Below are 72,089 nucleotides of genomic sequence, written 5' to 3'. Positions count from 1 at the left end.
AACACTCAGATAGATAGTTAACACTCAGATAGATAGTTAACACTCAGATAGTAGTTAACACTCAGATAGATAGTTAACACTCAGACAGATAGTTAACACTCAGATAGATAGTTAACACTCAGATAGATAGTTAACACTCAGATAGATAGTTAACACTCAGATAGATAGTTAACACTCAGATAGATAGTTAACACTCAGACAGATAGTTAACACTCAGATAGATAGTTAACACTCAGATAGATAGTTAACACTCAGACAGATAGTTAACACTCAGATAGTTAACATTCAGACAGATAGTTAAGTAAGATAGATAGTTAACACTCAGACAGATAGTTAACACTCAGATAGATAGTTAACACTCAGAAAGATAGTTAACACTCAGATGGATAGTTAACACTCAGATAGATAGTTAACACTCAGAAAGATAGTTAACACTCAGATAGATAGTTAACACTCAGATAGATAGTTAACACTCAGATAGATAGTTAACACTCAATAGATAGTTAACACTCAGATAGATAGTTAACACTCAGATAGATAGTTAACACTCAGATAGATAGTTAACACTCAGATAGTTAACACTCAGATAGATAGTTAACACTCAGATAAATAGTTAACACTCAGATAGATAGTTAACACCCAGATAGATAGTTAACACTCAGATAAATAGTTAACACTCAGATAGATAGTTAACACTCAGATAGATAGTTAACACTCAGATAGATAGTTAACACTCAGATAAATAGTTAACACTCAGATAGATAGTTAACACCCAGATAGATAGTTAACACTCAGATAAATAGTTAACACTCAGATAGATAGTTAACACTCAGATAGATAGTTAACACTCAGATAGATAGTTAACACCCACATAGATAGTTAACACTCAGATAGATAGTTAACACTCAGATAGATAGGTAACATTCAGACAGATAGTTAAGTCAGATAGATAGTTAACACTCAGACAGATAGTTAACACTCAGATAGATAGTTAACACTCAGATAAATAGTTAACAGCTCATATAGATAGTTAACACTCAGATAGTTAACACTCACATAGATAGTTAACACTCAGATGGATAGTTAACACTCAGATAGATAGTTAACACTCAGAAAGATAGTTAACACTCAGATGGATAGTTAACATTCAGATAGATAGTTAACACTCAGATAGATAGTTAACACTCACATAGATAGTTAACACTCAGATGGATAGTTAACACTCAGATAGATAGTTAACACTCAGATAGATAGTTAACACTCAGATAGTGTAACACTCAGATAGATAGTTAACACTCAGATAGATAGTTAACACTCAGATAGATAGTTAACACTCAGATAGATAGTTAACACTCAGATAAATAGTTAACACTCAGATAGATAGTTAACACTCAGATAGATAGTTAACACTCAGATAGATAGTTAACACTCAGATAGATAGTTAACACTCAGATGGATAGTTAACACTCAGATAGATAGTTAACACTCAGATAAATAGTTAACACTCAGATAGTTACTTAACAGTCAGAAAGATAGTTAACACTCAGATGGATAGTTAACACTCACTAGATAGTTAACACTCAGACAGATAGTTAACACTCAGATAGATAGTTAACACTCAGATATATAGTTAACACTCAGATAGATAGTTAACACTCAGACTAGATAGTTAACACTCAGATAGATAGTTAACACTCAGATAGATAGTTAACACTCAGATAGATAGTTAACACTCAGATTGTTAACACTCAGATAGATAGTTAACACTCAGATAAATAGTTAACACTCAGATAGATAGTTAACACCCAGATAGATAGTTAACACTCAGATAGTTAACACTCAGATAGATAGTTAACACTCAGATAGATAGTTAACACTCAGATAGATAGTTAACACTCAGATAAATAGTTAACACTCAGATAGATAGTTAACACTCAGATAGATAGTTAACACTCAGATAGATAGTTAACACTCAGATAAATAGTTAACACTCAGATAGATAGTTAACACCCAGATAGATAGTTAACACTCAGATAAATAGTTAACACTCAGATAGATAGTTAACACTCAGATAGATAGTTAACACTCAGATAGATAGTTAACACCCACATAGATAGTTAACACTCAGATAGATAGTTAACACTCAGATAGATAGGTAACATTCAGACAGATAGTTAAGTCAGATAGATAGTTAACACTCAGACAGATAGTTAACACTCAGATAGATAGTTAACACTCAGATAAATAGTTAACACTCATATAGATAGTTAACACTCAGATAGTTAACACTCACATAGATAGTTAACACTCAGATGGATAGTTAACACTCAGATAGATAGTTAACACTCAGAAAGATAGTTAACACTCAGATTGATAGTTAACATTCAGATAGATAGTTAACACTCAGATAGATAGTTAACACTCAGATAGTTAACACTCACATAGATAGTTAACACTCACATAGATAGTTAACACTCAGATAGATAGTTAACACTCAGATAGATAGTTAACACTCAGATAGTTAACACTCAGATAGATAGTTAACACTCAGATAGATAGTTAACACTCAGATAGATAGTTAACACTCCGATAGATAGTTAACACTCAGGTAGATAGTTAACACTCACATAGATAGTTAACACTCAGATGGATAGTTAACACTCAGATAGATAGTTAACACTCAGAAAGATAGTTAACACTCAGATGGATAGTTAACATTCAGATAGATAGTTAACACTCAGATAGATAGTTAACACTCAGATAGATAGTTAACACTCAGATAGATAGTTAACACTCACATAGATAGTTAACACTCAGATGGATAGTTAACACTCAGATAGATAGTTAACACTCAGATAGTTAACACTCACATAGATAGTTAACACTCAGATAGATAGTTAACACTCACATAGATAGTTAACACTCAGATGGATAGTTAACACTCAGATAGATAGTTAACACTCAGATAGTTAACACTCAGATAGATAGTTAACACTCAGATAGTTAACATTCAGACAGATAGTTAAGTCAGATAGATAGTTAACACTCAGATAGATAGTTAACACTCAGATAGATAGTTAACACTCAGATAGTTAAGACTCAGATAGATAGTTAACACTCAGATAGTTAACACTCAGACAGATAGTTAACACTCAGATAGATAGTTAACACTCAGATAGTTAACACTCAGATAGATAGTTAACACTCCGATAGATAGTTAACACTCAGACAGATAGTTAACACTCAGATAGATAGTTAACACTCAGATAGATAGTTAACACTCAGACAGATAGTTAACACTCAGATAGTTAACATTCAGACAGATAGTTAAGTAAGATAGATAGTTAACACTCAGACAGATAGTTAACACTCAGATAGATAGTTAACACTCAGAAAGATAGTTAACACTCAGATGGATAGTTAACATTCAGATAGTTAACACTCAGATAGTTAACACTCAGACAGATAGTTAACACTCAGATAGATAGTTAACACTCAGATATATAGTTAACACTCAGATAGATAGTTAACACTCAGATAGATAGTTAACACTCAGATAGTTAACACTCAGATAGATAGTTAACACTCAGATAGATAGTTAACACTCAGATAGTTAACACTCAGATAGATAGTTAACACTCAGATAAATAGTTAACACTCAGATAGATAGTTAACACCCAGATAGATAGTTAACACTCAGATAAATAGTTAACACTCAGATAGATAGTTAACACTCAGATAGATAGTTAACACTCAGATAGATAGTTAACACTCAGATAAATAGTTAACACTCAGATAGGTAGTTAACAACCAGATAGATAGTTAACACTCAGATAAATAGTTAACACTCAGATAGATAGTTAACACTCAGATAGATAGTTAACACTCAGATAGATAGTTAACACCCACATAGATAGTTAACACTCAGATAGATAGTTAACACTCAGATAGATAGGTAACATTCAGACAGATAGTTAAGTCAGATAGATAGTTAACACTCAGACAGATAGTTAACACTCAGATAGATAGTTAACACTCAGATAAATAGTTAACACTCATATAGATAGTTAACACTCAGATAGTTAACACTCACATAGATAGTTAACACTCAGATGGATAGTTAACACTCAGATAGATAGTTAACACTCAGAAAGATAGTTAACACTCAGATTGATAGTTAACATTCAGATAGATAGTTAACACTCAGATAGATAGTTAACACTCAGATAGTTAACACTCACATAGATAGTTAACACTCAGATGGATAGTTAACACTCAGATAGATAGTTAACACTCAGATAGATAGTTAACACTCAGATAGTTAACACTCAGATAGATAGTTAACACTCAGATAGATAGTTAACACTCAGATAGATAGTTAACACTCCGATAGATAGTTAACACTCAGGTAGATAGTTAACACTCACATAGATAGTTAACACTCAGATGGATAGTTAACACTCAGATAGATAGTTAACACTCAGATAGTTAACACTCAGATAGATAGTTAACACTCAGATAGATAGTTAACACTCAGATAGTTAACACTCAGATAGTTAACACTCACATAGATAGTTAACACTCAGATAGATAGTTAACACTCACATAGATAGTTAACACTCAGATGGATAGTTAACACTCAGATAGATAGTTAACACTCAGATAGTTAACAGTCAGATAGATAGTTAACACTCAGATAGTTAACATTCAGACAGATAGTTAAGTCAGATTGATAGTTAACACTCAGATAGATAGTTAACACTCAGATAGTTAACACTCAGATAGATAGTTAACACTCAGATAGTTAACACTCAGACAGATAGTTAACACTCAGATAGATAGTTAACACTCAGATAGTTAACACTCAGATAGATAGTTAACACTCAGATAGATAGTTAACACTCAGATAGATAGTTAACACTCAGATAGTTAACACTCAGATAGATAGTTAACACTCAGATAGATAGTTAACACTCAGATAGATAGTTAACACTCAGATTGATAGTTAACATTCAGATAGATAGTTAACACTAAGATAGATAGTTAACACTCAGATAGTTAACACTCACATAGATTGTTAACACTCAGATGGATAGTTAACACTCAGATAGATAGTTAACACTCAGATAGATAGTTAACACTCAGATAGTTAACACTCAGATAGATAGTTAACACTCAGATAGATAGTTAACACTCAGATAGTTAACACTCAGATAGATAGTTAACACTCAGATAAATAGTTAACACTCAGATAGATAGTTAACACCCAGATAGATAGTTAACACTCAGATAAATAGTTAACACTCAGATAGATAGTTAACACTCAGATAGATAGTTAACACTCAGATAGATAGTTAACACTCAGATAAATAGTTAACACTCAGATAGATAGTTAACACTCAGATAGATAGTTAACACTCAGATAGATAGTTAACACTCAGATAGATAGTTAACACCCACATAGATAGTTAACACTCAGATAGATAGTTAACACTCAGATAGATAGGTAACATTCAGACAGATAGTTAAGTCAGATAGATAGTTAACACTCAGACAGATAGTTAACACTCAGATAGATAGTTAACACTCAGATAAATAGTTAACACTCATATGGATAGTTAACACTCAGATAGTTAACACTCACATAGATAGTTAACACTCAGATGGATAGTTAACACTCAGATAGATAGTTAACACTCAGAAAGATAGTTAACACTCAGATTGATAGTTAACATTCAGATAGATAGTTAACACTAAGATAGATAGTTAACACTCAGATAGTTAACACTCACATAGATAGTTAACACTCGGATAGTTAACACTCACATAGATAGTTAACACTCAGATAGATAGTTAACACTCAGATAGATAGTTAACACTCAGATAGATAGTTAACACTCAGATAGATAGTTAACACTCAGATAGATAGTTAACACTCCGATAGATAGTTAACACTCAGGTAGATAGTTAACACTCACATAGATAGTTAACACTCAGATGGATAGTTAACACTCAGATAGATAGTTAACACTCAGAAAGATAGTTAACACTCAGATGGATAGTTAACACTCAGATAGATAGTTAACACTCAGATAGATAGTTAACACTCAGATAGTTAACACTCAGACAGATAGTTAACACTCAGATAGATAGTTAACACTCAGATAGTTAACACTCAGATAGTTAACACTCAGATAGATAGTTAACACTCAGATAGATAGTTAACACTCAGATAGTTAACACTCAGATAGATAGTTAACACTCAGATAGATAGTTAACACTCAGATAGTTAACACTCAGATAGTTAACACTCAGATAGATAGTTAACACTCAGATAGATAGTTAACACTCAGACAGATAGTTAACACTCAGATAGTTAACATTCAGACAGATAGTTAAGTAAGATAGATAGTTAACACTCAGACAGATAGTTAACACTCAGATAGATAGTTAACACTCAGAAAGATAGTTAACACTCAGATGGATAGTTAACATTCAGATAGTTAACACTCAGATAGTTAACACTCAGACAGATAGTTAACACTCAGATAGATAGTTAACACTCAGATATATAGTTAACACTCAGATAGATAGTTAACACTCAGATAGATAGTTAACACTCAGATAGTTAACACTCAGATAGATAGTTAACACTCAGATAGATAGTTAACACTCAGATAGTTAACACTCAGATAGATAGTTAACACTCAGATAAATAGTTAACACTCAGATAGATAGTTAACACCCAGATAGATAGTTAACACTCAGATAAATAGTTAACACTCAGATAGATAGTTAACACTCAGATAGATAGTTAACACTCAGATAGATAGTTAACACTCAGATAAATAGTTAACACTCAGATAGGTAGTTAACACCCAGATAGATAGTTAACACTCAGATAGATAGTTAACACTCAGATAGATAGTTACCACTCAGATAGATAGTTAACACCCACATAGATAGTTAACACTCAGATAGATAGTTAACACTCAGATAGATAGGTAACATTCAGACAGATAGTTAAGTCAGATAGATAGTTAACACTCAGACAGATAGTTAACACTCAGATAGATAGTTAACACTCAGATAAATAGTTAACACTCATATAGATAGTTAACACTCAGATAGTTAACACTCACATAGATAGTTAACACTCAGATGGATAGTTAACACTCAGATAGATAGTTAACACTCAGAAAGATAGTTAACACTCAGATTGATAGTTAACATTCAGATAGATAGTTAACACTCAGATAGATAGTTAACACTCAGATAGTTAACACTCACATAGATAGTTAACACTCAGATGGATAGTTAACACTCAGATAGATAGTTAACACTCAGATAGATAGTTAACACTCAGATAGTTAACACTCAGATAGATAGTTAACACTCAGATAGATAGTTAACACTCAGATAGATAGTTAACACTCCGATAGATAGTTAACACTCAGGTAGATAGTTAACACTCACATAGATAGTTAACACTCAGATAGATAGTTAACACTCAGATAAATAGTTAACACTCAGATAGGTAGTTAACACCCAGATAGATAGTTAACACTCAGATAAATAGTTAACACTCAGATAGATAGTTAACACTCAGATAGATAGTTAACACTCAGATAGATAGTTAACACCCACATAGATAGTTAACACTCAGATAGATAGTTAACACTCAGATAGATAGGTAACATTCAGACAGATAGTTAAGTCAGATAGATAGTTAACACTCAGACAGATAGTTAACACTCAGATAGATAGTTAACACTCAGATAAATAGTTAACACTCATATAGATAGTTAACACTCAGATAGTTAACACTCACATAGATAGTTAACACTCAGATGGATAGTTAACACTCAGATAGATAGTTAACACTCAGAAAGATAGTTAACACTCAGATTGATAGTTAACATTCAGATAGATAGTTAACACTCAGATAGATAGTTAACACTCAGATAGTTAACACTCACATAGATAGTTAACACTCAGATGGATAGTTAACACTCAGATAGATAGTTAACACTCAGATAGATAGTTAACACTCAGATAGATAGTTAACACTCAGATAGATAGTTAACACTCAGATAGATAGTTAACACTCAGATAGATAGTTAACACTCCGATAGATAGTTAACACTCAGGTAGATAGGTTAACACTCACATAGATAGTTAACACTCAGATGGATAGTTAACACTCAGATAGATAGTTAACACTCAGAAAGATAGTTAACACTCAGATGGATAGTTAACATTCAGATAGATAGTTAACACTCAGATAGATAGTTAACACTCAGATAGATAGTTAACACTCAGATAGTTAACACTCAGACAGATAGTAAACACTCAGATAGATAGTTAACACTCAGATAGTTAACACTCAGATAGATAGTTAACACTCAGATAGATAGTTAACACTCAGATAGTTAACACTCAGATAGATAGTTAACACTCAGATAGATAGTTAACACTCAGATAGTTAACACTCAGATAGTTAACACTCACATAGATAGTTAACACTCAGATAGATAGTTAACACTCACATAGATAGTTAACACTCAGATGGATAGTTAACACTCAGATAGATAGTTAACACTCAGATAGTTAACAGTCAGATAGATAGTTAACACTCAGATAGTTAACATTCAGACAGATAGTTAAGTCAGATTGATAGTTAACACTCAGATAGATAGTTAACACTCAGATAGTTAACACTCAGATAGATAGTTAACACTCAGATAGTTAACACTCAGACAGATAGTTAACACTCAGATAGATAGTTAACACTCAGATAGTTAACACTCAGATAGATAGTTAACACTCAGATAGTTAACACTCACATAGATAGTTAACACTCAGATAGATAGTTAACACTCAGATAGTTAACACTCAGATAGATAGTTAACACTCAGATAAATAGTTAACACTCAGATAGATAGTTAACACCCAGATAGATAGTTAACACTCAGATAAATAGTTAACACTCAGATAGATAGTTAACACTCAGATAGATAGTTAACACTCAGATAGATAGTTAACACTCAGATAAATAGTTAACACTCAGATAGGTAGTTAACACCCAGATAGATAGTTAACACTCAGATAGATAGTTAACACTCAGATAGATAGTTACCACTCAGATAGATAGTTAACACCCACATAGATAGTTAACACTCAGATAGATAGTTAACACTCAGATAGATAGGTAACATTCAGACAGATAGTTAAGTCAGATAGATAGTTAACACTCAGACAGATAGTTAACACTCAGATAGATAGTTAACACTCAGATAAATAGTTAACACTCATATAGATAGTTAACACTCAGATAGTTAACACTCACATAGATAGTTAACACTCAGATGGATAGTTAACACTCAGATAGATAGTTAACACTCAGAAAGATAGTTAACACTCAGATTGATAGTTAACATTCAGATAGATAGTTAACACTCAGATAGATAGTTAACACTCAGATAGTTAACACTCACATAGATAGTTAACACTCAGATGGATAGTTAACACTCAGATAGATAGTTAACACTCAGATAGATAGTTAACACTCAGATAGTTAACACTCAGATAGATAGTTAACACTCAGATAGATAGTTAACACTCAGATAGATAGTTAACACTCAGATAGATAGTTAACACTCAGATAGTTAAACCAGATAATAGTTAACACTCAGATATAGTTAACACTCAGATAGATAGTTAACACTCAGATAGATAGTTAACACTCAGATAAATAGTTAACACTCAGATAGGTAGTTAACACCCAGATAGATAGTTAACACTCAGATAAATAGTTAACACTCAGATAGATAGTTAACACTCAGATAGATAGTTAACACTCAGATAGATAGTTAACACCCACATAGATAGTTAACACTCAGATAGATAGTTAACACTCAGATAGATAGGTAACATTCAGACAGATAGTTAAGTCAGATAGATAGTTAACACTCAGACAGATAGTTAACACTCAGATAGATAGTTAACACTCAGATAAATAGTTAACACTCATATAGATAGTTAACACTCAGATAGTTAACACTCACATAGATAGTTAACACTCAGATGGATAGTTAACACTCAGATAGATAGTTAACACTCAGAAAGATAGTTAACACTCAGATTGATAGTTAACATTCAGATAGATAGTTAACACTCAGATAGATAGTTAACACTCAGATAGTTAACACTCACATAGATAGTTAACACTCAGATGGATAGTTAACACTCAGATAGATAGTTAACACTCAGATAGATAGTTAACACTCAGATAGATAGTTAACACTCAGATAGATAGTTAACACTCAGATAGATAGTTAACACTCAGATAGATAGTTAACACTCCGATAGATAGTTAACACTCAGGTAGATAGTTAACACTCACATAGATAGTTAACACTCAGATGGATAGTTAACACTCAGATAGATAGTTAACACTCAGAAAGATAGTTAACACTCAGATGGATAGTTAACATTCAGATAGATAGTTAACACTCAGATAGATAGTTAACACTCAGATAGATAGTTAACACTCAGATAGTTAACACTCAGACAGATAGTAAACACTCAGATAGATAGTTAACACTCAGATAGTTAACACTCAGATAGATAGTTAACACTCAGATAGATAGTTAACACTCAGATAGTTAACACTCAGATAGATAGTTAACACTCAGATAGATAGTTAACACTCAGATAGTTAACACTCAGATAGTTAACACTCACATAGATAGTTAACACTCAGATAGATAGTTAACACTCACATAGATAGTTAACACTCAGATGGATAGTTAACACTCAGATAGATAGTTAACACTCAGATAGTTAACAGTCAGATAGATAGTTAACACTCAGATAGTTAACATTCAGACAGATAGTTAAGTCAGATTGATAGTTAACACTCAGATAGATAGTTAACACTCAGATAGTTAACACTCAGATAGATAGTTAACACTCAGATAGTTAACACTCAGACAGATAGTTAACACTCAGATAGATAGTTAACACTCAGATAGTTAACACTCAGATAGATAGTTAACACTCAGATAGATAGTTAACACTCAGATAGATAGTTAACACTCAGATAGTTAACACTCAGATAGATAGTTAACACTCAGATAGATAGTTAACACTCAGATAGATAGTTAACACTCAGATAGTTAACACTCAGATAGATAGTTAACACTCAGATAGATAGTTAACACTCAGATAAATAGTTAACACTCAGATAGATAGTTAACACTCAGATAGATAGTTAACACTCAGATAGATAGTTAACACTCAGATAAAAAGTTAACACCCAGATAGATAGTTAACACTCAGATAAGATAGTTAACACTCAGATAGATAGTTAACACTCAGATAGATAGTTAACACTCAGATAGATAGTTAACACTCAGCATAGATAGTTAACACCCACATAGATAGTTAACACTCAAGTTAACACTCAGATAGATAGTTAACACTCAGAAAGATAGTTAACACTCAGATTGATAGTTAACATTCAGATAGATAGTTAACACTAAGATAGATAGTTAACACTCAGATAGTTAACACTCACATAGATAGTTAACACTCGGATAGTTAACACTCACATAGATAGTTAACACTCAGATAGATAGTTAACACTCAGATAGATAGTTAACACTCAGATAGATAGTTAACACTCAGATAGATAGTTAACACTCAGATAGATAGTTAACACTCCGATAGATAGTTAACACTCAGGTAGATAGTTAACACTCACATAGATAGTTAACACTCAGATGGATAGTTAACACTCAGATAGATAGTTAACACTCAGAAAGATAGTTAACACTCAGATGGATAGTTAACATTCAGATAGATAGTTAACACTCAGATAGATAGTTAACACTCAGATAGATAGTTAACACTCAGATAGTTAACACTCAGACAGATAGTTAACACTCAGATAGTTAGTTAACACTCAGATAGTTAACACTCAGATAGTTAACACTCAGACAGATAGTTAACACTCAGATAGATAGTTAACACTCAGATAGTTAACACTCAGATAGATAGTTAACACTCAGATAGATAGTTAACACTCAGATAGTTAACACTCAGATAGTTAACACTCAGATAGATAGTTAACACTCAGATAGATAGTTAACACTCAGACAGATAGTTAACACTCAGATAGTTAACATTCAGACAGATAGTTAAGTAAGATAGATAGTTAACACTCAGACAGATAGTTAACACTCAGATAGATAGTTAACACTCAGAAAGATAGTTAACACTCAGATGGATAGTTAACATTCAGATAGTTAACACTCAGATAGTTAACACTCAGACAGATAGTTAACACTCAGATAGATAGTTAACACTCAGATATATAGTTAACACTCAGATAGATAGTTAACACTCAGATAGATAGTTAACACTCAGATAGTTAACACTCAGATAGATAGTTAACACTCAGATAGTTAACACTCAGATAGATAGTTAACACTCAGATAAATAGTTAACACTCAGATAGATAGTTAACACCCAGATAGATAGTTAACACTCAGATAAATAGTTAACACTCAGATAGATAGTTAACACTCAGATAGATAGTTAACACTCAGATAGATAGTTAACACTCAGATAAATAGTTAACACTCAGATAGATAGTTAACACCCAGATAGATAGTTAACACTCAGATAAATAGTTAACACTCAGATAGATAGTTAACACTCAGATAGATAGTTAACACTCAGATAGATAGTTAACACCCACATAGATAGTTAACACTCAGATAGATAGTTAACACTCAGATAGATAGGTAACATTCAGACAGATAGTTAAGTCAGATAGATAGTTAACACTCAGACAGATAGTTAACACTCAGATAGATAGTTAACACTCAGATAGTTAACACTCAGACAGATAGTTAACACTCAGATAGTTAGTTAACACTCAGATAGTTAACACTCAGATAGTTAACACTCAGATAGATAGTTAACACTCAGATAGATAGTTAACACTCAGATAGTTAACACTCAGATAGATAGTTAACACTCAGATAGATAGTTAACACTCAGATAGTTAACACTCAGATAGTTAACACTCAGATAGATAGTTAACACTCAGATAGATAGTTAACACTCAGACAGATAGTTAACACTCAGATAGTTAACACTCAGATAGATAGTTAACACTCAGATAGATAGTTAACACTCAGAAAGATAGTTAACACTCAGATGGATAGTTAACATTCAGATAGTTAACACTCAGATAGTTAACACTCAGACAGATAGTTAACACTCAGATAGATAGTTAACACTCAGATATATAGTTAACACTCAGATAGATAGTTAACACTCAGATAGATAGTTAACACTCAGATAGTTAACACTCAGATAGATAGTTAACACTCAGATAGTTAACACTCAGATAGATAGTTAACACTCAGATAAATAGTTAACACTCAGATAGATAGTTAACACCCAGATAGATAGTTAACACTCAGATAAATAGTTAACACTCAGATAGATAGTTAACACTCAGATAGATAGTTAACACTCAGATAGATAGTTAACACTCAGATAAATAGTTAACACTCAGATAGATAGTTAACACCCAGATAGATAGTTAACACTCAGATAAATAGTTAACACTCAGATAGATAGTTAACACTCAGATAGATAGTTAACACTCAGATAGATAGTTAACACCCACATAGATAGTTAACACTCAGATAGATAATTAACACTCAGATAGATAGGTAACATTCAGACAGATAGTTAAGTCAGATAGATAGTTAACACTCAGACAGATAGTTAACACTCAGATAGATAGTTAACACTCAGATAAATAGTTAACACTCATATAGATAGTTAACACTCAGATAGTTAACACTCACATAGATAGTTAACACTCAGATGGATAGTTAACACTCAGATAGATAGTTAACACTCAGAAAGATAGTTAACACTCAGATTGATAGTTAACATTCAGATAGATAGTTAACACTCAGATAGATAGTTAACACTCAGATAGTTAACACTCACATAGATAGTTAACACTCAGATGGATAGTTAACACTCAGATAGATAGTTAACACTCAGATAGATAGTTAACACTCAGATAGTTAACACTCAGATAGATAGTTAACACTCAGATAGTTAACACTCAGATAGATAGTTAACACTCAGATAAATAGTTAACACTCAGATAGATAGTTAACACCCAGATAGATAGTTAACACTCAGATAAATAGTTAACACTCAGATAGATAGTTAACACTCAGATAGATAGTTAACACTCAGATAGATAGTTAACACTCAGATAAATAGTTAACACTCAGATAGATAGTTAACACCCAGATAGATAGTTAACACTCAGATAAATAGTTAACACTCAGATAGATAGTTAACACTCAGATAGATAGTTAACACTCAGATAGATAGTTAACACTCAGATAGATAGTTAACACACACATAGATAGTTTACACTCAGATAGATAGTTAACACTCAGATAGATAGGTAACATTCAGACAGATAGTTAAGTCAGATAGATAGTTAACACTCAGACAGATAGTTAACACTCAGATAGATAGTTAACACTCAGATAAATAGTTAACACTCATATAGATAGTTAACACTCAGATAGTTAACACTCACATAGATAGTTAACACTCAGATGGATAGTTAACACTCAGATAGATAGTTAACACTCAGAAAGATAGTTAACACTCAGATTGATAGTTAACATTCAGATAGATAGTTAACACTAAGATAGATAGTTAACACTCAGATAGTTAACACTCACATAGATAGTTAACACTCGGATAGTTAACACTCACATAGATAGTTAACACTCAGATAGATAGTTAACACTCAGATAGATAGTTAACACTCAGATAGATAGTTAACACTCAGATAGATAGTTAACACTCGGGCACTCGATAGATAGTTAACACTCAGGTAGATAGTTAACACTCACATAGATAGTTAACACTCAGATGGATAGTTAACACTCAGATAGATAGTTAACACTCAGAAAGATAGTTAACACTCAGATGGATAGTTAACATTCAGATAGATAGTTAACACTCAGATAGATAGTTAACACTCAGATAGATAGTTAACACTCAGATAGTTAACACTCAGACAGATAGTTAACACTCAGATAGTTAGTTAACACTCAGATAGTTAACACTCAGATAGATAGTTAACACTCAGATAGATAGTTAACACTCAGATAGTTAACACTCAGATAGATAGTTAACACTCAGATAGATAGTTAACACTCAGATAGTTAACACTCAGATAGTTAACACTCAGATAGATAGTTAACACTCAGATAGATAGTTAACACTCAGACAGATAGTTAACACTCAGATAGTTAACATTCAGACAGATAGTTAAGTAAGATAGATAGTTAACACTCAGACAGATAGTTAACACTCAGATAGATAGTTAACACTCAGAAAGATAGTTAACACTCAGATGGATAGTTAACATTCAGATAGTTAACACTCAGATAGTTAACACTCAGACAGATAGTTAACACTCAGATAGATAGTTAACACTCAGATATATAGTTAACACTCAGATAGATAGTTAACACTCAGATAGATAGTTAACACTCAGATAGTTAACACTCAGATAGATAGTTAACACTCAGATAGATAGTTAACACCCAGATAGATAGTTAACACTCAGATAAATAGTTAACACTCAGATAGATAGTTAACACTCAGATGATAGTTAACACTCAGATAGATAGTTAACACTCAGATAGATAGTTAACACTCAGATAGATAGTTAACACTCAGATAGATAGTTAACACTCAGATAGATAGTTAACACCCACATAGATAGTTAACACTCAGATAGATAGTTAACACTCAGATAGATAGGTACATTCAGACAGATAGTTAAGTCAGATAGATAGTTAACACTCAGATAGATAGTTAACACTCAGATAGATAGTTAACACTCAGATAGTTAAGACTCAGATAGATAGTTAACACTCAGATAGTTAACACTCAGACAGATAGTTAACACTCAGATAGATAGTTAACACTCAGATAGTTAACACTCAGATAGATAGTTAACACTCAGATAGATAGTTAACACTCAGATCAGATAGTTAACACTCAGATAGATAGTTAACACTCAGATAGATAGTTAACACTCAGACAGATAGTTAACACTCAGATTTCAGACAGATAGTTAAGTAAGATAGATAGTTAACACTCAGACAGATAGTTAACACTCAGATAGATAGTTAACACTCAGAAAGATAGTTAACACTCAGATGGATAGTTAACATTCAGATAGTTAACACTCAGATAGTTAACACTCAGACAGATAGTTAACACTCAGATAGATAGTTAACACTCAGATATATAGTTAACACTCAGATAGATAGTTAACACTCAGATAGATAGTTAACACTCAGATAGTTAACACTCAGATAGATAGTTAACACTCAGATAGATAGTTAACACTCAGATAGTTAACACTCAGATAGATAGTTAACACTCAGATAAATAGTTAACACTCAGATAGATAGTTAACACCCAGATAGATAGTTAACACTCAGATAAATAGTTAACACTCAGATAGATAGTTAACACTCAGATAGATAGTTAACACTCAGATAGATAGTTAACACTCAGATAAATAGTTAACACTCAGATAGATAGTTAACACTCAGATAGATAGGTAACATTCAGACAGATAGTTAAGTCAGATAGATAGTTAACACTCAGACAGATAGTTAACACTCAGATAGATAGTTAACACTCAGATAAATAGTTAACACTCATATAGATAGTTAACACTCAGATAGTTAACACTCACATAGATAGTTAACACTCAGATGGATAGTTAACACTCAGATAGATAGTTAACACTCAGAAAGATAGTTAACACTCAGATGGTTAGTTAACATTCAGATAGATAGTTAACACTCAGATAGATAGTTAACACTCAGATAGTTAAAACTCAGATAGTTAACACTCAGATAGATAGTTAACACTCAGATAGATAGTTAACACTCAGATAGTTAACACTCAGATAGATAGTTAACACTCAGATAGTTAACACTCAGATAGATAGTTAACACTCAGATAGTTAACACTCACATAGATAGTTAACACTCAGATAGATAGTTAACACTCAGACAGATAGTTAACACTCAGATAGATAGTTAACACTCAGATAAATAGTTAACACTCATATAGATAGTTAACACTCAGATAGTTAACACTCACATAGATAGTTAACACTCAGATGGATAGTTAACACTCAGATAGATAGTTAACACTCAGAAAGATAGTTAACACTCAGATTGATAGTTAACATTCAGATAGATAGTTAACACTCAGATAGATAGTTAACACTCAGATAGTTAACACTCACATAGATAGTTAACACTCAGATGGATAGTTAACACTCAGATAGATAGTTAACACTCAGATAGATAGTTAACACTCAGATAGTTAACACTCAGATAGATAGTTAACACTCAGATAGATAGTTAACACTCAGATAGATAGTTAACACTCCGATAGATAGTTAACACTCAGGTAGATAGTTAACACTCACATAGATAGTTAACACTCAGATGGATAGTTAACACTCAGATAGATAGTTAACACTCAGAAAGATAGTTAACACTCAGATGGATAGTTAACATTCAGATAGATAGTTAACACTCAGATAGATAGTTAACACTCAGATAGATAGTTAACACTCAGATAGTTAACACTCAGACAGATAGTAAACACTCAGATAGATAGTTAACACTCAGATAGTTAACACTCAGATAGATAGTTAACACTCAGATAGATAGTTAACACTCAGATAGTTAACACTCAGATAGATAGTTAACACTCAGATAGATAGTTAACACTCAGATAGTTAACACTCAGATAGTTAACACTCACATAGATAGTTAACACTCAGATAGATAGTTAACACTCACATAGATAGTTAACACTCAGATGGATAGTTAACACTCAGATAGATAGTTAACACTCAGATAGTTAACAGTCAGATAGATAGTTAACACTCAGATAGTTAACATTCAGACAGATAGTTAAGTCAGATTGATAGTTAACACTCAGATAGATAGTTAACACTCAGATAGTTAACACTCAGATAGATAGTTAACACTCAGATAGTTAACACTCAGACAGATAGTTAACACTCAGATAGATAGTTAACACTCAGATAGTTAACACTCAGATAGATAGTTAACACTCAGATAGATAGTTAACACTCAGATAGATAGTTAACACTCAGATAGTTAACACTCAGATAGATAGTTAACACTCAGATAGATAGTTAACACTCAGATAGATAGTTAACACTCAGATAGTTAACACTCAGATAGATAGTTAACACTCAGATAAATAGTTAACACTCAGATAGATAGTTAACATTCAGATAGATAGTTAACACTAAGATAGATAGTTAACACTCAGATAGTTAACACTCACATAGATAGTTAACACTCAGATGGATAGTTAACACTCAGATAGATAGTTAACACTCAGAAAGATAGTTAACACTCAGATTGATAGTTAACATTCAGATAGATAGTTAACACTAAGATAGATAGTTAACACTCAGATAGTTAACACTCACATAGATAGTTAACACTCAGATGGATAGTTAACACTCAGATAGATAGTTAACACTCAGATAGATAGTTAACACTCAGATAGTTAACATTCAGACAGATAGTTAAGTAAGATAGATAGTTAACACTCAGACAGATAGTTAACACTCAGATAGTTAACATTCAGACAGATAGTTAAGTAAGATAGATAGTTAACACTCAGACAGATAGTTAACACTCAGATAGATAGTTAACACTCAGAAAGATAGTTAACACTCAGATGGATAGTTAACATTCAGATAGTTAACACTCAGATAGTTAACACTCAGACAGATAGTTAACACTCAGATAGATAGTTAACACTCAGATATATAGTTAACACTCAGATAGATAGTTAACACTCAGATAGATAGTTAACACTCAGATAGTTAACACTCAGATAGATAGTTAACACTCAGATAAATAGTTAACACTCAGATAGATAGTTAACACCCAGATAGATAGTTAACACTCAGATAAATAGTTAACACTCAGATAGATAGTTAACACTCAGATAGATAGTTAACACTCAGATAGATAGTTAACACTCAGATAAATAGTTAACACTCAGATAGATAGTTAACACCCAGATAGATAGTTAACACTCAGATAAATAGTTAACACTCAGATAGATAGTTAACACTCAGATAGATAGTTAACACTCAGATAGATAGTTAACACCCACATAGATAGTTAACACTCAGATAGATAGTTAACACTCAGATAGATAGGTAACATTCAGACAGATAGTTAAGTCAGATAGATAGTTAACACTCAGACAGATAGTTAACACTCAGATAGATAGTTAACACTCAGATAAATAGTTAACACTCATATAGATAGTTAACACTCAGATAGTTAACACTCACATAGATAGTTAACACTCAGATGGATAGTTAACACTCAGATAGATAGTTAACACTCAGAAAGATAGTTAACACTCAGATTGATAGTTAACACTCAGATAGATAGTTAACACTCAGATAGTTAACACTCAGATAGATAGTTAACACTCAGATAATAGTTAACACTCAGATAGTTAACACTCAGATAGATAGTTAACACCGAGATAGTTAAACTCAGATAGATAGTTAACACTCGATAGATAGTTAACACTCAGATAGATAGTTAACACTCAGATAGATAGTTAACACTCACATAGATAGTTAACACTCAGATGGATAGTTAACACTCAGATAGATAGTTAACACTCAGATAGATAGTTAACACTCAGATAGTTAACACTCAGATAGATAGTTAACACTCAGATAGATAGTTAACACTCAGATAGATAGTTAACACTCAGATAGTTAACACTCAGATAGATAGTTAACACTCAGATAGTTAACACTCAGATAGATAGTTAACACTCAGATAAATAGTTAACACTCAGATAGATAGTTAACACCAGATAGTTAACACTCAGATAGATAGTTAACACTCAGATAGATAGTTAACACTCAGATAGATAGTTAACACTCAGATAATAGTTAACACTCAGATAGATAGTTAACACCCAGATAGATAGTTAACACTCAGATAAATAGTTAACACTCAGATAGATAGTTAACACTCAGATAGATAGTTAACACTCAGATAGATAGTTAACACTCAGATAGATAGTTAACACCCACATAGATAGTTAACACTCAGATAGATAGTTAACACTCAGATAGATAGGTAACATTCAGACAGATAGTTAAGTCAGATAGATAGTTAACACTCAGACAGATAGTTAACACTCAGATAGATAGTTAACACTCAGAAAATAGTTAACACTCATATAGATAGTTAACACTCAGATAGTTAACACTCACAGATAGTTAACACTCAGATAGATAGTTAACACTCAGATAGATAGTTAACACTCAGAAGATAGTTAACACTCAGATGATAGTTAACACTCAGATAGTTAACACTCAGATAGATAGTTAACACTCAGATAGTTAACACTCAATAGATAGTTAACACTCGGATAGTTAACACTCAGATAGATAGTTAACACTCAGATAGATAGTTAACACTCAGATAGATAGTTAACACTCAGATAGATAGTTAACACTCAGATAGATAGTTAACACTCAGATAGATAGTTAACACTCCGATAGATAGTTAACACTCAGGTAGATAGTTAACACTCACATAGATAGTTAACACTCAGATGGATAGTTAACACTCAGATAGATAGTTAACACTCAGAAAGATAGTTAACACTCAGATGGATAGTTAACATTCAGATAGATAGTTAACACTCAGATAGATAGTTAACACTCAGATAGATAGTTAACACTCAGATAGTTAACACTCAGACAGATAGTTAACACTCAGATAGTTAGTTAACACTCAGATAGTTAACACTCAGATAGTTAACACTCAGATAGATAGTTAACACTCAGATAGATAGTTAACACTCAGATAGTTAACACTCAGATAGATAGTTAACACTCAGATAGATAGTTAACACTCAGATAGTTAACACTCAGATAGTTAACACTCAGATAGATAGTTAACACTCAGATAGATAGTTAACACTCAGACAGATAGTTAACACTCAGATAGTTAACATTCAGACAGATAGTTAAGTAAGATAGATAGTTAACACTCAGACAGATAGTTAACACTCAGATAGATAGTTAACACTCAGAAAGATAGTTAACACTCAGATGGATAGTTAACATTCAGATAGTTAACACTCAGATAGTTAACACTCAGACAGATAGTTAACACTCAGATAGATAGTTAACACTCAGATATATAGTTAACACTCAGATAGATAGTTAACACTCAGATAGATAGTTAACACTCAGATAGTTAACACTCAGATAGATAGTTAACACTCAGATAGATAGTTAACACTCAGATAGATAGTTAACACTCAGATAAATAGTTAACACTCAGATAGATAGTTAACACCCAGATAGATAGTTAACACTCAGATAAATAGTTAACACTCAGATAGATAGTTAACACTCAGATAGATAGTTAACACTCAGATAGATAGTTAACACTCAGATAAATAGTTAACACTCAGATAGATAGTTAACACCCAGATAGATAGTTAACACTCAGATAAATAGTTAACACTCAGATAGATAGTTAACACTCAGATAGATAGTTAACACTCAGATAGATAGTTAACACTCAGATAAATAGTTAACACTCAGATAGATAGTTAACACCCAGATAGATAGTTAACACTCAGATAAATAGTTAACACTCAGATAGATAGTTAACACTCAGATAGATAGTTAACACTCAGATAGATAGTTAACACCCACATAGATAGTTAACACTCAGATAGATAGTTAACACTCAGACAGATAGTTAAGTCAGATAGATAGTTAACACTCAGACAGATAGTTAACACTCAGATAGATAGTTAACACTCAGATAAATAGTTAACACTCATATAGATAGTTAACACTCAGATAGTTAACACTCACATAGATAGTTAACACTCAGATGGATAGTTAACACTCAGATAGATAGTTAACACTCAGAAAGATAGTTAACACTCAGATGGCAGATGGATAGTTAACATTCAGATAGTTAACACTCAGATAGTTAACACTCAGACAGATAGTTAACACTCAGATAGATAGTTAACACTCAGATATATAGTTAACACTCAGATAGATAGTTAACACTCAGATAGATAGTTAACACTCAGATAGTTAACACTCAGATAGATAGTTAACACTCAGATAGATAGTTAACACTCAGATAGTTAACACTCAGATAGATAGTTAACACTCAGATAAATAGTTAAAACTCAGATAGATAGTTAACACCCAGATAGATAGTTAACACTCAGATAAATAGTTAACACTCAGATAGATAGTTAACACTCAGATAGATAGTTAACACTCAGATAGATAGTTAACACTCAGCTAGATAGTTAACACTCAGATAAATAGTTAACACTCAGATAGATAGTTAACACCCAGATAGATAGTTAACACTCAGATAGATAGTTAACACTCAGATAGATAGTTAACACTCAGATAGATAGTTAACACTCAGATAGATAGTTAACACCCACATAGATAGTTAACACTCAGATAGATAGTTAACACTCAGATAGATAGGTAACATTCAGACAGATAGTTAAGTCAGATAGATAGTTAACACTCAGACAGATAGTTAACACTCAGATAGATAGTTAACACTCAGATAAATAGTTAACACTCATATAGATAGTTAACACTCAGATAGTTAACACTCACATAGATAGTTAACACTCAGATGGATAGTTAACACTCAGATAGATAGTTAACACTCAGAAAGATAGTTAACACTCAGATTGATAGTTAACATTCAGATAGATAGTTAACACTCAGATAGATAGTTAACACTCAGATAGTTAACACTCACATAGATAGTTAACACTCAGATGGATAGTTAACACTCAGATAGATAGTTAACACTCAGATAGATAGTTAACACTCAGATAGTTAACACTCAGATAGATAGTTAACACTCAGATAGATAGTTAACACTCAGATAGATAGTTAACACTCCGATAGATAGTTAACACTCAGGTAGATAGTTAACACTCACATAGATAGTTAACACTCAGATGGATAGTTAACACTCAGATAGATAGTTAACACTCAGAAAGATAGTTAACACTCAGATGGATAGTTAACACTCAGATAGATAGTTAACACTCAGATAGATAGTTAACACTCAGATAGATAGTTAACACTCAGATAGATAGTTAACACTCAGATGGATAGTTAACACTCAGACAGATAGTTAACACTCAGATAGATAGTTAACACTCAGAGTAGTTAACACTCAGATAGTTAACACTCAGATAGATAGTTAACACTCAGATAGATAGTTAACACTCAGATAGTTAACACTCAGATAGATAGTTAACACTCAGATAGATAGTTAACACTCAGATAGTTAACACTCAGATAGATAGTTAACACTCAGATAGTTAACACTCAGACAGATAGTTAACACTCCGATAGATAGTTAACACTCAGATAGTTAACACTCAGATAGTGTAACACTCACATAGATAGTTAACACTCAGATAGATAGTTAACACTCACATAGATAGTTAACACTCAGATGGATAGTTAACACTCAGATAGATAGTTAACACTCAGATAGTTAACAGTCAGATAGATAGTTAACACTCAGATAGTTAACATTCAGACAGATAGTTAAGTCAGATTGATAGTTAACACTCAGATAGATAGTTAACACTCAGATAGTTAACACTCAGATAGATAGTTAACACTCAGATAGTGTAACACTCAGACAGATAGTTAACACTCAGATAGATAGTTAACACTCAGATAGTTAACACTCAGATAGATAGTTAACACTCAGATAGATAGTTAACACTCAGATAGATAGTTAACACTCAGATAGTTAACACTCAGATAGATAGTTAACACTCAGATAAATAGTTAACACTCAGATAGATAGTTAACACTCAGATAGATAGTTAACACTCAGATAGATAGTTAACACTCAGATAGTTAACACTCACATAGATAGTTAACACTCAGATGGATAGTTAACACTCAGATAGATAGTTAACACTCAGAAAGATAGTTAACACTCAGATTGATAGTTAACATTCAGATAGATAGTTAACACTAAGATAGATAGTTAACACTCAGATAGTTAACACTCACATAGATAGTTAACACTCAGATGGATAGTTAACACTCAGATAGATAGTTAACACTCAGATAGATAGTTAACACTCAGATAGTTAACACTCAGATAGATAGTTAACACTCAGATAGATAGTTAACACTCAGATAGATAGTTAACACTCCGATAGATAGTTAACACTCAGGTAGATAGTTAACACTCACATAGATAGTTAACACTCAGATGGATAGTTAACACTCAGATAGATAGTTAACACTCAGAAAGATAGTTAACACTCAGATGGATAGTTAACATTCAGATAGATAGTTAACACTCAGATAGATAGTTAACACTCAGATAGATAGTTAACACTCAGATAGTTAACACTCAATAGTTAACACTCAGATAGATAGTTAACACTCAGATAGATAGTTAACACTCAGATAGATAGTTAACACTCAGATAGTTAACACTCAGATAGATAGTTAACACTCAGATAGATAGTTAACACCCAGATAGATAGTTAACACTCAGATAGTTAACACTCAGATAGATAGTTAACACTCAGATAAATAGTTAACACTCAGATAGATAGTTAACACCCAGATAGATAGTTAACACTCAGATAAATAGTTAACACTCAGATAGATAGTTAACACTCAGATAGATAGTTAACACTCAGATAGATAGTTAACACTCAGATAGATAGTTAACACTCAGATAGATAGTTAACACCCAGATAGATAGTTAACACCCACATAGATAGTTAACACTCAGATAGATAGTTAACACTCAGATAGATAGGTAACATTCAGACAGATAGTTAAGTCAGATAGATAGTTAACACTCAGACAGATAGTTAACACTCAGATAGATAGTTAACACTCAGATAAATAGTTAACACTCATATAGATAGTTAACACTCAGATAGTTAACACTCACATAGATAGTTAACACTCAGATGGATAGTTAACACTCAGATAGATAGTTAACACCCAGAAAGATAGTTAACACTCAGATTGATAGTTAACATTCAGATAGATAGTTAACACTAAGATAGATAGTTAACACTCAGATAGTTAACACTCACATAGATAGTTAACACTCGGATAGTTAACACTCACATAGATAGTTAACACTCAGATAGATAGTTAACAGTCAGATAGATAGTTAACACTCAGATAGATAGTTAACACTCAGATAGATAGTTAACACTCAGATAGATAGTTAACACTCCGATAGATAGTTAACACTCAGGTAGATAGTTAACACTCACATAGATAGTTAACACTCAGATGGATAGTTAACACTCAGATAGATAGTTAACACTCAGAAAGATAGTTAACACTCAGATGGATAGTTAACATTCAGATAGATAGTTAACACTCAGATAGATAGTTAACACTCAGATAGTTAACACTCAGATAGTTAACACTCAGACAGATAGTTAACACTCAGATAGATAGTTAACACTCAGATAGTTAACACTCAGATAGTTAACACTCAGATAGATAGTTAACACTCAGATAGATAGTTAACACTCAGATAGTTAACACTCAGATAGATAGTTAACACTCAGATAGATAGTTAACACTCAGATAGTTAACACTCAGATAGTTAACACTCAGATAGATAGTTAACACTCAGATAGATAGTTAACACTCAGACAGATAGTTAACACTCAGATAGTTAACATTCAGACAGATAGTTAAGTCAGATAGATAGTTAACACTCAGACAGATAGTTAACACTCAGATAGATAGTTAACACTCAGATAGATAGTTAACACTCAGATAGTTAACACTCAGATAGATAGTTAACACTCAGATAGATAGTTAACACTCAGATAGATAGTTAACACTCAGATAGATAGTTAACACTCAGACAGATAGTTAACACTCAGACACATAGTTAAGTCAGATAGATAGTTAACATAGTAAAGTCAGATGGATAGTTAACACTCAGATAGATAGTTAACAAAAGGAAGAGCCCGTCCACGCCCTTAGTACATTGAACAAACTCTCTCTCCTGATACAGACTACCTGCCAGATAACACATGTACAACATTTGACATTGTATAAGAGGACATAGTGCTGCACGGCCACACACACACAATGGGAATTTGTGTGAGAGGTCATGAACTCCTGCCATAAACAGGTGTCACTGTGTGTGTGTGTGTGTGTGTGTGTGTGTGTGTGTGTGTGTGTGTGTGTGTGTGTGTGTGTGTGTGTGTGCGTGCGTGCGTGCGTGCGTGCGTGCGTGCGTGCGTGCGTGCGTGCGTGCGTGCGTGCGTGCGTGTGTGTGGGGGGGCGGGGCGGCGGGGGGGGGGATTATGTTCCAAAATCAAGTTGATAAAGACTTTATTTCTAGAGTTACGGTAGCTCTGGTCCAGGGCGTTAGGTCTTGTACGCGTGTAGTGGAGAAACAGCCTTTACGTCTTGTTACGAAACCCCAAATGGGATTATTCATTTTCTCATTTTACGACCAGCCAGACGTGGGTGCGTGTGCCCCTCCGGTCATAAACAGACAATCATACTGGCGTTCCAAGTGGCCTACGTCGGTCCTGGTCAAAAGTAAAGCCCTGGGGAATAGGGCGCCATTTGGGACGTAGATTTTTATCCGTCCACTGATCAACATGCTGTTCTCCCGTTACATAGACTTTTCTTCTTATCGAACTCAATTCATTTCAATTCAAAAGGGCTTTATTGGCATGGGAAACATGTTTGAAATTGCCAAAGCAAGTGACATAGACAATAAATTAGAAGGAAATGAACAGTAAACATCACATTCACAAAAGTTTTAAAATAATATAGATATATTTCAAATGGTATATTATTGGCTGTGTACGGTGTTGTAAGGATGTGCAAATAGTTGAAGTATGAAAGTGAAAATAAATAAACATAAATATGGGTTGTATTTACAATGGTGTTTGTTCTTCACTGGTTGCCCTTTTCTTGTGGCAACAGGTCACACATATTGCTGCTGTGACGGCACACTGTGGTATTTCACCCAGTAGATATGGGAGTTTATCAAATTTGGGTTTGTTTTAAAATTCTTTGTTGATCTGTGTAATCTGAGGGAAATATATGTCTCTAATATGGTCATACATTTGGCAGGAGGTTAGGAAGTGCAGCTCAGTTTCCACCTCATTTTGTGGGCAGTGTTGCACATAGCCTGCCTTCTCTTGAGAGCCCGTTCTGCCTTCGAAGCCTTTCTCAATAGCAAGGCTATGATCACTGAGTCTGTACATAGTCAAAGATTTCCTTAAGTTTGGGTCAGTCACAGTGGTCAGGTATTCTGCCACTGTGTAATCTCTGTTTAGGGCCAAATAGCATTCTAGTTTGCTCTGTTTATTTGTTGATTCTTTCCAATGTGTCAAGTAATTATCTTTTTGTTTTCTCATGATTTGGTTGGGTCTAACTGTGTTGCTGTCCTGGGTTCTCTGTGGGGTCTGTTTGTGTTTGTGAACAGAGCCCCAGGACCAGCTTGCTTAGGAGACTCTTCTCCAGGTTCATCTCTCTGTAGGTGAAGGATTTGTTACGTAAGGTTTGAGAATCGCTTCCCTTATTGTGGTTGTAGAATTTAACAGGTATTTTCTGCATTTTGATAATTAGCGTGAATCTTCCTAATTCTGCTCTGCGTGCATTATTTTGTGTTTTACGTTGTAAACTCTCTCACAGCACGGCAGGGCTGTAAAACTATAAATCTGCTGAAGACACGCCAACACATTCATTTATATAGCTCTCAAACTTGGTTACACAACACAGCTTTAGTTAGAGCTTACAAGAAAAAGGCATTTCGCTGTACTTTGTGCACGTGACATTAAAACCTGACATTTGAAACAATCCACAACACATTCCACTGCAAGGAGAATTAGGATTACATTGGTCGACACGGTAGTTTAGCGTTCAACTCTCCGTTTCCAGTCGCAGGGTAAGTGACACAAATGTGTTGCCTGTAATACTTGATAGACAAATTTTTGACGACTGACTGTTTATTTTAATTTTCTTTAACGATAATTAATGAATGTGAATAGATGTTACAGTTGTTTAACTTTCAGATGGGAACGGTAGAGAGCAATAGGCAATGTTTACATTATATCACTTTACTGTTGCAGAAAGAAACCAGCCAAATGCACCCGTCATAATTATTCCCACAGGCTACCTCGCTGTCTCATTTCAAACAGACATGTCCTCTATAATTATTCCCACAGGCTACCTCGCTGTCTCATTTCAAACAGACATGTCCTCTATAATTATTCCCACAGGCTACCTCGCTGTCTAATTTCTGACAGACATGTCCCTGTTACCACAGGCTACCTCGCTGTCTCATTTCAGACAGACATGTCCTCTATAATTATTCCCACAGGCTACCTCGCTGTCCCATTTCTAACAGACATATCCCTGTTACCACAGGCTACCTCGCTGTCTAATTTCTGACAGACATGTCTCTGTTACCACAGGCTACCTCGCTGTCTCATTTCTGACAGACATATCCCTGTTACCACAGGCTACCTCGCTGTCTCATTTCAAACAGACATGTCCCTGTTACCACAGGCTACCTCGCTGTCTCATTTCTGACAGACATATCCCTGTTACCACAGGCTACCTCGCTGTCTAATTTCTGACAGACATGTCCCTGTTACCACAGGCTACCTCGCTGTCTCATTTCTGACAGACATGTCCCTGTTACCACAGGCTACCTCGCTGTCTCATTTCTGACAGACATGTCCCTGTTACCACAGGCTACCTCGCTGTCTCATTTCTGACAGACATGTCCCTGTTACCACAGGCTACCTCGCTGTCTAATTTCTGACAGACATGTCCCTGTTACCACAGGCTACCTCGCTGTCTAATTTCTGACAGACATGTCCCTGTTACCACAGGCTACCTCGCTGTCTAATTTCTGACAGACATGTCCCTGTTACCACAGGCTACCTCGCTGTCTCATTTCTGACAGACATGTCCCTGTTACCACAGGCTACCTCGCTGTCTCATTTCTGACAGACATGTCCTCTATAATTATTCCCACAGGCTACCTCGCTGTCTCATTTCAAACAGACATGTCCTCTATAATTATTCCCACAGGCTACCTCGCTGTCCCATTTCAAACAGACATGTCCTCTATAATTATTCCCACAGGCTACCTCGCTGTCTCATTTCTAACAGACATGTCCTCTATAATTATTCCCACAGGCTACCTCGCTGTCTCATTTCTAACAGACATGTCCTCTATAATTATTCCCACAGGCTACCTCGCTGTCTCATTTCTGACAGGACCTTCAGAATGTCAAAGAAGTACAACAGCCACATCCTGGTGATGGAGGACAGAGGAACTAACGGGTCTCCTGAGTCTACCGGTACCACCGAGTCCCTTCAAGGTTCAACCGTTAGTTTCCATAACATCCACTATAAAGTGACGCAGAGGAGCGGCTGTCTGTGTATGAAGAGGAAGACCACCACCAAAGACATTCTCGTAGATCTGAAGTAAGTCGACTCGACGCTGTTGTTGAGATTTAATCAGGCCTTGTCACGCCCTGACCAGTAAAAGGGGTTATTTATTATTGTAGTTTGGTCAGGGCGTGGCAGGGGGTGTTTTGTTTTGTGTGTTTCGGGGTTTTTGGGTAATGTTCTACGTTGTCTATTTCTATGTTTGAATGTCTATTTAGTCTATTTCTATGTTCAGGTTTAGTTTGGCCTTCAATTGGAAGCAATTGGAGGCCATATTTAAGTAGGGGGTTTTTGTCACTGTGTTTGTGGGTAGTTGTTTTTCGCATAGTCCTTGTGTCCTTACGGAACTGTTGGTTTACGTCTATTTATTTTGTTTAAAGTGTTCACTTATATAAATAAAAGAAGGTGAGCATGATACCCGCTGCGCCTTGGTCCACTTTCTACGACGCACCTGACAGAACTACCCACCAAACGAAGACCAAGCAGTGGTGGGTAGTTCTGTCAGGTGCGTGAACACTTAACAAAAATAACAAACAACGACGAAAAACAGTCCTGTAAGGCTACACAGCTATACATAGAACATTACCCAAAAACCCAAGACACATAAATCAAACACACCCCTGCCACGTCCTGACCATACTATAATAACAAAATGACCCTTTACAGGACGTGACAGGCCCATACAGATGTCGGATCTTAATACGACCCATTGCGTCGCAGGTTAGAAAATAATCCCGACAGAAGGATTAAAATGGGATTTGTTTATATTTAGAATCCGCCACCGGGGGGCAGCTGGAAGCGGTGTTTGTAGTGACAGACAGCGGGTCCAATGTGTTTCAGTTGAAGTAACCTATGTAGACGGATAAATGGACAATACCTATAAGTGGTAGATGTATGTTTGTTATGGAAAATCTTCTCTTTTTTGTTGTTGTTGGATCAATTGTTTTATTATATGTTGAAGGCAAACAATAATCAGAATAAATTCACAATAGGTTTAGTGCCTGTGTGGCCCAGCGGTTACAGCCGTTTTATCCCGCATATACCAGAGTCGGCTCAAATCTGACCGACTTCTGCCCCTCTGAATTTTTGGACGAACTAGCAGTTACTCTCTGTGGGCTGTACTCTTACTCAAGTAATTTCTGAAGGAAGTAACTTATTACTCTGTTACATTTTACCAAATCACTTCAATTACAGTCGGATGAAAACCTCAACTCCAAAGGTGTGTTATTTTAAAAAAAAAAAATGTATGACATGAATCGATACTATTGGTTTCCCTTTATTCTGCGTTCAAGACAACTGGGAACTCAAACAAAAAAAACACGCTCCGATTGTGAAAAATTGTTTTGAACTGTCTTCTATTGAACCTTGTTTGGGTAGGTATTTGCCTGTCAAAAAGATACACATCAAATAACACTAATTGATGCATAAAATAATTTCACATGTCAAATAAGCTTTTTAACCAATCAGGACCTGAATATTAAGGTTGAATATTTTCCGGTAGGGTAACACGGTATTTCCCACCAAAACAGGAAGTGCTATTCAAAAGCATATAAAGCATATTAATGGGCCTATATCTGGATTTGATTAGAGCTTTGATCAAAAAAATTCAAGCCTGATGAGCCCAACATTAAAGACAGTTAATGAGCCATACATTAAAGACATTTAATGAGCCATACATTAAAGACATTTAATGAGCCATACATTAAAGACATTTAATGAGCCATACATTAAAGACATTTAATGAGCCATACATTAAAGACATTTAATGAGCCATACATTAAAGACATTTAATGAGCCATACATTAAAGACATATAATGAGCCATACATTAAAGACATTTAATGAGCCATACATTAAAGACATTTAATGAGCCATACATTAAAGACATTTAATGAGCCATACATTAAAGACATTTAATGAGCCATACATTAAAGACATTTAATGAGCCATACATTAAAGACATTTAATGAGCCATACATTAAAGACATTTAATGAGCCCTACATTAAAGACATTTAATGAGCCATACATTTAAGACATTTAATGAGCCATACATTAAAGACATTTAATGAGCCATACATTAAAGACATTTAATGAGCCATACATTAAAGACATTTAATGAGCCATACATTAAAGACATTTAATGAGCCCTACATTAAAGACATTTAATGAGCCATACATTAAAGACATTTAATGAGCCATACATTAAAGACATTTAATGAGCCATACATTAAAGACATTTAATGAGCCCTACATTAAAGACATTTAATGAGCCATACATTAAAGACATTTAATGAGCCATACATTAAAAACATTTAATGAGCCATACATTAAAGACATTTAATGAGCCATACATTAAAGACATTTAATGAGCCATACATTAAAGACATTTAATGAGCCATACATTAAAGACATTTAATGAGCCATACATTAAAGACATTTAATGAGCCCTACATTAAAGACATTTAATGAGCCATACATTAAAGACATTTAATGAGCCATACATTAAAAACATTTAATGAGCCATACATTAAAGACATTTAATGAGCCCTACATTAAAGACATATAATGAGCCATACATTAAAAACATTTAATGAGCCATACATTAAAGACATTTAATGAGCCCTACATTAAAGACATATAATGAGCCATACATTTAAAAACATATAATGAGCCATACATTAAAGACATATAATGAGCCAAAGCCCAAAGAAGCTGAAATGTTTGTATCGTTATCAAATACATACAGTATATGATGAAGGCTACTGCACATTACTCACGACAGGAAAACATTAAATCCCATAGATATAGCTAGCTATATGCTCTCTTGGGTAAATCAATGAAACTAGCTCCAGTAGGCTAATCTTTTTGAGTGTGAACTATAGTACTGTACTGTATTGTATTATACTGTATTATGTGGACTGGAATTTACGCACCTCGTTCAAACCAGGAAGCTGGGAGAGAACATGTGATGCTGATACAGGATGTTTGGCTTACAAAGTTACAAGTATAGGCTAGTATAGGCTAGTATAGGCAAATTTGATTTTAATTTTGAAATATAATAGGGCCCGATTTGTATAATTAGTAGGCTGACGCAAATATACCTTTCATAATATTTCCCCTAATGTTATTAGCCTACCTCCTCTTTCTCTCTCTATTGTTGCTTCATTCCTTCCTCGCTTTCAACAGTTAAATGAAATACATTTTGTTGTCCAGATCTAACGACATCCTTGAATAATCTAGGACTTGAATTAGATGCAGAAGACTTTCACTTCTCTTCACAAAGATTGACTGGTTATGGGTCTGAATAAATAACTACTATTATCAGGTATGAAGGTAAGACCCAGATGCAGACAAGTTGAATTAACAATGGTTTAATAATCCAACAGGGGCAATAGACAGGTCAAGGCAGGCAGGGGTCAGTAAAGGCAGGCTCCGGGTCAGGGAAGGCAGAGAGGTCAGGCAGGTGGGCTCAGAGTCAGGACAGGAAAGGGTCAAAACCAGGAGGGTGAGAAAAAGAGAGACTGAGAAAAAAGGAAAAAAAAGCTGGTTGACCTGGCAACAGACAAACAGAGAACACAGGTATAAATACACAGGGGAAGATGGGCGACACCTGGAGGGTTGTGGAAACAATCACAAAGACAGGTGAAGCAGATCAGGGTGTAACAGCTATAACCTACCTTCATCACACGCTCACTCTTCTTTCAAACTACCCGTGAGTTCTACTGCTGCTGTATTTAACATTCAGCAAACAAGAGCTTGCATCCCTCTTCGAATAGTCTATCGGTATAAGGACTGAAAAAAAATATTTAAAAAAAGTCCAGCAAGCTATTCTAGTCTAGCTATTCCTGCATGGGACTCCAAGAGCTAAGGAGCGTTGTTTAAGGAGAGAGACCAGCGGAGCACAGGTGCCTGCATAATGCGCATGAGACGGAGGCTATAAATTAGAAGCTTATTATGCATAACCCATCATTAATTATCTCCATATAAGGTTTTTTATTTATTTATTTCACCTTTATTTAACCAGGTAGGCAAGTTGAGAACAAGTTCTCATTTACAATTGCGACCTGGCCAAGATAAAGCAAAGCAGTCCGACAACATACAAAAACACAGAGTTACACATGGAGTAAAACAACATACAATCAATGATGCAGTAGAAAAAAAAATAAAAAAAAAATAAGATTATATACAATGTGAGCAAATGATGTGAGATAAGGGAGGTAAAGGCAAAAAAATGCCATGGTGGCAAAGTAAATAAAGTATAGCAAGAAAAACACTGGAATGGTAGATTTGTAGTTTGAAGAAAGTTCAGAGATAAAATAGAAATAATATGGTGCAAAGGAGCAAAACAAATCAAATAAATAAATACAGTAGGGGAAGAGGTAGTAGTTTGGGCTAAATTATAGATGGGCTATGTACAGGTGCAGTGATCTGTGAGCTGCTCTGACAGCTGGTGCTTAAAGCTAGTGAGGGAGATAAGTGTTTCCAGTTTCAGAGATTTTTGTAGTTCGTTCCAGTCATTGGCAGCAGAGAACTGGAAGGAGAGACGACCAAAGGAGGAGTTGGCTTTAGGGGTGACCAGAGAGATATACCTGCTGGAGCGCGTGCTACAGGTGGGTGCTGCTATGGTGACCAGTGAGCAGAGATAAGGGGGGACTTTACCTAGCAGGGTCTTGTAGATGACCTGGAGCCAATGTCTTTGGCGACGATTATGAAGCGAAGGCCAGCCAACGAGAGCGTACAGGTCGCAGTGGTGGGTAGTATATGGGGCTTTGGTGACAAAACGGATGGCACTGGGATAGACTGCATCCAGCTTGTTGAGTAGGGTATTGGAAGCTATTTTGTAAATGACATCGCCGAAGTCGAGGATTGGTAGGATGGTCAGTTTTACGAGGGTATGTTTGGCAGCATGAGTGAAGGATGCTTTGTTGCGAAATAGGAAGCCAATTCGAGATTTCACTTTGGATTGGAGATGATTGATGTGAGTCTGGAAGGAGAGTTTACAGTCTAACCAGACACCTAGGTATTTGTAGTTGTCCACAAATTCTAAGTTAGAACCGTCCAGAGAAGTGATGCTGGACAGGCGGGCAGGTGCAGGCAGCGATCGGTTGAAGAGCATGCATTTAGTTTTACTTGTGTTTAGGAGCAGTTGGAGACCACGGAAGGAGAGTTGAATGGCATTGAAGCTCGTCTGGAGGGTTGTTAACACAGTGTCCAAAGAAGGGCCAGAAGTGTACAGAATGGTGTCGTCTGCGTAGAGGTGGATCAGAGTTAATACTGCATTGAATGTATTACCTGCAATAGGTAGGCTGGAACATCTATATACTGTATATATAGCAATCTTGAACAGGTTTATCTATTTTGGATGCAATTTGAATGGAATTGATGGAGAGAGAGACTGCTTGCACGTACTCTGACTAAAAGCAAACTATATTTGAGTGATAGGCTGTTTTAAAACTCTGTAGCTACAATAAAAAAAAAAATATATATATATATATAAATATATATATATACCTTACAATAGAAAATACGGTGACCCCCGAAAGCCAGATGGAGATGTATAAATTAGACACGCATATTTGGTCCTTTACTGTAGCATTGTCACGTTCGTCATAAGGATGGGACCAAGGCGCAGTGGGAATGTGTATACTCATCTTCTTTTATTATGAAGAAAAACCAAAATAAACACTTAATACAAAACAACGACGAGAAACAGTCCTGTAAGGAACACAGCTTACACACGGAACAACTACCCACAAAAACCCATGGAAAAACACCCCTACTAAATAGGACCTTCAATTAGAGGCAACGCGGAACAGCTGCCTCCAATTGAAGGTCAACCCAATAAACTAAACATATCATTTAACAGGTCCATTTCACCATCATGCTGTTGATATAAATAATGCATAATAATTTCCTCACAGTTATTTATCCTGGGAAAGGGGAGTGGTTTTGAGCGGGAAATCTTGGTAACCAGGTTCCCGCCATTCAACTCTACTAAATATGACTCACGTAATAATTTAACACCTTAATTTTTTATATAGTTATTACACATTGATTACACTATCACTACTATTTCATATGTCATAGCGATTCACCAATATGTATGTTGTGATGCTGGAAAAGTTGTCTCGCTCACATGCCACTGTCGATTTCAATAGGCTGGCTGGCTGACTAGCTAATACTTAGTCACATGGAGTCCTAAATAGTTTCTAAGAATATTGAATATTGATTGAAGTTTCTGGTCATTGTTTTTAGGCAGGTTGTATTGGTGCTAGCTAGTTACCAAGCTAGAGCTAGCTAGCAACCCCAGAAGTTTCTATAAAAACATCTGTATCAAAAATATTTGATATTTGAGTGTCTGTCATACTGCAAACCCGAAGTCAATGTACATAGTAGAGAGATAGCCGACCTCCAAAATTCAAACTGTCATCAATGTTGCCAGAATGCTTCATTATTATTATTAGTATGTATTTTGACTAGCTAGGATGAATCAGGTGCCACTAATTGGGAAGTTGGGACGTAGCTAGCTGGCAAGCAGAAGCAGTAGGATCACCATTGGTTCTCCCCTGCCTCTGGGGACGTTTGCATGTCAGGGAGAATGTTGGACCTCCTGGCTAACATTTTTGATACTACTCTTTTGATCCTGATCTTATTTCAAATACTCACATAGACGTTTTCCCATTCGATAGAACAAATAATGGCTTATTACCAACGCGGTATTGTAAAAATATTGTGGCCATGTGTGCTTGTTTGCAGACAGTGCTACTGACCGTAGTGGTGGCACTTGACTTTTCTAAAATGTTATTTTATTTAACTAGGCACATCAGTTAAGAACAGATTCTTATTTACAATGACGGCCTAGGAACAGTGGCAGAAACGACAGTTTTTTTTACCTTGTCATCTCAGGGATTTGATCTAGCAACCTTTCGGTTACTGGCCCAACGCTCTAACCACTAGGACACCTGCCACCCCAAATGGGTACCTGCCGCACGTGCAAATTCAGCACACACAACATTCTAAAATATAATTTTGTTATTTGACCCTTCAAATTAAAAGCTTATTTGACGCGTCAAATAGTGTTATTTGACGTGCATCTTTTTTGACACAAACGTTGTTCCATAGTCTTCCAACTTGGAATTCCATTTTTCTAGAGTTCCGACTTTCCAGCATGAAGATCACGACATCAATGTTTGACCTTGTTTATTTTCTCCAAGTTCCCATTTGTCTTGAAAGCAGCATTACGTCTGTATGAATGTTTCACGACCCCTTGACCAATGAAAATGTGTTAAAAAATCTTAAGTCCACTGGCTCTCAAAGTTGTCCGTCAAAATCCCGTGTCTCCACCATGTGTCTTGAAGTGAAGTGCATGTCTTCACTCCTGAAGATATTTTTGTTATTAGGTTCTTAGACAGACACGATCAGAGGTAAGTTACACTTTAATTACCTTCTGCATTTGTAATATTATATATTTCTGGAGTAAGTTAAGGATTTCTAAGATATAATTCTGCTGATGAAATTGTGTTTTGAGGGCAGGTGCAAATCAAATGGCTAGGTTGCTAACTAGCTAGCTTTCGCTAACCCAGAATCTGACAGACAAAGTTTAATCTCCTGTTTTTAGCTCTCCATATGATCTCTCTTTTCATTGGCATAAAGACTGAACAGGTTAATCAGATGTGTGTGGCAACAATAGCTAACTAGCTATCACATTAGGTTGCGACTAGCTAGCTAGTTGCCGTGTCAACCATGTAGCTAGCTAGCTGCAGTGTCAACCATGTAGCTAGGTAACGTTAGCTAGATCAAAGGGTCAGTCCACCACAGCATCCTCCCATGCATTGCTCTCTTTTACTCAGTGTGTGTGTGTGTGTGTGTGGTCTAAATGTCACTCTGTTTTTATGACGGACGTCTGACAGTCTCTATGGGGGTGCCACAGGGCTCAATTCTCGGACCGACTCTTTTCTCTGTATATATCAATGATGTCGCTCTTGCTGCTTATGATTCTCTGATCCACCTCTAAGCAGACGACACCATTCTGTATACATCTGGCCCTTCTTTGGACACTGTGATATCAAACCTCCAAACGAGCTTCAATGCCATACAACACTCCTTCCGTGGCCTCCAACTGCTTTTAAATGCTCGTAAAACTAAGTGCATGCTCTTCATCTGATTGCTGCCCGCACCCTCCCGCCCAACTAGCATGACTACTCTGGATGGTTCTGACCTAAAACATGTGGACAACTACAAATACCTAGGTGTCTGGTTAGACTGTAAACTCTCCTTCCAGACTCACATTAAGTATCACAAATCCAAAAATGAAATCTAGAATCGGCTTCCTATTTCGCAACAAAGCTTTCTTCACTCATGCCGCCAAACATACCCTTGTAAAACTGACTATCCTAAAGATCCTTGACTTCAGCGATGCCATTTACAAAATAGCCTCCAACAGTGTACTCAGCAAACTGGATGTAGTCTATCACAGTTCCATCCGTTTTGTCACCAAAGCCCCATATACTACCCACCACTGCAACCTGTATGCTCTCGTTGGCTGGCCCTCACTACATATCCGTTGCCAAACTCACTGGCTCCAGGTCATCTATAAGTCTTTGCTAGGTAAAGCTCCGCCTTATCTCAGCTCACTGGTCACCATAGCAACACCCGGGTAGCACGCGCTCCAGCAGGTATATTTCACTGGTCATCCCCAAAGCCAACACTTCCTTTGGCCACCTTTCCTTCCAGTTCTCTGCTGCCAATTACCTCTCTAACTTTAAGTATCAGCTGTCAGAGCAGCTTACCGATCACTGTACCTGTACACAGTCAATCTGTAAATAGCACACTCAACTACCTGATCCCCGTATTATTACTTACGCTCTTGCTCTTTTGCACCCCAGAATCTCTACTTGCACATCATCATCTGCACATCTATCACTCCAGTGTTAATGCTAAATTGTCATTATTTTAGCCTCTATGGCCTATTTATTGCCTTACCTCCTTACTCTTCTACATTTGCACACACCGTACATAGATTTTCTATTGTGTTATTGACTGTACATTTGTTCATGTGTAACTCTGTGTTGTTGTTTTTGTGTCGCGCTGCTTTGCTTTATTCTTGGTCAGGTCTCAGTTGTAACTGAGAACTTGTTCTCAACTGGCCCTACCTGGTTAAATAAAGGTGAAATATATATATTTATTTTTAAATCATACAGTCAGTGTATCATCTCAGTAAGCTTTTTGTATCAAATCTCTCTGTTTCTATGTGTCTTTTTAATTACAGTTTGTAATGGGCACAACCGAGATGGAGGAGAATGAGACAGCCAAGAAAAGACCCTTCCAGGTGGAAAGGTTCAGAAGAGGATGAGGATGTAAGGGGAAATAGAGTTTCATCTAGAAGGGATACAGCATTTGTCAAACATTTACTTTTCGTAGCAGGTTAGGAGGTGTTGGTAAAGGTTAGGAAAAGGGTTAGGGTTAGCTAAAATACAGGGTTAGGGTTAGCTACAATACAGGGTTAGGGTTAGCTAAAATACAGGGTTAAGGTTAGCTACAATACAGGGTTAGGGTTAGCTAAAATACAGGGTTAGCTAAAATACAGGGTTAGGGTTAGCTAAAATACAGGGTTAGGGTTAGCTAAAATACAGGGTTAGAGTTAGCTAAAATACAGGGTTAGGGTTAGCTAAAATACAGGGTTAGAGTTAGCTAAAATACAGGGTTAGGGTTAGCTAAAATACAGGGTTAGGGTTAGCTAAAATACAGGGTTAGAGTTAGCTAAAATACAGGGTTAGGGTTAGCTAAAATACAGGCTTAGGGTTAGCTAAAATACAGGGATAGGGTTAGCTAAAATACACGGTTACGGTTAGCTAAAATACACAGTTAGGGTTAGCTAAAATTTAGGGTTAGCTAAAATACAAAAAAATCTACTTTCGATGCCACTTTGACAAAAGCTGCATCCCATCTAGACATGACCGATAAATCCTTCCTCGGCAAGAAAAAGATGATTGAGTTGGCTATGGCAATTGATATCTGCACTGTTTGACTATTTATTACTTACATGATTCTTACCTGAATAACCTACCTTGATATTTAATTCCATGCTGAAATCTGTCTGATTTGCATACTAGTAACATGATTGATAGTGAAATGTAGATATTGATAGTTGTTTGACTGATCCACTTACCTGATCGTCCTCGATATTTCCGTGTAAGTGAAAAATAAAACCTTACACTTGGTGTAAATAGTTTTGGTACATATTCACCATCACATGTACTTAAAATGATATTGTGAAATAAAATGTCATTAATGCCATTGAAATTGTAAAATTATTCCAATTTCACAAGTACCAGGTAACCTAGTGGTTAGAGCAGATAGCTTAGTGATTAGAGCGTTGGGCCAGTAACCAAAAGGTTGCTAGATCGAACCCCTGAGCTGACCAGGTAAAAATCTGTCGTTCTTCCCCTGAACAAAGCAGTTAACCCCACTGTTCCCTGGTAGGCCGTCATTATAAATAAGAATTTGTTCTTAACTGACTTGCCTAGTTAAATGAAGGTAAAAAATTAAATACCTTTTAATGAAATTGAGCACATTGATACCGTAATTAAAACTGTACAGTCTACGGACTTTATTTGATGTCAGTCTTCGCTGTAGACTTCCTGTCCTGGAGGACATCAGCAAGATGGCGCTGGCGGGCTTTAATAAATAATAAATTCATGTCAAATCAATAGCGAATGTGCATAAAGATAGCGGCCCCCCCCCCCCCCCCATGTACTTACCATAAATGCCTCGTTTGCTAAGTTCGCCGTATTGTACATTGCTCTTCATTACTGTTTGTATCGGCATTAGCGCAGAATACATGATCCAAAATGTAGCTCCAAGACGGAAGCAATTTGAAACAACGGAAAAAGTAGATTGTGCTGATTTAATGGCACATTGAACCATGTGGCGCACCGTAGTTTAAGAACTCTGTGGGTAGTGCTAAAACCATGATGTACATTTCTGAATTCCTCCATCTTTATGCACCTTTGTCATTAAGTTGTTGTCCTTTTTTGTTTGCTGTCACAGTTTACCACAAGGTGTAAAAAAATTACCAAACTACATTTGTAACTAGTACTTACTGTGGTTAGTTTTCTGACCGGATACAATTTTATTCTTACTTGAGTAGTTTCTAGAGAGGGCTACTTTTACTTTTGTTTGACTAAATTACAATCTAACTAACAATACTTTCACTTAAGTACAACTTTTCAGAACTCTATGTCACGTTTGTGTGTAGAGAAGGACCAAGGTGCGGCGTGAGTATCGTTCCACATCTTTATTAATATGTGAAACTTAACCAAAATACAAAACAATAAAGAATAAACAAAACGTGACTGAAGCGATGCTACATGCACTAACTCAAAATAATATCCCACAAACACAGGTGGGAAAAACAACTACTTAAATATGATCCCCAATTAGAGACAACGATGACCTCTAATTGGGAATCATACAAAAACCCGAACATAGAAAGCTAGAACCCCTAGAAGCTAGATAAACCCCCCCCCCAGTCACGCCCTGACCTACTCTACCATAGAAAATAAGAGCTTTCTATGGTCAGGACGTGACACTCTACCCACCTCTGCAAATTATGTATAGCCTAACTATTGTATAAAACGAGCATCCATACTGGAGGAAAGTTTATCGTTCTACGGTAGGCCTGTCAATCAATGAGAAATAAAGTAGATTTTGATTGCATATGGCCTCGACACCACTGGTTATTTCAAATCAAATCAAATTTAATGGTCACATGCACGTGGTTAGCAGATGTTATTGCGAGTGTAGGGAAATGCTTGTGCTTCTAGCTCCGACAGTGCAGCAATATCTACCAAGTAATCTAACAATTATAACAAGCCGTTCACTTCTAACAACCGTTCACCGCTGCCTACTCTGGATTACTGACCCCTGCCTGCCTTGACCTGTCATTTGCCTGCCCCTGTTGTTACAATAAACTTTATTACTTCACACAGTCTGCACTTGGGTCTTACCTTGATACCTGATAATCTCAGTTGCTGGAGAGGAAGGAAACCGCTCAGGGATTTCACCATGAGGCCAACGGTGACTTTAAAACAGTTACAGAGTTTAATAGCTTTGATTGAAGAAAACTGAGGATGGATCAACAACATTGTAGTTACTCCACAATACTAACCTAAAGGACAGAGTGAAAAGAATGAAGCCTGTACAGAATAAAAAATATTCCAATACATGCCTCCTGTTTGCAATAAGGCAGTAAAGTAATACGGCAAAAAAACGTGGTAAAGAAATTAACTTTTTGTCCTGAATACGAAGCGCCATGTTTGGGGCAAATCCAACACAACACATTACTGAGTACCACTCTCCATATTTTTAGGTTACGTTCAGTATGCTGCTCCTTTTCTGTATTATCTAACCGTCAGTATCCTCAGTCATCAGGCAGTATTGGTTTAGGTTACGTTCAGTATGCTGCTCCAGTTTTGTAATTTTTTTCAGGTTTATTATTAGTAAACTGACCTTCTGCTCCTGCATCCTGACTCCCTGTCATCAGATTAACAACCAATTTGACAAATCTTGAAGAATTTTTTTAAAAATAATAATGGGCAAATGTTGCACAATTCAGGTGTGGAAAGCTCTTAGAGACTTACCCAGAATGACTCACAGCTCTTAGAGACTTACCCAGAATGACTCACAGCTCTTAGAGACTTACCCAGAATGACTCACAGCTCTTAGAGACTTACCCAGAAAGACTCACAGCTCTTAGAGACTTACCCAGAATGACTCCCAGCTCTTAGAGACTTACCCAGAATGACTCACAGCTCTTAGAGACTTACCCAGAATGACTCACAGTTGTTAATCACTGCTGAAGGTGCTTTTACCAAGCATTGACTTATGGGATGTGAATACTTATGTAAATGTGACATTTCTGTATTTAATTTTCAATACGTTTGCAAACATTTCTAAAAACATTTGTCATTATGGGGTATTGTGTGTAGATGGGTGAGAAAACAAATCAATATAATCCATTTTGAATTCAGGCTGTTACACCACAAAATGTGGAATAAGTCAAGGGTCATTCAGGGTGTAACACCACAAAATGTGGAATAAGTCAAGGGTCATTCAGGGTGTAACACCACAAAATGTGGAATAAGTCAAGGGTCATTCAAGGTGTAACACCACAAAATGTGGAATAAGTCAAGGGTCATTCAGGGTGTAACACCACAAAATGTGGAATAAGTCAAGGGTCATTCAGGGTGTAACACCACAAAATGTGGAATAAGTCAAGGGGCATTCAGGCTGTAACACCACAAAATGTAGAATAAGTCAAGGGGCGTTCAGGCTGTAACACCACAAAATGTAGAATAAGTCAAGGGGCATTCAGGCTGTAACACCACAAAATGTAGAATAAGTCAAGGGGCATTCAGGCTGTAACACCACAAAATGTAGAATAAGTCAAGGGGCATTCAGGCTGTAACACCGCAAAATGTGGAATAAGTCAAGGGCCATTCAGGCTGTAACACCACAAAATGTGGAATAAGTCAAGGGGCGTTCAGGCTGTAACACCACAACATGTAGAATAAGTCAAGGGGCGTTCAGGCTGTAACAACATGTGGAATAGATCATAAGTTGACTTTGGACTCAGATCTAGTAGGTACATTTGTATGGTCCAGATCAGGGGTGGGTCCTTTTGAAGGCCCTCGGATCAATAAGAAAAAAGAAAATCAGTTCCTAAGTAGAATAGTAGAACACACTAGGTGCAATTTCCAAATGTGGTTGTGCATCAGCAGCATTTCTCTTGTTATGTCAGTCACTGACAGTCACTCAATTAGCCCATATCAGCTACATGTTTTAAGATTGGTTAATTAACCAATCTGCCAGCTATCTAAACTGGTAGGAATCATGGTGTAATTATGTTAATTAGTCTATCTGCCAGCTATCTAAACTGGTAGGAATCATGGTGTAATTATGTTAATTAGTCTAGCAAGCTATCTAAACTAGTAGGAATCATGGTGTAATTATGTTAATTAGTCTATCTGCCAGCTATCTAAACTGGTAGGAATCATGGTGTAATTATGTTAATGAGTCTATCTGCCAGCTATCTAAACTGGTAGGAATCATGGTGTAATTATGTTAATTAGTCTAGCCAGCTATCTAAACTGGTAGGAATCATGGTGTAATTATGTTAATTAGTCTATCTGCCAGCTATCTAAACTGGTAGGAATTATGGTCTAATTATGTTAATTAGTCTAGCAAGCTATCTAAACTGGTAGGAATCATGGTCTAATTATGTTAATTAGTCTAGCCAGCAATCTAAACTGGTAGGAATCATGGTGTAATTATGTTAATTAGTCTAGCCAGCTATCTAAACTGGTAGGAATCATGGTGTAATTATGTTAATTAGTCTATCTGCCAGCTATCTAAACTTAGTGATCATGGTTGAACTACCAGCACGGGGTCCCCCGTTGATTTTGTTAGTCACTCTTACTCATATCATATTAAAAACTGCAGACGGTTCTCTCCGCCCTATGACAAAATGTGTAGAATTACATGAAATTAGTTATGAAATTGCTCAATCTTATCTCGCCCCATGGCAAAATGTGTAGAATTTCATGAAATTAAATCTAAAACGTAAATAATTGATCTCCGCAGTCAAGAGCGAGCGAGGGGGGGCACATTTTTTTCTCTCACACGTGGGTACGCAGGCCTGCCTCTTATGATGACATCAGAATTTTTTGTCGCCCCACCCTCCATCAATGTTGCCCCTCCCTGCAATTACATTACTTCATAGATCCAAAACTGGTGGAGAAATGCCGTGTAGTATAAATGCTGACGGTTGATCTATGCATTCTATTTCTATGTATCAGAGTCCAATGATACAGTAGGCTAAACAGAGATCACAGTAGCCTTTATGCTGTAGCCTTTACAGAGGAAACATACCAGTCTACTATAGACTATAGCATTTACAGAGGAAACATACCAGTCTACTATAGACTATAGCCTTTACAGAGGAAACCATACCAGTCTACTATAGACTATAGCCTTTACAGAGGAAACCATACCAGTCTACTATAGACTATAGCCTTTACAGAGGAAACATACCAGTCTACTATAGACTATAGCCTTTACAGAGGAAACCATATCAATCTGAGAGAATGCTTTCTTATCCTATTATAATGATCCTATTATAGTGGGGAGACTAGAATTCTATGGTTGAATTCTAAATGAACTGGAAGTGGCTTATAGAATTCTATGGTTGAATTCTAAATGAACTGGAAGTGGCTTATAGAATTCTATGGTTGAATTCTAAATGAACTGGAAGTGGCTCTAGATAAGAGCGTCTGTTAAATGACTCAACGTGTGTGTTGTGCTACTGTGTGTGTGAAGCGAATTCACCTGGGGAGGAAGGGGGATGTACATGATTGTCACGTCCTGACCAGTATAAGGGGTTATTTGTTATTGTAGTTTGGTCAGGACGTGGCAGAGGATATTTGGTTTATGTGGTTTGGGGTGGTGATTTATTTAGTAGGGTGTTGGTTTAGTTAGTTCCGGGGTTTTTGGGGGTTATGTTCTAGGTTTGTATTTCTATGTGGTCTCTAGTCTTTTGTATTTCTATGTCTAGTTTATTGGGGTTGGACTCTCAATTGGAGGCAGGTGTTTTCTAGTTGCCTCTGATTGAGAGTCCTATATATGGGTATGTGTTTGGTTAAGTGTTTGTGGGAGATTGTTTCTTGTTTTGCCTGTGTGAGCCTGACAAGACTGTTTGGTTGTTCGTGAGTTCTTCATTTTTGTTATTTTGGTGTTGTCTTTATTTAAAAATAAATACAAGATGAGCATCCACATTCCTGCTGCGTTTTGGTCCTCTATTCCCGACGACACCCGTTACAATGATAACATGAAAGACCACTCAGATCAAACACATGACTCTAAACTTTACCTTTTGTATCAGAGGAAGGAAGCAGGTTCAGGAGACCAGCAGGAGGAGACACACACACACACACAGACACACACACACACACACACACACACACACACACACACACACACACACAGACACACACACACAGACACACACACACACACACACACACACACACACACACACACACACACACACACACACACACAGACACACACACACACAGACACACACACACACACACACACACACACACACACACACACACACACACACACACACACACACACACTACCCTAAATAATATTAAACCCAGATATTTCCTAAATAATACCTATTGAATCAGAGGAAGGAAAGGGACTGGTTCTGAGGCTCAGCAGGAGAACACACACACAAACACACACACACACACACACACTTAAACACATAAACACATAAACACAAACAACACACACGTACACACGCACACGCACACACACACACACACACACACGCACACACACACACACACACACACACACACACACACACTGGGACTGGGGTCATGTGTCAGTACATGGACCCTGCTTTCATAAGTCCATTGTCTAACATAGGGAAACGATGACTCTCAACATGTAACAACAAACATTCTCCCATGGCTTCAACTACACTGAACAGAATATAAAGGCAACATGTAAAAGTGTTTGTTTCCGTGAGCTGAAATGAAATATCCCCAACATTTTCCATACACACAACAAACCCAAAAATATTTCTCAAAATGTTTATGCAAAAAAATATGTTCTACATCCCTGTTAGTGACCAATTCTCCTTTGCCAAGATAATCCATCCACCTGACAGGTGTGGGATATCAAGAAGCTGATTAAACAGCATGGTCATTACACAGGTGCACCTTGTGCTGGGGGACAATAAAAGGCCACTCTAAAATGTGCAGTTTTGTCACACAACACAATGCCACAAGTTTTGAGGGAGTGTGCAATTGGCATGCTGACTGCAGGAATGTTCACCTGAGCTTTTGCCAGAGAATTTAATGCTAATTTCTCTACCATAAGCCACCTCCAACATTGTTTTAGAGAATTTGGCAGTGCATCCAACCGGCCTCACAACCGCAGACCACGTGTATGGCGTCGTGTGGGCAAGCGGTTTGCTTATGTCAATGTTGTGAACAGAGTGCCCCATAGTGACGGTAGGGTTATGGTATGGGCAGGCATAAGCTACAGACAATGTACACAATTGCATTTTATCGATGGCAATTTAAATGTACAAAAATACTGTGACGAGATCCTGAGGCCCATTGTGAGGCTAATTTATTTTAAAGGTTATCTGTGACCAACAGATGAATATCTGTATTCCCAGTCATGTAAAATCCATAGACTAGGACCTAATGAATTTATTTCAAATTTTACTGATTTGTTCAAATGAAATGTAGCGCAGTATAATATGTGTTCAGTATGCCTACTATCTATGGATTCAATCCCATCAGCTGTGGATGCACCTTACCTTGACATTTTAAAGGTAAATTCTGATTGAGTTGACATGTTTACTGGAAATGCGGTCTCTGCGAACATGAAATCATTGCCTTTAAAAGGTGTAACTAACAGTTAGTAAATGTACACTAGGTTTACTAACAGTTAGTAAATATACACTAGATTTACTAACAGTTACTAAATATACACTAGATTTACTAACAGTTACTAAATATACACTAGATTTACTAACAGTTACTAAATATACACTAGATTTACTAACAGTTACTAAATATACACTAGATTTACTAACAGTTACTAAATATACACTAGATTTACTAACAGTTACTAAAACACTAGATTTACTAACAGTTACTAAATATACACTAGATTTACTAACAGTTACTAAATTTACACTAAATATACACTAGATTTACTAACAGTTACTAAATATACACTAGATTTACTAACAGTTACTAAATATACACTAGATTTACTAACATTTACTAAATTTACACTAAATATACACTAGATTTGCTAACAGTTACTAAATATACACTAGATTTACTAACAGTTACTAAATATACACTAGATTTACTAACAGTTACTAAATTTACACTAGATTTACTAACAGTTAGTAAATATACACTAGATTTACTAACAGTTAGTAAATATACACTAGATTTACTAACAGTTAGTAAATATACACTAGATTTACTAACAGTTAGTAAATATACACTAGATTTACTAACAGTTAGTAAATATACACTAGATTTACTAACAGTTAGTAAATATACACTAGATTTACTAACAGTTACTAAATATACACTAGATTTACTAACAGTTACTAAATATACACTAGTTTAGTAACAGTTACTAAATGCAGAGAAGAATGGGAGAAACTCCCCAAATACAGGTGTGCCAAGCTTGTAGCGTCATACCCAAGAAGACTCAAGGCCGAAATCGCTGCTAAATGTACATCAACAAAGTACTGAGTAAAGGGTCTGAATACTTATGTAAATGTGATATTTCGGGGGGGGGGGGGGTTTCAAAAAAATGTGCAAACATTTCCAAAAAACAGTTTTTTTTGTGCTGTCATTATGGGGTATTGTATGTAGATTTCAGAATAAGACTGTAACGTAAAACAAAATGTGGAAAAAGTGAATTGGTCTGAATTCTTTCCAAATGCACTGTAATATCCAGGAACCTAGACTTAAGCTCATCAGAAATTCCACATTGTGTCTGAAAGATCATTCAACAACACCTGTGAGAATGAAGAGGTGTGTTCTCTTTAGTATTTATATAAATAATACCCTCTCCCCTCTCTCTCACCTCTCCTCCCCCTCCTCCCCTTTCTCTTTCTCCACCCTTTCTCTTTCTCTCCCCCCTCTCTCTCTCTCTCTCTCCCCTCTCTCCTCTCTCTCAATCTCCACCCTTTCTCTCTCTCCCCCCTCTCTTCCCCCTCTCTCTCCTCTCTCCCCTCTCTCTCTCCCCTCTCTCTCCCCTTTCTCTTTCTCCACCCTTTCTCTTTCTCTCCCCTCTTTCTTCCCTCTCTGTCCCCTTTCCATCGCTCTCCCATCTCTCCCCTCTCTGTCCCCTCTCTTCCCTCTCTTCCCTCTCTGCCCTTTCTCCCCTCTCTCTCACCTCTCTCTCCCCTCTCTCTCCCCTTTCTCTTTCTCCACCCTTTCTCTTTCTCTCCCCTCTTTCTTCCCTCTCTCTCCCCTTTCTCATCCCCCGCTCTCCTCACCTCTCTCCCCTCCTCTCGTCCCCTCTCTCCCCTCTCTCTTCTCTCCTCTCTCTCTTTCTCTTCCCTCTCTCTCTTTGTCTCCTCTCTCCCCTTTCTCTTTATCTCCCCGCTATCTGTTAAAATGCGTAATATTTATATGTATGCAGATGATCCTGGTATGTATGCCGTTGCCCCAACTGTAGACCGGGTGATGTTAGAGCTGCAATCTGACTTTGTTACCTTATAAAAAGCCCTGGTTTGTTTTAAACTGCTACTTAATATGGGCAAGACTACATTTATGTTGTTCTCTAAATTCTTGCAATAATGTTTCAGATGGACTACATATTAGTTAATTTAATGGTTCTCTCATCAATTGGGTTCCTGCCTATAAATATCTGGGCGTTTGGATTGTCAAGGATTTAATGTTTAAATAACGTACTGATGAGCTAGTTAAAAAGCTAAGATTTAAAGTGGGCTTTTTTTATTTTATTCGAAATAGATCTTGCCTCTCCCTAAACAGCAGGAAGCAGATTGTACAGTCAACTTTCCTGACAGTTCTTGACTGCTCACACCATATAGCAGAATTCAGCTGCGACTACTCTTAAACCATTGGATGCTGTTTACCATAGCACCCTTCACTTTATCACAGGTGACCATTTTAATACTCATCACTGCATCCTGTATCTAAAGGTTGGCTGGTCCTCAGTTTGAATACTCATCACTACATCCTGTATTAAAGGTTCGCTGGTCCTCAGTTTGAATACTCATCACTACATCCTGTATTAAAGGTTGGCTGGTCCTCAGTTTAATACTCATCACTACATCCTGTATTAAAGGTTGGCTGGTCCTCAGTTTAATACTCATCACTGCATCCTGTATTAAAGGTTGGCCGGTCCTCAGTTTAATACTCATCACTACATCCTGTATCTAAAGGTTGGCTGGTCCTCATTAAAGTCCCCTAGATCACTTCCCTATTCTCTTTTTGTTTAGAGAGCTCTACTACACAAGCTTCTGATTTACCTGACTATGTTGTTGAACTATAAAAACATCAGTTACCACCACATTCACAGAGTTGGTTAAATCTTGAGGTTCCTTGGGTCTGCGCCAAATTAGGTAAATCCGCTTTTGGTTTTAACGCGCCTCACTGCTGGAACACTTTGCAGAACTCATTACGATTGGATGTTCTGGTGCTGCTCAGGCAGCTTAATGTGTTAATTAAGGATCTAGTAGCTGAGGAATGTTTTTCTGTTTTTCTGTTGTGTTTTGTATTGATTCATGTTTTATCTTACATTGTAATTGGTGTTGAATTGCTGTCATCAGGGCACCTGTCAGAAAGAGACCCTGGTCTCAATGGGTTTTAAACTGCATAAATAGAGAATGAAACAGAATAATAAATTCCCTATGTAGTGCACTACTTTGACCAGGGCCCATTGGCATTATATCCCCTATGTAGTGCACTACTTTGACCAGGGCCCATTGGCATTATATCCCCTATGTAGTGCACTACTTTGACCAGGGCCCATTGGCATTATACTCCCTATATAGTGCACTACTTTAGGTGTTGTACTGTAGGTGTTATATTGTAGGTGTTATATTGTGGGTGTTATATTGTAGGTGTTATATTGTAGGTGTTATATTGTGGGTGTTATATTGTAGGTGTTATACTGTAGGTGTTATATTGTAGGTGTTATATTGTAGGTGTTGTACTGTAAGTGTTATACTGTGGCTTCACAGCATTTTTAGATTGGAAGAAAATGGTGGAAAATATGCAGCTGGGGGCCTGACGAGAGAGCGGATATCAACACATTGCTTTAACTAATTATGACAAATCTTAAGAAATGTGATAAAGTACTGACTTTTCAACTAAGTTACATTACTTCGGATGACAATTAGTCTTACAAACCGCAGAGCATATCATTACAACAGTTGCTTGTATGTTCCATTTTTACCTTTATTTATCTGGGCAAGTCTTAAGAACAAATTCTTATTTTCAAGGATGGTCTAGGAACAGTGGGTTAACTGCCTTGTTCAGGGGCAGAACGACAGATTTGTACCTTGTCAGCTCAGGGATTCAAACTTGCAACCTTTCAGTTACTAGTCCAATGCTCTAACCACTAGGCTACGCTGCCGCCCCCATTAACTTTAGTTGGCTACTAATACTTTGAACTTGCCAGTATGTTACCTATATTCTATCTAACTTACTACCCAATGTTTATTGACTTCCTTCTTAGCTTAGCTAAGTGTTGACGTCATTCTTAACTTAGCTAAGTGTTGTAGTCGTTGTGCGTTCTCAACGGACATGGTTAGTGAAGTCGTAAGATGTCAAGCTAGTCATTTGTTATGCTAACAAGCTATCATGAAGTCGTAAAATGTCTAGCTAGTCATTTGTTATGCTAACAAGCTAGCATGATGTCGTAAGATGTCTAGCTAGTCATTTGTTATGCTAACAAGCTAGCAAAAAGTTGCATGGCAACTGCATCAACTTCCGGCAGACAGGTGAAGCTCAACTGAATGGATACCGTTCGTTTACAGTATACTCAAATAAATTAATAGTATATAGTATGTAGTATATACTCATTAAGTACGTAGTGTATAGTATGTCAGTGTGGGTATTCGAACACAAGTTTGTGTGAGAGGTGAACATCACCTGATATACCTCATTATACACTCCCTACCTACAGCAACATCACCTGATATACCTCATTGTATACTCCCTACCTACAACATCACCTGATATACCTCATTATATACTCCCTACCTACAACATCACCTGATATACCCCATTATATACTCCCTACCTACAGCAACATCACCTGATATACCCCATGATATACTCCCTACCTACAACATCACCTGATATACCTCATTATATACTCCCTACCTACAGCAACATCACCTGATATACCCCATTATATACTTCCTACCTACAACAACATCACCTGATATTCCCCATTATATACTCCCTACCTACAGCATCACCTGATATACCTCATTATATACTCCCTACCTACAACAACATCACCTGATATACCCCATTATACACTCCCTACCTACAGCAACACCACCTGATATACCTCATTATATACTCCCTACCTTCAACATCACCTGATATACCCCATTATATACTCCCTACCTACATCAACACCACCTGATATACCTCATTATACACTCCCTACCTACAGCAACATCACCTGATATACCCCATTATATACTCCCTACCTACAACATCACCTGATATACCACATTATATACTCCCTACCTACAGCAATATCACCTGATATACCTCATTATATCTCCCAACCTACAACATCACCTGATATACCCCATTATATACTCCCTACCTACATCAACACCACCTGATATACCTCATTATACACTCCCTACCTACAGCAACATCACCTGATATACCCCATTATATACTCCCTACCTACAGCAACACCACCTGATATACCTCATTATACACTCCCTACCTACAGCAACATCACCTGATATACCCCATTATATACTCCCAACCTAGAACATCACCTGATATACCCCATTATATACTCCCAACCTACAACAACACCTGATATACCTCATTATATACTCCCTACCTACAGCAACATCACCTGATTTACCCCCATTATATACTCCCTACCTACAGCAACATCACCTGATATACCTCATTATATACTCCCTACCTACAGCAACATCACCTGATTTACCCCCATTATATACTCCCTACCTACAACAACATCACCTGAAATAACTCATTATATACTCCCTACCTACAGCAACATCCCCTGATTTACCCCCATTATATACTCCCTACCTACAGCAACATCACCTGATATACCCCATTATATACTCCCTACCTACAACAACATCACCTGATATACCCCATTATATACTCCCTACCTACAGCATCACCTGATGTACCTCATTATATACTCCCTACCTACAGCAACATCACCTGATATACCCCATTATACACTCCCTACCTACAACAACACCTGATATACCCCATTATACACTCCCTACCTACAACATCACCTGATATACCCCATTATATACTCCCAACCTACAGCAACATCACCTGATATACCTCATTATATACTCCCTACCTACATTAACAATACCTGATATACCTCATTATATACTCCCTACCTACAACAACATCACCTGATATACCCCATTATATACTCCCTACCTACAACATCACCTGATATACCCCATTATATACTCCCTACCTACAGAAACATCACAACAATACCTGATATACCTCATTATTGCTATGAAATAATATATTACTTAGTTTTTATTGGATGACTTTGTCACGTCCTGACCAGTGAAAAGGCTCATTTTGCCATAGTAGAATGGTCAGGGCGTGGCAGGGGGCGTGGCAGGGGGCGTGGCAGGGGGCGTGGCAGGGGGGTTGTTTTGTGTGTTTTGGGGTTAGTTGGTTTCTAGGGGAATTTGTTCTAGTTTTCATTTTCTATGTTTCGTTTTCTATGTTTTGGCCGAGTATGGTTTCCAATCAGAGGCAGGTATCTTTCGTTGTCTCTGATTGGAAGCCATACTTAGGCAGCCTGTTTTCCTTTGGGTTTTGTGGGTGGTTGTTTTCCGTATAGTCTGTGTACCTTACGGAACTGTTCCCTGTCGTTTGTTTTTTCTTGTGATAGTGTTACTCATTAAAAAGTAAAGAATGAGCACTCAACACGCTGCGCCTTGGTCTTATCCTTTCGACGCTTGTGACAGACTTTGTTATTTTTAATTCCTTAAAGTCATCAGTCAGCCAGACCTTCTAACGTTATGTGTTGCCATACTGTCTGTAGTCATTCTGTTCAGCTGCCCAGTCTAATTATGCTGCAGAGCTGTCTGTAGTACTCACCCTGTAGCCCTCTCTCTTGTTGTTATATGGTATATCTGGTCTGTGTGTATCTAACATAACAGGGTTAAAGTGGATCCCTCTCTCTTGTTGTTATATGGTATATCTGGTCTGTGTGTATCTAACATAACAGGGTTAAAGTGGATCCCTCTATCTTGTTGTTATATGGTATATCTGGTCTGTGTGTATCTAACATAACAGGGTTAAAGTGGATCCCTCTCTCTTGTTGTTATATGGTATATCTGGTCTGTGTGTATCTAACATAACAGGGTTAAAGTGGATCCCTCTCTCTTGTTGTTATATGGTATATCTGGTCTGTGTGTATCTAACATAACAGGGTTAAAGTGGATCCATCCAGAGATCTGTATATAATGACAAGATGCTCATGTCTCCCCCCCTAACAGTGGGAGCCCAAAATCAGCCCATAGAAACGCATTGGGCTGATTTTGGACAGATTTTGGAGAGAGTGAAACCTCTCAATTTGCATCTTCCTCTCTGATCTATCTGAGCCCCCCCCCCCCCCCCCCCCCAAAATGTACGCAATGGATTATGGTCATTGTAGTTCATTAACACGTTTCGGCGGCAGTTAATCACTCGGCACTAGAAAGCATATCCAACAGAACAACCTAGTGATGCTTATGTCATGTTATAGATGTGTTATAAACACTTATGTCGCTAGAGATAAACCATTAAAAATATTATTTGAGAGCAAACATAAAATGTACATATATTTTATTATAATCGAATTATTATCATATAGAGGTTTGAAAAAAAAAAAAAAAAAAAATGTTTTACCAACTGCCAACCGTAGTCTTGGAGAGCATCTGCTGAGGCATCCGATTGGTTGTCCAGCTCAGCACTAACAGATGTTGGTTTCCTGTCTCTTCAGCGGTCTGATGAAACCAGGGCTGAACGCTATCATGGGGGCCACAGGAAGCGGGAAGTCATCGTAAGTGACATTTCAGCTGATTCAGACAAAACCTTGTGATTCTCATTGAACTTTGTGAACTAACATTATGATGAATGGTTGTGATGTGGTTGTTTAAAAAAAGTTTGTATTATAGTTGTGTAAAGGTTGGGGTCGTGTTGTATTATAGTTGTGTAAAGGTTGGGGTCGTGTTGTATTATAGTTGTGTAAAGGTTGGGGTTGTATTATAGTTGTGTAATGGTTGGGGTTGTGTAAAGGTTGTATTGTATTATAGTTGTGTAAAGGTTGGTGTTGTATTATAGTTGTGTAAAGGTTGGGGTTGTATTATAGTTGTGTAAAGGTTGGGGTTGTGTTGTATTATAGTTGTGTAAAGGTTGGGGTCGTGTTGTATTATAGTTGTGTAAAGGTTGGGGTTGTATTATAGTTGTGTAATGGTTGGGGTTGTGTTGTATTATAGTTGTGTAAAGGTTGGGGTTGTATTATAGTTGTGTAATGGTTGGGGTTGTGTAAAGGTTGTGGTTGTGTTGTATTATGGTTGTGTAAAGGTTGTGGTTGTATTATAGTTGTGTAAAGGTTGTGGTTGGGGTTGTATTATAGTTGTGTAAAGGTTGGGGTTGTATTATAGTTGTGTAAAGGTTGGGGTTGTATTATAGTTGTGTAAAGGTTGGGGTTGTATTATAGTTGTGTAAAGGTTGGTGTTGTATTATAGTTGTGTAAAGGTTGGGGTTGTATTATAGTTGTGTAAAGGTTGTGTTTGTGTTGTGTGAAGGTTTCTGGATGTGCTGGCAGCCAGGAAGGACCCAGCAGGTCTAGCAGGAGAGGTTTTGATAGACGGAGCTCCTCAACCTCCCAACTTCAAATGTCTCTCAGGATATGTGGTCCAGGTAGGGACCCACTCACACACAGATACACACACACACACACACACACACACACACACACACACACACACACACACACACACACACACACACACTGACACACACACACACACACACCAGTGACCAGACTATAGTTACGAGTGTCTGGTCTTCTCTCTCTCTCTCTCCCTCTCTCTCTCCCCCCACCCTCTCTCTCTCGCTCTTTCTTTCTCTCTCTCTCTCTCCCTCTCTCTCTCTCTCTCGCTCTCTCCCTCTCTCTCTCCCCCCTCCCTCTCTCTCTTGCTCTTTCTTTCTCTCTCTCTCTCTCCCTCCCTCTCTCTCTCGCTCTTTCCCCCCCACCAACCGTCAGGATGATGTGGTGATGGGGACTCTGACTGTGAGGGAGAACTTCCGTTTCTCTGCAGCGTTGCGTCTCCCGTCCTCCGTCAGCCAGAAGGAGAAAGAGGACAAAGTCAACAGACTCATCAAAGAACTGGGCCTCACTAAAGTAGCAGACTCACGGGTCAGTGTTCACGGGTGTATGTGGGGGGATGGAGGGGAGAGGACAGAGAGTATGTGTGTGTGTGTGTGTGTGTGTGTGTGTGTGTGTGTGTGTGTGTGTGTGTGTGTGTGTGTGTGTGTGTGTGTGTGTGTGTGTGTGTGTGTGTGTGTGTGTGTGTGGGGGGGGACTATGAATGTGTGTATTCTGTCTCCAGGTTGGTACCCAGTTGATCAGGGGTATATCAGGAGGGGAAAGGAAGAGGACAAACATCGGTATGGAACTGATCATCGACCCTCCTGTTCTCTTTCTGGATGAACCCACCACCGGCCTGGACGCTAGCACAGCTAACTCTGTACTACTACTGCTCAAGAGGTAGGACCTGGGTATTGTAGTTCTAATATTGTAGGGTTAGTCTGGGTATTGTAGGTCTAATATTGTAGGGTTAGTCTGGGTATTGTAGTTCTCTTTCTGGATGAACCCACCACCGGCCTGGACGCTAACACAGCTAACTCTGTACTACTACTGCTCAAGAGGTATTGTAGTCTGGATATTGTAGTGCTAATACTGTGGGGTTAGTCTGGGTATTGTAGTGCTAATACTGTGGGGTTAGTCTGGGTATTATAGTTCTAATACTGTGGGGTTAGTCTGGGTATTATAGTTCTAATACTGTGGGGTTAGTCTGGGTATTATAGTTCTAATACTGTGGGTTTATTCTGGGTATTATAGTTCTAATACTGTGGGGTTAGTCTGGGTATTATAGTTCTAATACTGTGGGGTTAGTCTGGGTATTATAGTTCTAATACTGTGGGGTTAGTCTGGGTATTATAGTTCTAATACTGTGGGGTTAGTCTGGGTATTATAGTGCAAGTCTGGGTGGGTGTTGTAGTCTGGGTATTGTAGTCTGGGTGGGTATTGTAGCCTGGGTGGGTGTTGTAGTCTGGGTGTTGTAGTCTGGGTGTTGTAGTCTGGGTGTTGTAGTCTGGGTGTTGTAGTCTGGGTGTTGTAGTCTGGGTATTGTAGTCTGAGTGTGTGTTGTAGTCTGGGTATTGTAGTCTGATTGTGTGTTGTAGTCTGGGTATTGTAGTCTGGGTGGGTGTTGTAGTCTGGGTATTGTAGTCTGGGTACTGTAGTCTGGGTATTGTAGTCTGGGTGGGTGTTGTAGTCTGGCTACTGTAGTCTGGGTACTGTAGTCTGGATGGGTATTGTAGTCTGGGTATTGTAGTCTCGGTATTGTAGTCTGGGTACTGTAGTCTGGGTGGGTGTTGTAGTCTGGGTACTGTAGTCTGGGTACTGTAGTCTGGGTACTGTAGTCTGGTTATTGTAGTCTGGGTATTGTAGTCTGGGTACTGTGGTCTGGGTATTGTAGTCTGGGTACTGTAGTCTGGGTATTGTAGTCTGGCTGGGTACTGTAATCTGGGTACTGTAGTCTGGGTACTGTAGTCTGGGTGGGTGTTGTAGTCTGGGTACTGTAATCTGGGTACTGTAGTCTGGGTACTGTAGTCTGGGTACTGTAGTCTGGGTGTTGTAGTCTGGCTACTGTAGTCTGGGTATTGTAGTCTGGTTATTGTAGTCTGGATGGGTATTGTAGTCTGGGTATTGTAGTCTGGGTACTGTAGTCTGGGTGGGTGTTGTAGTCTGGGTACTGTAATCTGGGTACTGTAGTCTGGGTACTGTAGTCTGGGTACTGTAGTCTGGGTGTTGTAGTCTGGCTACTGTAGTCTGGGTGTTGTAGTCTGGTTATTGTAGTCTGGATGGGTATTGTAGTCTGGGTATTGTAGTCTGGGTACTGTAGTCTGGGTGTTGTAGTCTGGCTACTGTAGTCTGGGTATTGTAGTCTGGTTATTGTAGTCTGGATGGGTATTGTAGTCTGGGTATTGTAGTCTGGGTACTGTAGTCTGGGTGGGTGTTGTAGTCTGGGTACTGTAGTCTGGGTATTGTAGTCTGGGTACTGTAATCGGGGTATTGTAGTCTGGGTATTGTAGTCTGGGTATTGTAGTCTGGGTACTGTAGTCTGGGTACTGTAGTCTGGGTACTGTAGTCTGGGTACTGTAGTCTGGGAATTGTAGTCTGGGTACTGTAGTCTGGGTACTGTAGTCTGGGTGTTGTAGTCTGGCTAATGTAGTCTGGGTATTGTAGTCTGGATGGGTATTGTAGTCTGGGTATTGTAGTCTGGGTACTGTAGTCTGGGTGGGTGTTGTAGTCTGGGTACTGTAGTCTGGGTACTGTAATCTGGGTATTGTAGTCTGGGTATTGTAGTCTGAGTGTGTGTTGTAGTCTGGTATTGTAGTCTGAGTGTGTGTTGTAGTCTGGGTATTGTAGTCTGAGTGTGTGTTGTAGTCTGGGTATTGTAGTCTGGGTGGGTGTTGTAGTCTGGGTATTGTAGTCTGGGTATTGTAGTCTGGGTATTGTAGTCTGGATATTGTAGTCTGGGTATTGTAGTCTGGCTACTGTAGTCTGGGTATTGTAGTCTGGTTATTGTAGTCTGGATGGGTATTGTAGTCTGGGTACTGTAATCTGGGTACTGTAGTCTGGGTGGGTGTTGTAGTCTGGGTACTGTAGTCTGGGTACTGTAGTCTGGGTACTGTAATCTGGGTACTGTAGTCTGGGTGTTGTAGTCTGGCTACTGTAGTCTGGGTATTGTAGTCTGGTTATTGTATTCTGGATGGGTATTGTAGTCTGGATGGGTATTGTAGTCTGGATGGGTATTGTCGTCTGGGTGGGTGTTGTAGTCTGGGTGTTGTAGTCTGGGTACTGTAGTCTGGGTACTGTAATCTGGGTACTGTAGTCTGGGTACTGTAGTCTGGGTACTGTAGTCTGGGTACTGTAGTCTGGGTACTGCAGTCTGGGTACTGTAGTCTGGGTACTGTAGTCTGGGTATTGTAACACTAACCCTCCTCCTCCTCTCTCTCTATCAGGATGTCTAGTCATGGCCGTACCATCATCCTTTCCATCCACCAGCCTCGTTACTCCATCTACCGTCTGTTTGACAGTCTGACTCTACTGGTTAGCGGTAAACAGGTTTACCACGGTCCCGCTCAGAGCGCTCTGGACTACTTCTCTAACATTGGTGAGACTAAATCATTACAAATGTCATGTTTCTAGTGATTCTAAATCACACTCCTCCTGCTAACCACAGTGTAGCCTCAGCTCTCTGCTGGCAAACCAAGTTATGAAATGTCAGAAGTTACTTAACAGTTATTATATCCATCATTCTATTGTCTGTCTTTAGAGGTTACTAAGATGAGATACACTGAATGTATCTCAAATGCATCAATGTTTCAACCTTTCCTGTATCCAAACCTTATCTGTATCTATAAACAATGTAATTACAACTATGATGTCATCATTACCCAGGGTACACTTGTGAACCCCACAACAACCCGGCTGACTTCTTTCTGGACGTGATCAACGGAGATTCTACCGCCATCGCCTTCGACAGGATAAAAGATGCAGACGGTGAGTTCTGATTGGCTAAGGAGCCGGGTCAGTGGGCGGGATCAGTCAGGTCATCCAATGGGAGACATATGTTTTCTCTTCATATCCTCCCCTCCCTAACTTTGTTTACCCTGCATTTACCTCTGTTCTGGCCCCTCTATCCCTTCCCCTCCCGTTTTCTCCAACCCCCCTCCCCCAGACTCTGACCCAGACAGGGTAACCAGTTCCAGGCAGAACATCGAGGACCATCTGGTCCAGGAGTACCGGGGGAGCCAGTACTATGGAGAGTCCAAGGCCCAGTTAGAACGCATCACCATGAACAGGGAGTACAGGTACCAACACACACTCTCTGTCTCTCTCTCTCTCTCTGTCTCTATGGTATCTGTCTCTCTCTGTTTCTGTCTCTCTATGGTCTCTCTCTCTGTCTCTGTCTCTCTCTCTCTCTGTCTGTCTCTGTCTCTCTCTCTCTCTCTCTCTGTCTCTCTCTCTCTCTGTCTCTATGGTATCTGTCTTTCTCTGTCTCTGTCTCTCTATGGTCTCTCTCTCGCTGTCTCTCTATGGTCTCTCTCAATGGTCTCTCTCTCTGTCTCTGTCTCTCTCTCTCTCTGTCTCTATGGTATCTGTCTCTCTCTGTCTCTGTCTCTCTATGGTCTCTCTCTGTCTCTGTCTCTCTATGGTCTCTCTCTGTCTCTGTCTCTGTCTCTCTCTCTGTCTGTCTCTGTCTCTCTCTCTCTCTCTCTCTCTGTCTCTCTCTCTCTGTCTCTGTCTAATTCTCTCTCTGTCTATGGTCTCTCTCTATGGTGTCTGTCTGTCTGTCTGTCTGTCTGTCTGTCTGTCTGTCTGTCTGTCTGTCTGTCTGTCTGTCTGTCTGTCTGTCTGTCTGTCTGTCTGTCTGTCTGTCTGTCTGTCTGTCTGTCTGTCTGTCTGTCTGTCTGTCTGTCTGTCTGTCTGTCTGTCTGTTCTCTGCAAGTTAATGGACAATCTTCTTGTTGTTCTCTTCAGTGTGAAGACTCCCTCTCGGACCATCACGTACAACACCTCCTTCTCTACTCAGTTCAGATGGGTCCTGAAGAGAACCTTCACTAACCTCATCCTCAACCCTCAGACATCCTTCGCTCAGGTGTGTGTGTGTTACACTCACAGAAGTTCCAAAATAATGAAGACATTTCAAATGTCATATTATGTCTATATGCAGTGTTGTAATGATGTGCAAATAGATAAAGTACAAAAGGGAAAATAAATATGGGTTGTATTTACAATGGTGTTTGTTCTTCACTGGTTGCCCTTTTCTTGTGGCAACAGGTCACACATATTGCTGCTGTGATGGCACACTGTGGTATTTCACCCAGTAGATATGGGAGTTCATCAAAATTGGGTTTGTTTTCAAATTCTTTGTGGGTCTGTGGTATCTATCTATCTAATCTATCTATCTCATCCAGATTGGAGTGACTGTATTCCTGGCCGTCATCGTTGGAGCTATATTCTTTGGAGTGAAGAATGACCAGAGTGGCTTGCAGAACAGGTGTGTGTGTATGAGTTTAACGTGTGTGTGTGTGTGTTTAATATAATATATTACCGTTTTTTTTTCAATTGCTGACATGCATTGGTCAAAACTGAAGTCGCATCGTAAAAACTCTTCACACGGTCAGTGAAACAGAAGTGTATGTGGACCAAACTGTGAATAATTTTTCATTGCTTTCACACAGAATGCATTCAATGACCACATTCTTCTCAAAATCCATGAACTCTTTCCTCATTCATACTCCACCACCTTCAAAACTATATATTTGCAGCACATTTTCAAATGTTAACACATTGTTTCCAAAACTGTTAGAATGTAACGGCCGTCGTGAAAATGAGACCAAGGTGCAGCGGAGGATGTGTTCATCGTGATTTTAATGGACCGAATGAACACAATACAAAAATAAACCAAAAAAACGACCAGCAACAGTTCTGTCAGGTTAACAAAACTAAACAGGAAAATATTCACCCACAAAACCCAAAGGCAAAACAGGCTGCCTAAGTATGACTCCCAATCAGCAACAACGATGTACAGCTGTCCCTGATTGGGAGCCATACCAGGCCGAAACAAAGCAATCCCAAACATAGAAAAACAGACATAGAATGCCCACCCAAATCACACCCTGACCAAACCTAAATAGAGACATAAAAAGGATCTCTCAGGTCAGGGCGTGACAACGTAACACATTCAAAACAGAACGATGGCAAATGGCATTTCTGCAGTAACCAGATTGAAAATGTAGAACATTTCAGAAGAATATTTAATCATTCCAAACAAGCAATTTCATCTGAAAGCCTACTCAAGTTTTTTTGATTTACATTTTGTTTTTATTTCACAGTTATTTAACCAGGTAGGGCAGTTGAGAACAAGTTCTCAGTTACAACTGCGACCTGGCCAAGATAAAGCAAAGCAGTTTGTCACGTCCTGACCAGCAGAGGGAGTAATTGTATTAGTTTTGGTCAGGATGTGGCAGAGGGTTTGTGTTGGGTGTAGGTTCTAGGTAGGTTTTCTATGTGTAGGTTGGGTGCTGGACTCTCAATTGGAGGCAGGTGTTTCTAGTTGCCTCTGATTGGGAGTCCTATAAACAGGTGTGTGTTTTTCTTTGTGGTTGTGGGTAGTTGTTTGTGAGCACTGCTTTGTTTATCCTGCCACACTGTTCGTGGCGTGAGTATTGTTTTTTTCCTGTGGATGCTTTACTCGTGTTTTATTAAAAAGATGAGTATCCACATTCCCGCTGCGTATTGGTCCTCCCTTCAACACAACGACATTATTTGTGACACAGTTCGACACAAACAACAACACAGAGTTACACATGGAATAAACAAAACATACAGTCAATAATACAATAGAAAAAATCTTATACAGTGTGTGCAAATGAGGTAAGATAAGGGAGGTAAGGCAATAAATAGGCCATTGTGGCGAAGTAAATACATTATAGCAATTAAACACTGGAATGGTAGATGTGCAGAAGATGAATGTTCAAGTAGAGATACTGGGGTGCAAAGGAGCAAGATAAATAAATAAATACAGTATGGGGATGAGGTAGTTTGGTGGGCTGTTTACAGATGGGCTATGTACAGGTGCAGTGATCTGTGAGCTGCTCTGACAGCTAGTGGCGAAGTGTCCTGTTTTTAGTCTCGTTACCAAACAGACAAAAGAGGACGACTTCGAAATGATTTAGTTTTGGAAACAAGGAAGACAGGTTGGTGGGGAAAGAAGAGTGGCAGGGTTGGATTAGACATTCCAGGAGATACTTTACAAGATGCATCGCCAGAGAAGACATAAGATGTGATGTTGATGAGAACTTGTGGCCAAATGCAGGAGAGATGGAGAACTAGAACCCTCACAGTACTGTACAGTATGAGTGATTATACTAGACATGTTATATACTACACACTATACTATACAACGCTCTAACCACTAGGCTACCTGCCGTCCTAATCGTGTGTGTGTGTGTGTGTGTGTGTGTGTGTGTGTGTGTGTGTGTGTGTGTGTGTGTGTGTGTGTGTGTGTGTGTGTGTGTGTGTGTGTTGTCTCTACCAGGATGGGTGCTCTTTTCTTCATCACCACCAATCAGTGTTTCAGTTCCGTGTCTTCTGCTGAGCTCTTCATCACCGAGAGAAAATTGTTCATGTGAGTAACACACACACACACACACACACACACACACACACACACACACACACACACACACACACACACACACACACACACACACACACCGGGGTGAGAGAGAAAGAGAAAGAAGGGAGAGAGAGCAGGACAGGAAGAGAGAGAGACAGAGCCCATCTCCAGTCATAAATACATTAGTGGTTACTACAGAGTATCAGTCTAACCCCCCCCCCCCCCTCTCTCTCTCTCTCTCTCTCTCTCTCCCCAGTCATGAGTACATCAGCGGATACTACAGAGTATCAGTCTACTTCCTGTGTAAGTTACTCAGTGACATCATCACCTTAAGGACACTCCCTGCCATCTTCTTCAGCTGTGTGGCTTACTTCATGATCGGTGGGTAGACCCTTCACCCACGTAGACACAGTGAACACTAACCCTAACCCTTGATCGGTGGGTAAACCCTTCACCCACATATCGCTGGGTAGACCCTTCATACACACACAAACAAGCCAATAAATGAACACACACACGCACACATCATTAGTCAGTTTCATGTCACATCTTTTCTAGTATAATATACTGCTCAAAAAAATAAAGGGAACACTTAAACAACACAATGTAACTCCAAGTCAATCACACTTCTGTGAAATCAAACTGTCCACTTAGGAAGCAACACTGATTGACAATACATTTCACATGCTGTTGTGCAAATGGAATAGACAACAGGTGGAAATTATAGGCAATTAGCAAGACACCCCCAATAAAGGAGTGGTTCTGCAGGTGGGGACCACAGACCACTTCTCAGTTCCTATGCTTCCTGGCTGATGTTTTGGTCACTTTTGAATGCTGGCGGTGCTTTCACTCTAGTGGTAGCATGAGACGGAGTCTACAACCCACACAAGTGGCTCAGGTAGTGCAGCTCATCCAGGATGGCACATCAATGCGAGCTGTGGCAAGAAGGTTTGCTGTGTCTGTCAGCGTATTGTCCAGAGCATGGAGGCGCTACCAGGAGACAGGCCAGTATATATGGAGACGTGGAGGAGGCCGTAAGAGGGCAACAACCCAGCAGCAGGACCGCTACCTCCACCTTTGTGCAAGGAGGAGCAGGAGGAGCACTGCCAGAGCCCTGCAAAATGACCTCCAGCAGGCCACAAATGTGCATGTGTCTGCTCAAACGGTCAGAAACAGACTCCATGAGGGTGGTATGAGGGCCCGACGTCCACAGGTGGGGGTTGTGCTTACAGCCCAACACCGTGCAGGACGTTTGGCATTTGCCAGAGAACACCAAGATTGGCAAATTCGCCACTGGCGCCCTGTGCTCTTCACAGATGAAAGCAGGTTCACACAGAGCACATGTGACAGATGTGACAGTCTGGAGACGCCGTGGAGAACGTTCTGCTGCCTGCAATATCCTCCAGCATGACCGGTTTGGTGGTGGGTCAGTCATGGTGTGGGGTGGCATTTCTTTGGGGGGCCGCACAGCCCTCCATGTGCTCGCCAGAGTTAGCCTGACTGCCATTAGGTACCGAGATGAGATCCTCAGACCCCTTGTGAGACCATATGCTGGTGCGGTTGGCCCTGGGTTCCTCCAAATGCAAGACAATGCTAGACCTGATGTGGCTGGAGTGTGTCAGCAGTTCCTGCAAGAGGAAGGCATTGATGCTATGGACTGGCCCGCCCGTTCCCCAGACCTGAATCCAATTGAGCACATCTGGGACATCATGTCTCGCTCCATCCACCAACCCCATGTTGCACCACAGACTGTCCAGGAGTTGGCGGATGCTTTAGTCCAGGTCTGGGAGGAGATCCCTCAGGAGACCATCCGCCACCTCATCAGGAGCATGCCCAGGCGTTGTAGGGAGGTCATACAGGCACGTGGAGGCCACACACACGACTGAGCCTCATTTTGACTTGTTCTAAGGACATTACATCAAAGTTGGATCAGCCTGTAGTGTGGTTTTCCACTTTAATTTTGAGTGTGACTCCAAATCCAGACCTCCATGGGTTGATAAATTGGATTTCCATTGATTATTTTTGTGTGATTTTGTTGTCAGCACATTCAACTATGTAAAGAAAAAAGTATTTAATAAGATTACTTCATTCATTCAGATCTAGGATGTGTTATTTTAGTGTTCCCTTTATTTTTTTGAGCAGTGTATTTCTATGTTCTATGTCCCTTCAGGTTTTAAGCTACAACAGTTCATGATCTAGTATTATATTTCTATGTTCTGATCTAGTATTATATTTCTCTGTTGTGATCTAGTATTATATTTCTATGTTGTAATCTAGTATTATATTTCCATGTTCTAATCTACCGTTATATTTCAGTTCTCATATAGTATTGTATTTCTATGTTCTGATGTAGTATTGTATTTCTATGTTCTAATCTAGTATTATATTTCTCTATTATATTTATATTTTCCGATCTAGTATTATGTTTCTCTGTTCTGATCATTTATTATATTTATCTGATCTGATCTAGTATTATTTTTCAGTTCTCATCTAGTGTTATATTTCTATGTTCTGCTCTAGTATTATATTTCTATGTTGTAATCTAGTATTATACTTATCTTTTCTGATCTAGAATTGTATTTTTGGTCTGATCTAGTATAATATTTATATGGTCTGATCTACTGTATTCCTGTTCTAATCTTGTCACGTCCTGGCCAGTATAAGGGTTAATTGTTATTGTAGTTTGGTCAGGACGTGGCAGAGGGTATTTGTTTTATGTGGTTCGGGGTGGTGTTTTGGAAAAAGGGCGTTTGATTTAGTATTTCCGGGTTTTTGGTTTATGATCTATGTTTATGTAATTCTATGTTTAGTCTAGGTAGTCTGTTTCTATGTAGAGTTAATTGGGGTGGACTTCCAATTGAAGGCAGCTGTGTGGTGTTGCCTTTGATTGGAAGTCCTATATTAGTTGGGTGTGTTTGTCTGTGTGTTTGTGGGAGATTGTTTCTTGTTTTGCTGAGTGAGCCTTTCAAGACTGTTTCGTTGTTCGTAAGTTCGTTTTGGTGTTCACTTAGTTTGTAAATAAATACACAAGATGAGCATCAACATTCCTGCTGCATTTTGGTCCTCCATAACCAACGACAACCGTGACAGAATCTCCCACCAAACCAGGACCAAGCAGCAGAGGAAGGAGCAGAGGAATTTCGAATTGGACAAACGAGAGAGATGGACTTGGGAGGAGATCTTGGGGGGAGAAGGCTCCTACACTTGGGAAGAGATCCAAGCAGGAAAAGATCGCCTTCCATGGGGACAGGTGGTAAGCGAGAGAGAGGAATGGCGAAAGGCTGGTATGGACCGGGAACGTTTCCGAGGATCACGACTGGCGTTGAAGCACGAGAGGCACCCCCAAGAAATATTTTTTTGGGGGCACACGGGTAGTTTGGCTAGGCCTAGGAAGAGCCGGAGGCCAGCTACCCGTGGTTTTATGGAGGAGCGTATTAGGTGGAGAGCGCCATGTTTCACTGAGGAGCGCACTATCTCACCCATACGCACACACAGTCCGGTGCGCGTTATTCCAGCCCCTCGCAGGTGCCGTGCTAGAGCGGGCATCCAGCCTGGTAGGAGGATGCCTGCGCAACGCATCTGGTCGCCGGTACGCCTCCGAGGACCAGGCTACCATCAGGCCCCTGCACAGCCCAGTCCGCCCTGTACAAGCACCCCGCTTGTGCAGGGCTACTAGTTCCATCCAGCCAGGACGGGTTGTGCAGGAGGTAAGATCAAGACCGCCTGTGCGCCTCCATAGCCCTGGGTTTCCAGCTCCTGTCTCTCGTGCGGACCCGGAAGTGCGTCAGCCCAATCCGACTCGTCCTGTTCCCGCTCCCCGCACTAGCCTGGAGGTGCGTGTTCCCAATCTGGTACGTCCAGTACCAGCACCACGCACCAGGCTTCAAGTGCTTCATCCCAGTCCGACGTCGCCCGAGCTGCCCGTCAGTCAAGAGTCGCCCGAGCTGCCCGTCAGTCAAGAGTCGCCCGAGCTGCCCGTTAGTCAAGAGTCGCCCGAGCTGCCCGTCAGTCAAGAGTCGCCCGAGCTGCCCGTCAGTCAAGAGTCGCCCGAGCTGCCCGTCAGTCAAGAGTCGCCCGAGCTGCCCGTCAGTCAAGAGTCGCCCGAGCTGCCCGTCAGTCAAGAGTCGCCCGAGCTGCCCGTCAGTCAAGAGTCGCCCGAGCTGCCCGTCAGTCAAGAGTCGCCCGAGCTGCCCGTCAGTCAAGAGTCGCCCGAGCTGCCCGTCAGTCAAGAGTCGCCCGAGCTGCCCGTCAGTCAAGAGTCGCCCGAGCTGCCCGTCAGTCAAGAGTCGCCCGAGCTGCCCGTCAGTCAGGAGTCGCCCGAGCCGCCCGTCAGTCAGGAGTCGCCCGAGCCGCCCGTCAGTCAGGAGTCGCCCGAGCCGCCCGTCAGTCAGGAGTCGCCCGAGCCGCCCACTAGTCAGGAGCCGCCCGAGCCGCCCACTAGTCAGGAGCCGCCAGAGCCGCCCACTAGTCAGGAGCCGCCCGAGCCGCCCACTAGTCAGGAGCCGCCCGAGCCGCCCACTAGTCAGGAGCCGCCCGAGCCGCCCACTAGTCAGGAGCCGCCCGAGCCGCCCACTAGTCAGGAGCCGCCCGAGCCGCCCACTAGTCAGGAGCCGCCCGATGCCAGAGCCGGCCAGACTGCCCGGAGATGCCAGAGCCGGCCAGACTGCCCGGAGATGCCAGAGCCGGCCAGAATGCCCGGAGTCGCCAGACTGCCCCGAGCCGCCAGACTGGCCCGACTGCCTGGAACGGCCAGAACCGGAGCCACCTCCAGATATAGGTGGGTTGGGGAGGGGGGGTGTAGCACAGTGCCGTCATTGACGGCAGCCACCCTCCCTTCCCTCCCTTTAGTAGGGGGGAATTATGGTTTTGTTGTTTGGGGTTGTTGTTTTTTTAGTTTTTTTAAGGTGCTTCCGGGGTTAGCACCTTTAAGGGGGGGTACTGTCACGTCCTGGCCAGTATAAGGGTTAATTGTTATTGTAGTTTGGTCAGGACGTGGCAGAGGGTATTTGTTTTATGTGGTTCGGGGTGGTGTTTTGGTAAAAGGGTGTTTGATTTAGTATTTCCGGGTTTTTGGTTTATGATCTATGTTTATGTAATTCTACGTTTAGTCTGTTTCTATGTAGAGTTAATTGGGGTGGACTTCCAATTGAAGGCAGCTGTGTGGTGTTGCCTTTGATTGGAAGTCCTATATTAGTTGGGTGTGTTTGTCTGTGTGTTTGTGGGAGATTGTTTCTTGTTTTGCTGAGTGAGCCTTTCAAGACTGTTTCGTTGTTCGTAAGTTCGTTTTGGTGTTCACTTAGTTTGTAAATAAATACACAAGATGAGCATCAACATTCCTGCTGCGTTTTGGTCCTCCATAACCAACGACAACCGTGACAAATCTGGTATTATATTACTCTGTTCTGATCTAGTATTATATTTCTATGGTCTGGTCTAGTATTATATTTCTGTTCTGGTATTATATCACTCTGTTCTGACCTAGTATTATATTTATATGGTCTGATCTAGTATTATATTTATATGGTCTGATCTAGTATTATATTTCTATGGTCTGGTCTAGTATTATATTTCTATGGTCTGGTCTAGTATTATATTTCTATGGTCTAGTATTATATTTCTATGCTCTGGTCTAGTATTATATTTCTGTTCTAGTATTATATTACTCTGTTCTGATCTAGTATTATATTTCTATGGTCTGGTCTAGTATTATATTTCTATGGTCTGGTCTAGTATTATATTTCTATGCTCTGGTCTAGTATTATATTTCTGTTCTAGTATTATATTACTCTGTTCTGATCTAGTATTATGTTTCTATGTTCTCCAGGGTTTAAAGCTACAGTGGAGGCCTTCTTCCTGTTCATGTTGACCGTAGCTCTGGTAGCCTATACAGCTACTGCCATGACCATGGCTATTTCAGCTGACCAGAGTGTTGTGGCGATCGCCAACATCTTCATGACCATAGCCTTTGTCTTCATGATGGTGAGAGACAGAGAGAGAAAGAGAGACTAAATCATTTGTGATTGTTTCCTTATCTTGTTTTGGCAATGTTAGCAGATGTTTCCCATGCCAATGAAGCCCCTTTAAATTGACACACACACACACACACACACACACACACACACACACACACACACACACACACACACACACACACAATATAAGATGATTATAAACATGAAACATGATGTTGCTCTCCTCTTCCTCCTCTCCTCCTCTCCCCTCCTCACCTCTCTCCTCCCCCCACTGCCCTTCCCTCCTCTCCTCCCTTCTCTCCCCTCCCCTTCCCCCTCCCTCTCCTGCCCTCTCCTCTTCCTCTCCTCACCCCTCATCTTCCCATCCCCTCCGCCCTCCTCTCCTCACCCCCCCTTCCTAAAATCTCCTCTTCGCTCCCTTCCCCTCCTCTCCTCACCCCTCCTCTCCTAAAATCTCCTCTTTGCTCCCCTCCCCTCCCCTCCTCTATCAGATCTTCTCAGGCCTGTTGGTGAACCTGCCCAGTATTGTTGAGTGGCTAGCTTGGTTCCAGTACCTCAGCATCCCTCGGTACGGACTAACAGCTCTCCAGATTAATGAGTTTGTAGGTCTGCAGCTCTGTGGAGACATTCCCCTCAACGGCACCTTGCCCCCTGGTATGACGTAAGTGATAATGTCTCACGATACCTTTTTAAATTATCCATTGATGTCAGGAGAGATATTTTACAAGGGAGATTTATCTCTCAGTGAGATTCTCCATAATTGTAGTGTTTGTTTCTGAGGTAGGAACCTTTCTATCCTGTGTCCAGATGCACGGGGGAAGACTTTCTGAAGAACCAGGGGATCGACTACACCGCGTGGGGGCTGTGGCAGAATCACGTTGCCCTGGCGATCATGACCGTAATCTTCCTGGCGATCGCGTACTTCAAACTACTCTTCACCAAGAAGTTCACATAGAGGTCAGGGGTCATGGGCTAAGCCTATTGTACACCTTCCCGTTCCTTTCCGTCCCCTTGGTCCGCTCAAACGAAATGCTGCAATATCCAACTTCAACTTCTCTCAGCATGGGACTCTGAAATGTCAGCATGGGACTCTGAAATATCAGCATGGGACTCTGAAATATCAGCGTCCAAAGTACACTTTTCAAGTGAGGTGCGCAGATGCGGACGGGAGCGGATGTTAGATTGAAGCGGAAGTTGAAATGAGGTATTTAGAGGTCAGGGGCGGTGTTCCATTTAATTGTTTTGGGTACTGAGCACATTTCAGGTCTAGTGAACGGAAACTTGAAAGTTGTGAGAATTCTGTGCAACTTCCGGGGCGCACGTTTTCAGTGAACAGTGAGGTTGTACCCTTTACAGTTTTAGACAGTAGCTAACAGGCTATTGTGGCTATTGGAGCATAATGTAGGCCCCACCAACAACAACCAATGGAGCAAATCACATAACAGCTTTTGATTTTGCGCATGGATATGCACTTTGATCTGAAAAGCGCCTTGACTCGAGGGTGATTGAAAGACCAGTTGTGAGCTCCATGTCACAATTGAATTCTATTCCGTTGCGCTCTGCCTCTGGCTACAACAAAATCACAGACTCAATCAAAGTTAGATTTGTTCTGGTTGGTGGGTTTTTTTTGCATTAAAAGGGGCTGATATAATGTTGATTAGATTACAGAATAAAACATTGATCTATGTAGTGCAAACTAAATGGGGTGAACTCAGTGAATTTCAATCTCTTACGTTTCTGCTCGTCCTGGTATTTCTTCTGCGTGGCAGTCCTGGTATTTCTTCTGCGTGGCAGTCCTGGTGGGGTCAGGGGTTAGGGAAATTATCATCATCACCACCACCATCAATCATTGTTCCCAACCAATACTTTCAATGATTTGTCTACCAATGTGTCTTATCTACAGACGTTTAAAATCTTGCCTCAAGATGCCTATGTGATTGTTTTGAGCCATTCGTGTTTTATGACGTGCAATTTGTTCCAACGTTTTATCGATGCAACACAATTAACGTGTAATGATACCAAATATATTGATGATTTGGTGCTCTGTAAGCACAGATAATAAATACTTATGCATTAGTCCTATGTTACTCCCAAACAGCACCCTGTCCCCTACTGTTGAACAGGGCCCCTAGGACTCTGGACACAAGTAGTTCCCTACAAAGGGACTAGGGTGCTGTTTAGGACACAGTCCTAGACATTGTTTATATTTACGTTTTGTACACTATCGACAGCACAGGAGGCTGGTGAGGGAAGGATGGTGCATAATAATGGCTGGAATGGAATCAGTCACATAGAAACCACGTGTTTGCTGTGTTAGATACCAATCCCTTAACTCCGTTCCTGCCATAACTATGAGCCCTACCTCCACAATTATGGTACCACCAGCTAGCTACCTGTGATGAACAGTATAAAAACGTGAATTATGCAAATAAAACACGATTACAACTTTGTACTTGTTCTATTTCCACTCCTGTGTATCAACCCTCTCTCTCTCTCTCTCTCACTCACTCACACACACACACACACACACACACACACACACACACACACACACACACACACACACACACACACACACACACACACACACACACACAGGTCCCGCAGATGACAGAACATACAGGAGGGAGATGTAGACAGACCTGAGGGAGAGGTAGACAGAGGTAGACTGACCCATCCTCGCTCTCTCCCAGTCTCAATCCCCCAGATAGTCCCTCTCCACTCTCATCAATATCCACCATTGGATCTCAACTATAATGACAACCAAGGAATAATAATGACTCAACATCGTCTCCTAATCGCCCAGAACTCTTATTCATTTTACAGCAGGTTTGCAAGTCACACAAATACATAAAATGACATGGTAGTATAGTTAAATCCTTCCTTCTCACTCTCCCAAGCAAAACCCATCCCTCTCCACCTCCCCTCCTTGTTTTCTCCCCCCCTTCACCTCATCCAAGCTTGTCCCAAGCTCCCATCCTTGCCCACTCTTACTCACCCAAGCCAAGCTTGTCCCAACTTCCCATCTTTTCCCACCCTCCCTACCTCTCAGACACACTTA

The 72,089-nt window shown here is 38.6% G+C and overlaps 1 protein-coding gene across 3 annotated transcripts; it reads left to right on the top strand.

Annotated features, from left to right (window-relative positions):
• The first annotated feature begins 27,971 nt into the window (after positions 1-27,971).
• Positions 27,972-71,478, top strand: LOC106578186 (broad substrate specificity ATP-binding cassette transporter ABCG2-like). 3 transcript variants are annotated; one of them, XM_045711410.2, is made up of 16 exons: positions 27,972-28,202; positions 29,519-29,755; positions 54,575-54,634; positions 55,383-55,497; positions 55,844-55,996; positions 56,190-56,347; positions 58,891-59,042; positions 59,330-59,431; positions 59,610-59,742; positions 60,413-60,530; positions 60,850-60,932; positions 62,976-63,065; positions 63,313-63,437; positions 68,881-69,035; positions 69,520-69,689; positions 69,836-71,478. In XM_045711410.2, the coding sequence occupies exons 2-16, from the start codon at positions 29,556-29,558 to the stop codon at positions 69,981-69,983; spliced, it is 1,962 nt and encodes a 653-aa protein (XP_045567366.1). In that variant the 5' UTR covers positions 27,972-28,202; positions 29,519-29,555; the 3' UTR covers positions 69,984-71,478. The 3 variants fall into 3 exon arrangements, with proteins under 3 accessions (XP_045567366.1, XP_082821510.1, XP_082821511.1); XM_082965384.1 differs by lacking the exon at positions 27,972-28,202 and adding an exon at positions 38,988-39,075; XM_082965385.1 differs by lacking the exons at positions 27,972-28,202; positions 29,519-29,755 and adding exons at positions 38,609-38,885; positions 38,988-39,075.
• Positions 71,479-72,089: the final 611 nt, after the last annotated feature.

Source organism: Salmo salar, chromosome 18, assembly GCF_965601325.2.
Source record: "Salmo salar chromosome 18, fSalSal1, whole genome shotgun sequence".
In the NCBI taxonomy this organism is placed as follows: Eukaryota; Metazoa; Chordata; class Actinopteri; order Salmoniformes; family Salmonidae; genus Salmo; species Salmo salar.
The sequence above is the reverse complement of the archived record's forward strand: the minus strand, read 5'-3'. Positions and strand labels throughout refer to the sequence as shown.

Bases quoted from the DNA above. Each gene is read 5' to 3' on its own strand.
- LOC106578186 (XM_045711410.2), top strand. From the start codon at position 29,556: ATGTCAAAGAAGTACAACAGCCACATCCTGGTGATGGAGGACAGAGGA. The intron at 59,432-59,609 runs GTGAGTTCTGAT...CCCCTCCCCCAG, and splicing joins CAGGATAAAAGATGCAGACG to ACTCTGACCCAGACAGGGTA. The intron at 59,743-60,412 runs GTACCAACACAC...TGTTCTCTTCAG, and splicing joins ACCATGAACAGGGAGTACAG to TGTGAAGACTCCCTCTCGGA.